We start from the raw sequence: 72,089 nt of genomic DNA, 5'->3' as shown, positions 1-72,089 counted from the left end.
CAAAAAGATATCACTGACCAAAACCGGGCAAGATGAATAGAAATGACCTAATACTGTGGTCTTCCCCAAGAGTGTCGACATGGTTAACCCCTCGCGAGCAGACTCTGTCGACAATCCAATCGAATGACAAAAATCCTCGGACATGAATGAATGCGATGCACCGGAATCAAACAGTACACGTGTGATACATGGGGAGATAAAGGATACCCTCAATAACTCCTCCAGATGACTGCGGATCCTGCTGAGCCACGTAAAACCTGACCTGAGCTGGCTGGGGAGGTGCCTGTCCCCTCTGAGGCCTCTGGTGCTGCTGCTGCCTCTGCGGCGGCCTGTACTGCTGTCTCTACTGCTACTGGGGCCTCGGTGACTGAGGTGGCTACGGTCGCTGCTGTGCTGGAGGCTGCTGCTAAGGTCACTGCTGCGTTGGAGGCTGCTGTGACCCTCTCGACTACTACAGATGAGGGCGAGGGCACTCAGACAGGCGGTGCCCTATCCCACCACATCTAAAATAGGTCCCTACAAATGGCTGTTGGGGTGGCGCTGGAGGTGCTGCTGGTGCTCTAGCAGGTGGGTGGCTCCTATACCTCTGTGGCCATCGATGCTGTTGGGAGCTACTAGAGGGGGCCTACCTCTTCCGATTCTGACCCCTCCTCTGATCTCGGTCACTCTGCGAGCCAGCCCACTCAGTCTCATAAATCTGAGCCCTTCGCACTACTGCTTGAAAAGTTGGGAGCTCGTTCCCAATCACACGGCCTCGAAGACCGTAACGTAAGTCGTTCTCTAAATGGCGGGCCTTTCGCCCCTCATTATTAACCATATATGCGCGCGAACCTCAATATCGCCACAAAACGGGCCGTGTACTGCACTACGGTCATGTCCCCCTGTACCAGAGTCTCAAACTCCAGTACTCTCTGATGTCAAATGTGGTCAGGGAAGTACTGCTCCTCGAATCGGTTGATAAAGTCATCCCATGTCCAGACATAATCAGGTCCTACAACACGGGTAACAGAGGTCCACTAGTGCTCGGCCTCGAGCTGGAAAAGAAATACTACCAACCGGACTCGCTGCTCGGTTGTACATGACATGGTATCGAAGATCTTCTCCACATCAGAGCGTCATCTCTCGGCTACAGTCAGATCTGACTCGCCCTGGAAACACGGAGGATCAAGCAGTCTGAACTCTCGAAGAAGAGCACTCGCGCGCTCCTACTTGGCTTGGGCTGGAGAAACAACTAGGCGCCTGCCCTGCCCTTGAAGTGTAGCAGTCATAGCCTGCAACATCTGCTGTAACTGCGAGACACTCACAAGCACGGTCGGATCTGCATCGGCATCGGGTGGAGGAACATCATCCTCAGGTAGGGGAGCAGGGATCTCTAGGAGTGGAACGAGAGGCGTAAGTGGTAAAGCTGGAGCCTCAGGTGGTGGAGGGGGGTGCGCTTGGGTCTCTCTCCTGGGCAGCATGTCCTATAGAAAAGAACATTGACGCCAATCAACCTTGAGAATCGCACGATAGGGAATTCAATCGGAAGGTTTCGCACTCGGAACTTAATCGTCCTAAACTCATAGCAAACATCTGATGTTGTTCTCGGTTATTCCTAAGTTATGCTCTAATACCAACTTCTGTCATGCCCCGAACTCAGAAACTGGGCTCACAAAATTCCCGATCGCCGAATCCTGCGTCGACAGCCTCCATAGAACCCCATTCTTGGCTCTTGGCACCCATTTACCAGGTTCCGATCCTGAGATCCTATAAGGAGGATTTCTAATATCAATTTAATTCATAATGAGCATAACCAAGCATAATCCACGAACAATAACCACAAGAATACCATCACAAAATCCACTATGATCAAAAAGTTTTAAGTACAATGTGTCTGAAAGGAAATACAAGATGATAATAATAACAGAATCTCAAAAGCTCGACTGCACGCTCCAACTCCGACGAGGCTATGGCTGCGTCTTGGCATCACCTGTACGCATCGATCATGCATAAGCTTATAGAAAGCTTAGAGGGTGGTGTAAGTGTGTGCGCAATATAAGTGTGATCAGAATGCAAGGTTAGAGTAATGTGGAATCATGGTGATGAGTACATGAATGCAATCAGTCGTACTAAGGCTATGCGGTGCAAGATAAGAATACTATCCGCCATAACACGGCCATGCGATGTGAGATGCAACTCAAGCATGCCAATCCTCATCATATATCAGTACAGTCCTCATTCTGGATAATCACCGGGGTTTAGTACACTCCAAGTGGCACTGCCGCTCTCCTAGCCGCACAGTCTAAGTGAGCGTAAGAAACCTCACTATCCGCCTGGCCAATAGTCTGCCAATACCTATCCGGCATGTCAATAGCGGACCCATTCACAAGCTGGTCAAACTCAGCCTAGTATTGCCCTACCCTCGGGCGAGTAAGGCCACACTCCTTTCCAACCGACCATGACACAGTGTGAGACGCGCCCTCTTGGTATTCGGCCTTCATGTGCTCATATATCCACTCGGTCTCGTCATTGGAGTCATCCTCTGGTACCATCGGGTTTAGAAATTTTCACCCAGGGACATTTATAACACCCCGATGCTTAATAACAATATTTTTGGTATCCAATCTAGCCACCCACGATGTGTTTGTGGAGGCTATGGCTCTGGTGTCACTAGGACATATAATAATCACAATCACACAAATATAAGCGCATGAATCATACTATCAGACATGCAACAATCCTGCGCGTACCCAGGGCTCATGTGGGGCGACTCCGCCTATCAGGGAACCTATAAACGATCTGCCCGAAGGCATATGCTATGATCAATGACTTTTCATATCAGGCATACATATGATGCGTATGATCATGAATCATGGATTTATACTATACATGTTATGTGGTGATGAGATCTGATCAAAATGAAGATGGGCCTAGACGGCCTATATGCTACAGGTATGGGCCTATTAATGGGCCCTAGGGAGATAGTAACAATACAGACATTTAACCAATATTATCCTTACAATGTGGACACCAAACCATCATTGCTCCCAAGGCATGGCCCGCCATGAATCATACATTGCAATGGGCCTTATATAGATCTTATTGGGCCTCGACCCAAGGGCCCAAATACATCAAATGGGCTTCAAACCATGGACTCATATATCTCAAGTGGGCCTTAGTGGGTGGCCACAAATACATTAAGATGGGCCTCAACAAATAGCCTTATATAAATCAAAGTCGACCTCAATGGACAACCCGCAAATACACCAAGATGGGCCTCAACACATGGCCTTAAAATAATCTCCAAAATGGTTAGATAGTTTAGATGAAACTCATGCATCACAGTAGGTCCCATAGGGATGGAAGGCATGGATAAATCACATACTTCATGGTGAAGGTCCACACTGATGAAAGGTGTGGACATAATACATACATAAGTGGGGCCCACCATAATGTTTATTTTCCACCCAACCTGCTGATGAGGTCACAAGGACCTAGGGCCCACTAAAATGTTTATTTTCTATCCAACCTGGGGCCCACCATAATGTTTATGCGCCATCCAAACTGTTCATAAGGTCACTTGGACCTTGGGCCCACTGTACTGTTTATTTGCATCCAATCTGTTCATAAGGTCATGTGGACCTGGGAGCCCAGTGTACCGTTTATTTGCCATACAACCTATTGATAGGGTCATGTGGACAGGGAGTCCACCCTGATGCGGTTCACAAATCCAGCCCACCCATTATGTGCGTCCCACTTGGCTGAGGGTTCAGACCAGGTTTCAACTGCATTCAAATTTCAGGTAGGCCCCACCAAGTGATTTTATATGTTTTAGGCATGTCTTCACATGATTTTAGATGGTATGGCCCACCTGAGTTCTATATACGGCTGATTTTTAGGATATCTCATAATTTAAAGGGGACACCGCAAATGCACGGAGTTGATGTTCGAAACGTATCATGTTGGGGCCCACAGCTGGGGCCGTGAGGCCCAGCCCATCCGTCCACCGCCTGCCAACGCAGGACGCTGCTGTGTCCTCAGCAGCAGCAGCAGGGCTGCTTCATTTTTTTAAATCTGTTTTTCTACAGATTTTCCTAGGTGGGGCCCACGTACAAAAAATCCAACCCGACCACTGGGTTCTATGGTCCATGATCGTCCAAATGAGGCCAATATGCGACATATTCTCGGCGAATAGAAGATTCAAGGTGGGTTTTAACGGTATTGCCACTATTTCCTATGGTATGGCCCACCCGAGAATCGGATTGGTCCCAAAATTTAGCTCATTGCCTAAAATGATCTGAGGAGAAGGATGAACGGCTTGGATTGTATACATACATCAAGGTGGGGCCTACATGAGCGGCCCACCTAAAAGTAATTTTTTTTCCTTTTTGCTTTGTTAGTACACACCCATGTCAATACATGCACTCCACGTCAGCCACCCCTATTTCGTCCAGCGAGCGTCTAGAGACGCTGGATGGGATGGACATCACGATGGGTCCCACATGCACGTGGCCCACCATATCAGTCTAATATTTGTGTTTTTCCATCATCCAGGTCAGGCCCACTGGATGGCATGGAAAAAGCAGATGGACGGCGTCGATAGAATACATCCATCATGGTGGGTCCACGTTCGGTGTGGATCTAGTGGACCACACCTATTACAAGAGAGAGAGAGAGGGAGATAGAGAGAGACACACGATGAGATAGAGGGACCCCGCCACTATGGGCTCCTCTTGATTAAATCACATACATCAAAATGGGTCTCACCAACAAGTGGGCCCTAAGATAAGAAATAACAGTAGATTACCCACCTCTGGGCCTTCTCCTTGCTCCCTTAGGCTCCTAAGTTCCTTGCCTTCACTTTTGATGGTGGTAGATGATGGATCAACGGTTGAGATGGGAGATGAGAGAGTAGGAAAGTGGGCCACACTTGGTATTTGGGAGGGAGAAGCTTAGACGTGTGAGAGTTGTTGCTTGGAGAGATTTTTGAGAAAATGAGGAAGAGAGAGAAGTGATAGGTGAAAAGGATGGGTGAGGTGTTGGGTGATGGGTGGAGTGATGGGTTGTAAGAAAGGGATGGGTGGAGAGAGAGAGTTGACTTTGGGTAGCTTGTGTAAGAGAGAGGTAAGGATAGGGTATGGGTTGCTTGTACTTGACTTGATGTGTGATGTGTACTTGATTAATAGGATTGATTGATTGATTGATGGGATGGGTCGTAGAGATTCTCTCAGAATTTGTATGCGCGGCGTTTTCTTCGAATTGAACGTGGGCCTACATCTTCTACCCTGAGTATCGGTTCGGTGCGCGAATCGCGGTGTTGGAACCTCGGGGACGGCGCGGTCGCCAAGGTACAGGTTTTAGTTCGAGCCGACTTCGGTATGTGGGACTCGGCTTAGGATCGCATGCAAACGTTGGATACGAGTCGAGGATTGCCGGAATTTGACCGGAAGGACCGCGGAAGCTAACGGAACAGTATGGACTAGGACACAAGTCTTACAGTATCCAGGCCGACCAAGACTACCTCAGACTCCTGAGCCCGAACCCCCCTAACATATGTTATTCCAATTCTACTAAGGAAAGGAGCTTGACCTCATCGCCCTAAACACGAAGTATAAGGGCAGGTCTGCAGCTTGATAATTTGCATGGCACTGAGAGAAGGGTTAGGGCTCGTCAGAGAATCCAGGTTGGCAGACTACCCCCGGGTCAAGTTGACATACTACCCCTAGGTTAGGTCGGCATACTACCCCCAGGTCAGGTTGGCCAAGACCACCTCGGCCTCCTACTGTACATCTCCACTGATTCTGAATAATCAGATCATATCTAAGAGAGATCCGCCCGAGATCTTCTCCAAAGATCTCGAAGGATATTCGCAACACGCTTCGGATCTTGAGATCTTCACCAAGATCTCGAGAGATTTTCCCATATGTTTGGGATCCAAATCCCTTTACAATACCTCCCTACTAAATGGGAAGATTTCCTCTACGTCACCACCGCTCCTCAACTATAAATAGGAGCATGTCTATTGTTGAAAGGTATGCAAAGTCTCTCACCCAAAACCCCTCGATGCTACCAGACGTAGATTCCTAGCTTGACTTTGGCATTGGAGGGTCCCTTGCTCTAGCCAGGTGTTGAGTGTCAAACATTACATATTTTTTCCTATTTATTCTTAGTTTTATGAACATGATAACGCTTAATAGGTATATTTTATACATATTTGTATTGCAAGGTGAATCTGAGAGCTTGGATTGAAAAGAATGTTAAAAGCATAGATTTGATGCTCAAGAATCACCAAGGCAAGGGATGGATCTTAGGAGACCAAGATTGAAGATTTTAAGACCCTAAGATCCAAGAAAACTAAGTGGAGAAGGAAGGTAGTCAAAAGTGCAAAGTGCAGAAATTCACATAATCTAAACTTCACTATCTATGTCATTAAAGAAGTACAAAAAATTAAGTTTGGTTGTTGAAAAAATTGGATGCAATTCTCGATGACATCGAAGCCCTGTTTGATTGCTCGAAGACATGCTTGATGACATCAAAGGCAGTTCGATGACATTAAACTTTATGCAGATTTTTGGAGCAACTCGCTGGAACACTCTGGACACATTTTTAATGGATCGAACATCCTTCAATGACATCGAAGGATTGTTCGATGACATCGAAGGCAGGTTCGATGACATGAAAAGTTATGCAGTATGAAAAGGCATGACTTCCGGATTTAAGTTCTGTTCGATGACATCGAAAGCATTACTCAGAGTTATGCGGAATGTGTAAATTTGAGGTGATTTTCTGAAATTAAACGGACAAAGTTATAAATATGGGTATTCTAAGAACTTCTAAATATGAATTAGGTTACAAGGAGCAGAGCCAAAGGGTAGAGCATCCTCCCAAGAGTTTTTCTTCTTTCCTTTTCTATTTTTAATGTTTTCTTTTAAGGTTTTAGATCCAATCATGTCTATGGCTAGCTAAACCTCTTAGCTAGGGCTAAGAGATGAAGCTTGTAGCGTGTTGGGGTGATTTTCTTGCTTTGATTCTTATTCTTATTGAACCTCATTGATTTCTAGTTTGATATTAAATGAATATTTTCAATTTTCTATGATTTATTGTGACTCAAATTATAATAAATGTTGTGATAACTTTAAATATCTTCTTTTCCTATTTTGAGATTGTGAGATTGGTAAATCCTGTTATTCACCATCGTCTTCTAGGGATGATAGGGTGATAAAATCCCTTCCAATCCTCACAATACTCCTTCATGTGTGGCTAGGTCAATGAAAAGTTTAGATTTGGTATAATTGCTTTGTCTTCCAATTAGATAGGATAGGACTCCAATTCCAATTGTGTCTCTTGAATCAAGCAAGGTAGCATCCTGATAGCTACAAGTAGATCCTTGGCACCCTAGTTCCCTTTTGATTATTGAAATCTCATTTACAATTACTCCCTTATATTCCAGATTTAGATTTAGATCTTCTTCTAGTTCTAGTTATTTTCTGAATACATACAAGATTTGTCTCTGTGGATTCGACCTCGGTCTCACCAAGATTATTACTACATCGCGACCCTACAATTGGCATTATGAACACCGGGGTCGCCTTTGTCTTCTTCCCGTGTAAGCACTCGAAGGTTTAAAAAGGGTGGACTAGATTTTTGCATCAACATCTCCCATGTCAATCAAATCAATCTAATGCATAGGTGATCATGTTGAATTCATAATGTTTAATAATACTTGATTGAATATAGGATACCACTATTTCACTTGAACGAGTCTACTTATAATCACCAATGCTACAATCCTATAAGACTCATGAGCCAAGCATGCTGGTATGGGACACCGTGTTCGAGTTATCGGCCTATGCTAGGGTGACGAGCCTCTTATAGTGACTGTTGAGCAATGATGAAGACAACATACTTATCATGTGTGATTGAATGGGGTGATAAACCCTAAAATGGATCAAGGGACATGGTTGAGTAGTCGTTACGAGTGATGCCAGCCTCATTATCCGAATAAAACTTGTGACATAATGGTGGTACCCTAACTTTCCCAGTATGTTGAATGAATGGGACTTAATAACTACTTGACTAATCACGCATATCATTCGCACTTATTGGTAATGTTGGTGACGAGCTACATTACACTAGGATAGGTAATTTGTGAATGGAGTTAGAGTCGCTTAATGATGGAGTGTTGGCATATACAAAATAGGCGTTAAAGTCATTTTTGAGGGAGTATTTGATTGTAAGGCTCATACATCATTTCATTACAACATTCATACACATAACAAGATTAGATAAGAAGTGTTTATTTACTTATTTTATCATTACATACACTGATTAAAATGATAAAATGTGTAACTTAAAAATAATGGAACCACTGAGTTGATCACTCACTCCCACTATAAGACAATATTTTAAAACACCAACTAGATATTGTTGTAAATGTAGGGGTCACTAAAGCAAGTGTATTAGAGGATGCGCACATGGATCCAGAGGAGGACTTCTCCTACTTCCAGTTATCCAATGGGCAATTATAGTCGGCTCGCCGCTCGACTGGATTGGGCGGATATTTTTTTGTTAGATTGACTTGGTCATGACACATTTTCTATTTATTTTAAAACTATATATTAGGCCCCAACTGTGGCCCCCATACTCTAGATAGACGTATATTGTGCATGTTGGTTTTGTTACTTGTTTTTAGTTACGTTTATTTCAGAGTATATATAATTGTTTAGCTTAATTAGTTCTATTATTACTCGAGTATCAGGTTAAAAGTACAATTAATTCACACTTTCACAAAGCATAAGTAACACTCGAAATATCGGGGATCGCATATGTGCTCGACCCCTGAAATTTGGGATATTACATTAGCATTTTAAAACCTCCAAATATCTCAATACCTTCCAATCTTCCACCTCTTTATCGAAATCCAAAGCCCTAACACCAAAATTGTGGCTTTCCTCTCCTTCGTTTCTTTATGGTTCGCGATTCCCGTATTGTCGACTCTAATGACGAAGAAAAGGAGCGATCCACGTCGATTCTCGGCCAAATCCATCTTCCTTTCTCTATGTAAGAGGTTCATAACCCTTTATGATTTTTCCCAATTTCTTTGTGCCTTGAAGTTATTAGGGTTGTAAAACCCCTTGTATTTGTCTATTTTTGGAACCATAATATTATGGTTTTTGTATATTAGGGTTTGTGGGTCTCGATTATCGTTTGTGGGTGGTTCCCTATCCCATGGGAGCCATAATTGAGCATGACTCTGTTAGGGTTTTTGTTGTATGTCGATTTCGAGTCTCGATTTGTTAAATCGGATTGAGAAATCATTTTAATCGTGTTAGGTAAGCTCTAATCCATGTTTAATATTTAATTAGGATTAAATTCAAGCCATTAGCGGTAGGTTTGTACTTTGATTTAGGTTTGGAGTATTTTCTCCAAATTTCTGACACTAAGGCCACATCTGAGTCGAGGGTTTTTCGGCTTTAAAGTGAAGATCTACCCTCAAGCTTCTTCTCAACATTTTAGATGATTGAATGTTTTTATATGTATAATGCAAAAATTACTTTATTATTATAATCCTTATGTTGTTTGCATCTAGATAATAACAAGTTCGATGAAATGATTGAATGATATAAAAATCTTAATATTAGAACTTTCTATGCCATTTGTTAAGTGGTATTGATATAAATTAGATTTTATTGATTCGTACATATATTCAATTAGCTAACCCTATTGTGGTACTAATTTGCTTCATATTTACGTCATGACTTGAATTATTATCATTGTTGATCAAACTCTATAAATTATTTAAGTAGATAACCGGCCTTGGGTTTGTAACTCCTGACTTATATGGTCAATTGACGTTGAACATGGATGAACGATAGTAGTCAGAATTATACGTGATGTTTTACACCCTATGTTGATTTTGCCGGAGTTCTCCATAGTCAATTAGATCAGTGTAATGTAGAGTTGATCATGCATGTGTCTAATTGTTGTATAATACCCTGTTGAATATAGGATACCACTATTTTCATTGTATGTGAGTTTATTCATAATTGTCAATGTGATATGATCCTAGTAAAGGCTCATGAGTCGTGCATGGTAGTATGAGATAACGTGTCTGAGTTATCAGCTTATGCTAGGTGACAAGCTTTCCATAGTGACTAGTGAACATCAATGAAGGTGATGAGATATATTAGAATGTGATACATTTGTTGGTAACATTGGTGATGAGCCACGTTACAATGTGATAAATATTATTAGTGATATTGATGAGGAGCCTCCCATACTGTTGTTGGATTTGGGTGACGAGCCATTTTTATATTTGATGCTTGGGTGACGACTCTTACCATTTACATATTAATTGGACACCATGCCATACCTTTGAAATTATTGATTACAATGTATATTGGGTTACAACTATTTCATTGTATTAAGGAATACTGACAACGAGCCATAACAAGTCATGTGATCTGGTTACGCAACTCATGATATTATGGTGATGTCCTAGCTTTTCTAATATGCTGTTTGAAACTGTATTAATATAGATTTGGTTAATTGTGCATATAATGACATTTGTTATAATGATGGTGATGAGCCACATTACAATATGATATATATTTTGCGGATGATGGCGGTGATGGAAAGTATTACAGTTGTTGATATTCCCAAGACATTCATACAAAAATCATGACATACATGCATTTAATTAATCAGATTTAGAATTTTGTTGTTATGTTGTGCTTTTATTAACTTATTTTAAGTATAACATGCTTGATATATATGCGTGAAAGATATCATGTTTAAGAGTAGTACACTTTTGAATATGTATATGCATTGAACTTGTTTATAACTAAAATGTCTCAAATAAAATCTTGGGGATATTTATTCACTATGTTGGCACCTGATGCCTTCCATTTGACATATGTAGATAACTTAAGAATAAGACCGGATGATGGCACGCTCGAGGCGCCCAAATAGATCTCTAGTTTATTCTATTCTTTTAGTAGTTGTATATCCTGTATATGTTGAACTTATACTGTGGCTTATATAGTTCTCATTTGAGCTAAGTTCATACCCAGGAACTTGGGATTAGAGTCTCTATACTCAGATGCCGAATTTTGGGGCGTGATAGTTCAACCGTTCCTTTACAATTCGGGCTTGGGAATGTGTCCAGGTTTGGCTTGGATGTCGGTTCCCCCCTTGGTCTTCAGAATCTTTTGAATCACCGCTGGTTCTCCGAGCGTCTCTAGGGAAATCTCTCGGTTGAGAATGACTGTAAGAGATGTCCTTGCGGATGAAATTACATTTAGTTGTAAGATAGGATATGCTCATCCAGTGGGTTTTTTTATAGCTGCGCCAAGAACTTCCCTTATTAATAGGCATATTAATCATGGTTACATGATATGTGGCGATTCATCCCCTTAAATGGCCTGATAAGAATCTATATGGTTGTAATAATAACAGAATGTGTAATGTCGAAGGAATATCAAGCCAAGATGTTATTCGGGTATGAGTACGATTCTAATTATGCCAAACATATAGTATCTCCACATGGGATCTTCATATTGATCCACATCAAAGCATCGAAAATGAGTATAAACAATAGCTGGAGAGATAAGTTAGGTAGTAAGATAAGTTTTTTGTTTGTTTAATTTCATTAAAATGATTATGACTTCATGGACAATTTTAGATGATGTATAAATATCAAGGTGAGCCCTGGATAGGCTTAAAAACAAGCATATTTTTTTCTCACTTTTTACCCTGCGTGGCCTCATTCATGTTTGGATTATCTTATTATTATTATTATTATTATTATTATTATTATTTTGCGCATGTTAAAAAATGAGCAGGCAAAACGAACAGATGGGATGAATTTATCACGAACATGCGAGTGGACTCCACCCAGTACAGGACCTTCGCGGCAAAGCCTTTTGCTGGCCATCAGCATCCCCTTCTAACAGGAACCGGAACAAATGACGGATTGAGTGGATGTCATACGCATCGTGATGGGCCATCGAACTTTTTGTTGCCTGTTTTCGTATATCCCATTTCTACCGTTCATTTTTCATTTCTCTTTAAAGACTTTAACACTGAATCTTAACTGTCAAACACTCTTCACAGCCATTGATGTTACTGGGGCTGGTCGGATCATCTGACGCAGATCCCGTGGATCCGTGAGTGTGCGGCCCACCGCCGTTATGTATGTGTTTTATATCCACACTGTCCATCTGGTTGGGCACGAGACAAAAATAAAATGAAGCAGATCCAAATCTAAGGTGGACCACACCACAGGAGTCTCAAATGGACTGATCTCGGTGGTGAAGTTGTTGAAGCTGGGGCCGTCCTCGTGAACGCACCATATATTCACACGGTGCCACGTGTACGGTGGAAGCTGGCTGTATCAGATTTTTGTTCCAGCTTTTATACGGTATCATTTACTCCCTTCACGCCTCTGCCAAAACATTCAGGCTGGAGTGTGCGTTTACTACTATTTAAAAAGACCCGGACAAGTCATCCGCACCGTCTACGAAGGACACATCGAGCCGGTATTCGCATCTGGATGATGCATAGACGTAAAACCAATCTTAACTTCCAGTAGGTGGCCAATCGAATGACGGCGAAAGGGGAAACTGTGGGTGTCCAATTCAAAATGCAAAATCAAATGGTTGATGGTGTCCGATCATTGGGTCTTTTGGCCTATGTTCCATCACACCCGCGTTTGCGGTTTGGATGGTCCAGGCGGGCTGCCACAAATTAAACCGTGACAAACGCACAATGCAGTTTGAAACAACAGAAGTAAGAATCAGAAGAAACGATGGACTCTTTTCACCCTCTCTCTCTCTCTCTATCAGTCCTTGCTTTTCCATGACAGAAGACCGCCATTTCCAAATCAAAGACGTGTTTTCTCCTCCATTACTTCCTTCACAAAACCCTCTTCTTCCTCACTTTCTCTCCCCATTTCCCCATGTTCTACTGCATCATTCACCAATCCAAGACGTGGATTTTCTTCTCAATAGCTCCGTCTACAAAACCCATCTCTTCATTTCCTCAATCTCCTTCCCATTCTCCAGCTAGAGCGGGCTCTCCCTCACACTCTCTCTTCTCTTGTTTCATTGCTGATCAACTCAATTTCAAAATCCAAGATATGGGTTTTGCTCCCTGCTCCATCTTATTCAAAACCCATGTCTTCTTTTCCCCTGTCCCTCTCTAGAGCAACTCCTTTTTCTGCACTCCTTTCCTCTTTCCTCTTCAATCCCTGCACGAGGAGGAAAGGAGGAATCCGCCATGTATTTGTCAGAGAAGCCACGACCCATCGATTTCTACAAGGAAGAAGGAAGAGAGATGATGATGGAAGTTGTCAGCAATGGTGGATTGCAACCCCAGCAGCAACAGCAGCAGCAGCAGCAGCAACAGCAGATGATTCTCGCCGATAGCAGCGGTGAGGACCACGAGGTGAAGGCGCCAAAGAAACGTGCGGAGACTTGGGTTCAAGAAGAGACTCGGAGCCTAATCAGCTTCCGGCGAGAGATGGATGGGCTTTTCAACACCTCAAAGTCGAACAAGCATCTGTGGGAGCAGATCTCTGCAAAGATGAGGGAGAAAGGGTTCGACCGGTCGCCAACCATGTGCACAGATAAGTGGAGGAACCTGCTGAAGGAGTACAAGAAGGCGAGGCAGCAGGACAGAGGGAGTGGCTCGGCAAAGATGTCATATTACAAGGAGCTTGATGATTTGCTCCGTGAGAGGAATAAGAATGCGCCTTATAAGAGCCCCACACCACCCAAGGTTGATTCATACATGCAATTCTCAGATAAAGGTACGAACTTTCTTTATGGGTGTCTGGTTTTGTTTTTATTTCACTGGTAGTTGGATTTCTTCTTTGATTTTTGATAAATGTCTCAGCAATACATGTAAAGATCTTTTATATTGTGTTTTAGAGTCGAATTTGATATCAGGACTAGTCCTCTTTGCAGTTTATTTTCTTATATAAATGGTAGAATTCTATGGTTTATTGAAGTTTTGAAGATAGAAGAGTGATATGGTTTCCTGGATATGTTGCACGTTTGAGCTACAGTGATGATTTGCTGGAGAGGTTTGTGAGTGGGACTGATGAGATCATAATGCCTTGAAATGGACATTTTGGTTAAAACATGACCAAAATGCCTTTAGAGGAGAGGGGCGACCTGGAGGCAAGAGTTTGCATGCAACTGCAGATGGATTTCAAGTTGCTAGAAGAACTGTATTTATAAATGGAAATAATGCTGATGCCTTTTGTGTAGTAAGTTGCTAGTTACTAAGCCCAACCAAGAAACGAGCGAATACATTTGCTGTTTTCACTTTTTATAGTTTGGAAATGAATTGGGTTGATCGTCAAATCCTTCAACAAACCTTAAAAAAGAGCTTATGTGCATCCCTTAGCTTGTTCAACCACCGGCAGCTCTTGGCTCCTAAAACTCTCTTGACTTTTGAATATCTTGACCTTGAGATGGCAAAAAGCCGGGGATAAGTTTTTTCTTTCGTTACCTTGACTTTCTGAAATTCATGGACATTGCATTACGTAGGAAATGGTTATGGGGGTTTGGGTCAGAAGAAGACAACCTATGGAAGCAAGTAATCTCATATTTGGGGCAGGACTAGGTAAGTGGTATACTAGGGCTTCATCCCAATGTAGTTCTTCAATTGATTACGGAGAGCCATGCTTCTTGTTGAGGATGTGTTCCCTATGGGAATGGAGGAAAAATAGGTGATGGCTCACAATTTCATTTATGGGAAGACGTGTGGTGTGAAAAGGCAGCTCTCTCACAAGCATTCCCTAGGTTGTACCTGCTACCTGGTGTCTTAAGGTCGAGGACCATGGTTTCCCGAGCCTTCAACAGAGTCGGAGATTAGGTGGTTTGGTTGTTGATCTTTAGGAGGGGTCTTCATGCTGAAGAGGTGGAGTAACTTCTGCATGTTGTGGAGTGCTTGAATAGATCCAATTCGATTCTTGGGTAAAGAGACAAATGGAAGTGAACTTTAAAATGGGATGAGATTTTTCAGTTAGATCTTTCTACTCGTTATTTGGGGATTCTACTAAGCAGGAAATGGCTTTGACAATGCATAAATGGGGTTATCTGGGCCCTGCAAGGGTGGTTGCATTCGGTTGGCATGTTGGCAAGTATAAGGTGTTGATGGTTGGTAACTTGAGGACGAGAAATATGGCACGACAAGTTACGCATATTGTGTTCCCAAAAGAAAGAAACAATTGCTTATTTTTTCAAGTTTTTATGAGCAACGTCAATTTATTAAAAAGAGGGTGGAGCTCTATCCATAAGGCAATGGATAAGAGTGACCAACAAAAAGGGAATGCTAGGTCACATTGGTCTTGGACAAGTCATCCACACTACCATTTGCCTCTTTTGGGACTACAGAAAAAGAAACTATGCAATGAGCACACATCCCTTAATTTCATTAACATAAAAAGCTTGCTTCCAAGGAGCACGAGTGCACCCATGTGCCCATGAGAGGAGTTCCCCCTTACAATGAAGTGGTAAAGAGAATCTAAGATCTTTGGTTAATCTCATGCCCACCTTGAGAGCTTCCAATTCCACTCGATATTCCCCATCATCATGTGGCCCTAGAAATGCAAGCTTGAACCCCCTTTGTCACATTTAAGAGCGCTATCAACCCTAGTGGTCCTAGGATTTCCAATTAAGCAACCATTGGTGGGTATAGGCTCGCCATTTCCCTACTTGTCTCCATCTTTTAAGTGCAATGAGTAATAAGCATACCAAAAGTCAGAAACATGGGAGCATATTGATACATGTAATTTGTTTTAGTTGTCTCTTTGTCTGTTATATTTATTTATTTGACAATATGCCTGAATGGCATTTATGATTTATAATTTCTATTTTTCTACTCCTTTGATTCATTTATATGAAATGAAGCCAACAATAAGAGTTTTAAATAGATGGGAACATATTTTCTTTTTATCAGCAATGGAAAATTGCATATGCATAATAATGAATACATGGCCCTTGTTTTGTGAATATATATATATAAAGGTTGCTCATAAAATAACCATGTGAATGCTTGTTTTCAAATGAAGCATCGATGATGAGCATATTGAGATGGTTTGGTTATGTGCAACAAAGACTAAAGTGTATAAGTGTATAACTCCATTTAAAATTATAAGTTTTAATGCCAAATCCTTTTGCTGGAAATTATAGAACTTCTAATGGAGTTCTTTCTTTTACTTTTTGGGCAATAACTTTTGTTGCATCACATCCTTCATCTTTTTTCAACTCCAACTTCTTTCCCATGCTCTCATGGGTTTTCTGGAGTTGGCAGTGTTGTAAATAGCATCCGTAGCATAGCGTAGCTACAACGCTATGTAGTGCACCAAAATAGAGCATTTCTCTTGTAGTGTATGCTGCAAGGGTTGTTGTGTACGCTACGAGCTATGTAGTGTGTAGCGTAATGCTAAACCTTTTTTTCATTTTTTGTTTGTTTGTTTGTTTTTTTAAAGAAGAGATTTTAATGTTGTTAGTTCAACGGTGGTTGTAAAATGGTGGTGAACCATCCCTTTCACACGTGGCAATGATGTGGAGCTATCCAGTCCATCTAAATAGTGGGTCCTATTGTAGATGTAGAATATTTTTACATGTTGTCATGTGCCATATCAAACAATCTTGACCATCTATAAATGGGCATGTGTATGGCTGAGGACTTATGACTATTTGTAAATGGTGTAGAACTCACATTTTAAGAAAATATCTTAAAACTTAAGGGTTTCAAAAGAGGGTTTTCGAAAGCTCTCATTCAAAACCTAATACTCGATGCTCTTACCCCTCTGGCCCCCAAATCCTCATTTTTTTATTCTCTCGGTCCATAGAGCCATTAAAGAGGAGATTTTGGCCGATCAATCTACCTTGCAAGAAGGTCCGCTTGTTGTATTTTTTAAGAGCATTGAAGCTGAAACAAATCAAAAAATAAAAATGAGATTTTCCCCTTTCATATTCTTTCGGCTACAAAGCTCAAATATTCAGTTTTTTTATTGATTGAATCTCTTCTTGAGCTTGATAGAGGTACGTTCTTGCCCCTTAGTATATGTTAACAAGTTCTTTTTCATTGTGGATGAAGATATATGGTTTTTTTTTTTTTTTTCATTTTAGGAGGTCAGTTGCTATGCAATGTGGTAGGATAGGGGTTGCTTTGTGATTTTAATTTTTAATTTTTTGTTTGTTTATGGAAGGGTTTGGGTGGTCGTGCATTGTTTATTAGTTAAAAACTATCAAACTACTAGAAGAGAACCAAGAGAAAGAAAACCATCCCTATCATTCAGAGTTAGACACGTGTTTGATACAAGTGGTGCCCACCACTTTGGCCATAGGAGCCCTAAATTGGGCCTTTGTTACCCATATTCATTGCATCTTTCGCTTCCACTATTCAGTTACCCAAACAATTGATATGTGCTCCCTACTATGGATGGAGATGCACCAAAAATCCAGATGGAAACATTGTAACCCTTCTATCAGTGGCTAGCAAATAGACATTGAAAGAAAGCATAACAAGTGTTACATTCAGCCAAGAAGAGGCCAGGGATTCATTGGCTAGGCTTTTCCCATCTAGGAGACTTTTGGTGCATTGGGCATCCATGGTGGGCCATCATGTCAATTGTTTGGATCCTTGAGCATTGGGCTCCACTTTGCAAACTGGAATGCTGAGGCCATTGTTGATCCGTATTGGATAATATTTGTAATAATAATGTATGTTATTGCAATGGAGGAGCGAGATACAATTTGATGGGTGGTTGGGTGATCTCTACTCCTTTTATTTATAATGTTTATGATTCAATAAATTGTGTTATCTATAGACAGCCTAAACATAAGAGTCTCTTATAATCCATTGTCTAATGGTGGAAGGACTTTCTACAAACAAGAATAAAGAAGTATACATTACCTTTGCACACACATGTTTGGAAATTAGGTTGGGGTTTTTGCCCACTGCAAGACAAGAATTTTTCCAAGAAGAAAGTAGCCTAATGGTTTTTGTTCCATCTATTATAGCCATACAACATCTACTTTTTTTTTTTTTTTAATTATGTGAAAGGTGACGATCTTATGTGAAAGGTTACGATTTTATTAATAAGAGGAGGCCAAGGCCTAAAGAACTACAAATCAGAATGAACTCTTGCCTATTACATTTAAGGCTATAGCCCACCCCATTATATTCAATTTAGTCCTACTAAAAACCTCCGATACACACCCACAATGGTTCCTAAAACAACGATTATTCCTTTCCCCACAAAGGGACCAAATTCCAGCCAACAAGGATAGTCTCCAAAATCCAAATTGCCCTCCCTACCTTTTCCTACCTGATACCTCCCCCATGCCAAGCCCAAAGTAAACTCTTGATTAAACCTGTCTAGCCATACAATGCACATATATAGAAACTCTACTAATCTAAGAAAAAAAACCCAAAATAGCAGGCATGTGCCTAAATCTCTCCCTTTTATTAGCTCATGTTATCTCTTTTTTGTTTAATATATCCTATTAAAGATCCCTTAATACACAAATCGCTCAAAATCTTTACTGAATAAAGACTTCAGAGAACTGATCTACAACCATCATGTGAGATTCACATGATCATGTCTCCTTAGAAACCACTAAACACAGCTCTATGCCAGGGGCTCACCTGATGGGCTGTAGGACCCCCAAATTGGGTTTCTAGAGCCCAAATCTTCAATGCACGGTTCATGTGATTGTGTTACTTGCACTATTATATACAACCTTGCCCTCATGATTGTGATTGACTGAAGTAAACCAAGAAGTCTGAAGTGAGTCGTAGTTGCACGACGCTTTCAACTAGGCGTTGCTCCCCACTAAGAGTTGTGCTTTGGATTTGTGCTCCTCCTCCATCTTCCTACTTGTTTATACTTGAAACATTTTGAAACAGTCGCTTCCCCAGTCCACTCCCACACCAGAATCTGTTGCTGCTTCATTTCACACTTTGTGCAGCTATGGATGTGACTATTGTTGGCATGTTGATGTTCATTGGATGGGTTAAGCAGCCTTCAAACCAGACTGTCAATGCATTAGTGAAATGACAAATTTCTGTGCTTGGAGCCTTGACAAACGATCTATGATTTTGAGTTTTGACACCCGAGTAATTTAGGAGGCAATCTCTGATGTCATCATTTCATGTCTTCTGCAAGATTCTCATGCCGGTCATACTAGTTGCAGGATCCTTCTAACTAGGTGCTGCTCCCACTTCGAACCCCCGCTTCGAACTCTTGCTCTTGCTTTTGCTTTTGCTTCCTACCTATTTGTACCTGCTTATATTTGGAAAGAGATGCTTCTACGCTTCCAAACCCAAATTTATTTCCACTTTTTTTTTTTTTTTTTTTTTTTTGCAAAGTGAATTTGTTGCTGCTTCATTTCACGCTCTGCACAACTATATATCATAGTGGTCATTGTAGGAGCTTCTGCTATTGCTTAACATTTGCCAGTTTTTTAAATAGCGAATAGCGTGTAGCATAGTGTTCACCCCTAGCTACTTCTAAGTTTTTAATTAAGGTGTGCTTGGTTGCGCCAAATAGCATGAAATTTTATGATATTTTGCACCAAATTAGTCTGATTAATAGTGAAATATGAAATTTAATGACGTTTGGTGCAACCAAACGTAGCCTAAAAGAATAGGAAAATAGTCAAAATTAAGTTTAAAGGTAAAGAAAGAGCAACATAATTGATTTAATACTATTACTTATTATTTAACTATTACTTAGTGAAAAATAACTTGTAATGTAAAGAAAGAGCAACGTAATTGATTTAATACTAACACTCAGTGAAAAATAACTTGAGATGTAAGCTGTGTAGCGTGCCATAGGCTATGTGGTGTGTAGCGTATGCAAAATTTGCATGTAGTGTAGGTTACACATGACTCAAACTATTTTCATGAGCTACGTGGCGTTAGGGCTAAGCTACACTACTCGTCATAAGCTACCCACTATGTAGCAGTACAGGCTGGGTGACCTGGTATGTGGTGTGACTTGCTGCCTGGTGCAATTTTATGAAACCTGAATATGCAGGCTGCCCAGTTAGTTGGGCTAAAACTTGGATGATTATGTTGTTGATGATGATGATGAAGGCTTCTTGGTGGCTGGTTCGCTTTGTTTTAAGCGACACCTTCTGCAAGGGAGTGGAGTCTGTGGCACATGCCTACGAGAGTATGATATGAAGGTTCTAAGAGCTATACTAAGATTTTTAATAAGGCCTTGCCATTTCGGACTTGATTTTTTGTGGTTAGCAAATGCTGACTTGGCTAACTGTCATAGTTGTGTCGGTAGCTCAGTTCTGTAGGTTGTATCAATGCCAAAAATTTGAGCAAGTTAATTCGACTTGCTCTGAGTTTTGGCAAATCAGGTCTGTAGGTTGATTCACCCACTGTCAGATCTGTAGGATCCAACTCAACAAGTTAGCCTGAGTTGTGTCAAGTTTTCAGACCCTATCACAGATTACCCATTTATTTTTGTAATTATGTTTGAGAACTAAAGTCATGTACATTTCTAGGTATATTTCAGCCTCAAGATTTACGGTTATGAATTACTGGCCTATTTTGGTGGGATCTAAATGCAAATTTCGGCCACGTAAGAAGCTTCAGTGATGTGACTTTTTTCTTCTTTCAATTTTTCTATGTTAAAGGCTGTTATAGCAAAAATATATGGTAGATGTTTACTGTAGATATTTACTGTTATATTTTTGGTATTATATATAAAAAGCTGTAGAATTATTTTAGAATACGATTCAATCAAGTGGGGTAAAATGAGGTTGGACTTGGAATTTTGTCAGACTATACTGTCTTGGGTCATCACCTTACCAAGTCAAACATGGTCATTCAGTTTTAAGTCAACATGTTCTTAAGAGATGCTTGGTATTGTCAATTGTTGTCCAACACGTAGTTCTGAGACTCAGGGACATGCTTTTTTTGTTTTGTTTGTTTTTTTTTTTTTTTGGTTTTTTGTCTTTTTTATTTCTCTATTGCTATTTTTGTCGTGTTGCTTGGTTTTGTGGACATGCTACTGCTACTTGTAGTGATATTTCTAATCCTCGTGATAAAATCTAGTATATAATATCAGGCATTTATCTCTGGAATGCTTTATGGCTTATCAATTTTCTTTTTGAACTTATGTGTTCATGCTGAAAATGAAAAACTACCTAGCAACAGAAATAAATTAATTTGTGCCTTTTACCCCCCAAAGTCTTCAGTCAGTAATCTCACAATTGGTCAACATTTTATCATTGGTTAGGTCTCGAGGACGCTGGTATTCCATTTGGACCTGTAGAAGGTACTGTGCTATTCGACATGTTTTATAAAGCCTCTAATCTTTGCTTCTGGTTTCTTGGATTTTATCTCCATTTCTATCTGTACTTAGTTCTAGTTGGGCTGAGATTTTACGAGATCTTTTTTTTTTTCCCCTAACCTAATACAACATGAGCTGAGGTTTATAACCTGTGTTATTTGCACTAACATCTTCTGGGTTTGGTGAACTTTAGCTCTCTTTGAAGGTTAATTCGTCAAATGATGTCCATTTCTGTTGGTGTGTGCAGACACACATGCATGCACCCACATATTGAGCAAGTGGGTGTTTGCCAATATCTTATAACATAACGGTATTGACCAGTGTAACAGCCATTACGATACTGGCTGTGTTGGCCAGTACAGCTCGGTAAAGGCAGATTTTTTTTTTCCCCCCTTTTTGGAAAAAAATCTAAAAAATTATTGGTGTAACGAGTAAGAATGTTCTGTAGGTGTGAGCTTGACTAGTGTTCGCAATGTCAATAATATCGGTATCAGCAGTCAGCGATATGAAACCCCCCAGAAATACAGAAAAAATCTGAAAAATTGCCAAACTTCTGTGTATTGTGTGATATATCACAAAATATCGTGAGATATCGATGAAATATCGCACGATAATGCCTGATATTGTGGATTTTTGCGCACGATGTAGCCAACTACCCTGTGATGTCAATAAGATAGGCGTGTGGTGACATCTCATCTGCATACCATCCAGAAATTCCAAAAATATAGAAAAAAATCTCTTACCTATTCAATATGCGTGAAGGAGTAGCTTTCGACTCCGGATCATGTAAGAAAAATCCTAAAACCCCATTTTTTCTTCGAAGATGATTGTTTTCAAAGGAAATCAAATTTCTCTCAAGGAACCAGGGGATTTGGGATGGGATTTGCCCAAAAACAAAAGAATTTTGGGAGAGATTTTTGAAAATTTCGAGTTAGGATTTCCCACTAGAAGTTGGGTTGGGTTGGCCGTCTTTAACGGAGAAGAGTCTCTCTCTCTCTCTCTCTCTCTTGGTCTCTTATTAGGGAGCGGATTAGTTGTTATGCACAAAACAACTTTGTAGGTGGTACCAGTAGAAGATGATTTGATGATTATAGTGTGGAGAAAAGAGGAGACGAGTGAGAGAGAAGAAGAGAGTTTGGGGGAAATGTTGTGTGTATTCTAACATGCCCTAACACACAATGTTTTATTAGAATAGAGCATATAGTATACTGCAGGAGAAGAGGAAAGTGTGCACATGCACTTAACATTAAAAGAGCCACTAACAACACACACTATACACTAAGATTCTGTAGACTCCCCCTCAAGTTGGAGTATAGATGTTGATGATGCCCAACTTGTCACAAACTCGATGAAAAGCATCTCGACTCAAGGACTTTGTAAGAACATCAACAAACTAATCCCCGGATCAAACAAAAGGGGTGATGATTTCCTTAAAGGCAACTTCCTCTCGAATAAAGTGACAATTGACCTCAATATGCTTGGTGCGCTTGTGGAAAACCGGGTTACGTGCAATATGGATGGCTGCTTGGTTGTCACAATGAAGAGGAATAGGAGCCGAAGGAGGATAGCCAAGTTCTTCAAGAAGGGTGCGAAGCAACAATAGCTCACAAGTCGCATGAGCCATAACATGATATTCTGCTTCAACCGAGGACTGAGCAACAGCTGGTGCTTCTTGCTCTTCCATGTGATAAGATTGCCACCTAGGAAGGTACAAAAACCGGATGTAGAGCGATGATCATAAGTACTACCTGCACAATCGACATCGAAATAACTAGAAAGATGAAGATGATCATGCGATTGAAAGCGGAGGCCAAGACTCGGGGCTAATTTTAGATACCGAAATATGCGGTATACAACCATGAGATGGGAAGCACGGGGAGCTTGCATGAATTGGCTAACAACACCCACCACAAAGGAGAGATCAGGACGAGTAATAGTTAAGTAAATGAGCCGGCTTACAAGTCGTCGATACATCCCAGGATCAGAAAGGAGAGCACCATCATCTGGCTGAAGCTTCTGCGAAGTATTCATGGGGGTGGTAGCATATTTGCATCCTAACATGCCAGTCTCCATGAGAAGATCAAGCGCATATTTTCGTTATGACAAGACCAACCCGGATGAGGAGCGACCAACTTTAATTCATAGGGAGTAGCGAAGAGGACCAAGATTCTTGATCTCAAACTTGGTTTTAAAAAATTCTTTAACCTCCCACATTCCAACCGAATTACTACTGGACAGTACAATATCATTCACATACATAATGAGAACCATGATACCTGTTGATTGATGACATATAAAGAAGGCATGATCGGCATGCCTACGAATAAAGCTAAACTCCATGAGAGCCTGGCTAAATTTTTTAAACCATGCACGCGGTGATTGTTTGAGTCCATAAATAACTTTCTTCAACCGACATACAAGTGCAGGGTTGTGGGAAGTAACAAAGCCATGAGGTCGATGCATGTAGACCTTCTCCGCAAGGTCCCCATGGAGAAACGCATTCTTAACATCAAGTTGAAACAAATGCCAGGATAAATTGAACGCCTAGGAGATCACAACACGATTAGAATTAAGCTTAGCCACCAGAGAGAATGTTTCGAAGTAATCCACACCATGGGTTTGTATGTAGCCCCTAACAAAAAGACGGGCTTTACAGCGATCAATGGAGCCGTCTGGAAGGAACTTGATCACGTAAACCCATTGACATCTAACATGTTTATGCCCTAAAGCAAGAGACACTAGCTCCCAAGTATGATTCTTCTCAAGAGCATACATTTCTTCTATCATCGCCTTCGTCTAGTCAGGACTTGGAAGAGCAAGTGAGAGAGGTTGATGAATAGTCTGTGATGAAAGGGAAGCTGTAAATGACTGAAAGATGCTGAAAGATGATCGTATGAAATGAAATTACTAATAGGGTCCTGAGTATAAGATCATGACACCCTTTACACAAGGCAATGGGGAAATCCAGACTCGAGGTAGGAGAGTCACCTAAGCCAACATTTAAAGTCAGTGGAAGGGTGGATGACTGAGCGTGTGAAGATTTATCTCGACGATGATACACCCGCAGAGGCTCCGGGTCACCCAAATCACCAACAGGATGCTGAACGGAGGGGAGAGGAGTTTCCTTGTGATTACTAGTGGAAAGAGGAAGATGATAAGAGTCATGCTCCCCTTAACTCGCAAGAGGATCATAGAGGGATCTACCTGGAGCTGAGAAAAAAGAAACATCCTCAAAGAAGGTTACATCGGCAGAGACATATTTCTTGCGAGTCAAGGGGTCATAAAATTTATACCCTTTTTGATTTCGAGTGTACCCTGAGAAGACATATAATTGCCCTGGGGCTAAGTTTATCATTACAGCCATCCAAAATTTGAACAAAGCATATGCGACAAAAAAAGTTTAGGTGGTGGAGGAAATGAATTGTCACGAGGATACAGTATAGTAAATGGAGATTTGTAAGACATGATACGTGAGGGTATATGATAATAAGAAAAGTAGCAGTTAGAAGAGCATCACTCTAAAATGTTTAGGTAGGTGCATATCGAGGAGAAGGGTGTGAGCAACTTCAAGAAGATAACGATTCTTTCGTTCTCCGATACCATTTTATTGAGATACACGAGCACATGACGTCCGAGACAAAATACCACGCTTCTGCAAGAAGGATAGACAGGCAGTAGCCATGTATTCCCCCCATTATCAGAATAGAGGGTTTTGATAGAACATTGAAACTGAGTGCACGCTTCATGATAAAACACTTTAAATGCATCAAACACTTCACTTTTATATTTCAAAAGAAAAACTCAAGTCATGCGTGAATAATCATCAATAAAGGTGACAAAATATCTAAACCCAAAAGTGGAGATAATCAGAGCTAGTTCCCAAGCATCTGAGTGAACCATAACAAAAGGTTGAGATTTCCTACTAGAAGAGTTAAGAGGAAACGTAGTGCGATAATGTGTAGACAATTCACAAATATCATAGCATAACGGTTTAGTGACAGATAAGGATTGAAACAAAATTCTTAATCTAGCTATAGATGGATGGCCTAAGCGGCAAAGTCACCGTGTCATAGACTCTCGATTTAGAGAAAGGGTACTAGAAGCAGCAACGGGTGTATCATTGAGAAGATAAACGCCTTCTCGCTCATGCCCCCACCAATCACTCTCTTCGTTTGTAGGTCTTGGAACAAACAATGAGAATGGAAGAAGGTAATGAAACAATTTAACGATTTAGTAAGAGAGATAACGAACAATAAGTTTAATAGAAAACGAGGCACATGCAAGATTGAGGACAAAAGCAAGGAAGGAGAAAGAGAGATTGAACCGATCCCAGAGATGGGAGTTTAGGTTTCATCTGCGATTGTGACATACTGAGTGTGGGGAGGAGAATAAGAGGAAAAGAGTAGTGACTTACTAGTCATGTGAAAAAGCTCCAGATTTTATGACTCAGGAGGTAGGAGAGGATGACGCAAGAAGAGCAGTATCTGACTGGGCTAAAGCTGTGTGAAAAGGCTCAGGAATATCACGAATATGAAGCCGCATCAGGGCATCATATGCAGCTCGGGAAATGATGAAAGACTCCTTAGAAGAATACTGCTCAACCGTTGGGGTGGAAGACTGCCCCTTAGGAGCAACTGTGAAAGCAACAGAAGTAGCGGTACACATATGACGACCATAGAGCTGCTAGCAATAATTAACAGTGTGATTGGTTCCACCGCATTGCGAACAAATGCGGGAATCATAATGTTATCGTTCACGTCTACCACGACTACAAAGATTATGACCACCACAACTGCGATATACCTCGCGACCTCTATTACGACCACCATAACAAAAAATGCGCCCTGAACTCAATGATGGTGCTCGAAGGCCAAGAAGAAAATAAGACTGATTGTTGGCAAGATGTGCCGAACGCTCTGGTGGCATAAATGAATGTGAATGAAGAGCGGAGATAATAGCGTGCTGGCACATGGCATAGACTGTCGTTAATGGGGGGAAAGGATCCTGCACAACAACTTGATTTTAAACATGAAGACAATCGGAGTTCAACCCAGCTAGGAACTGCATGATATGAGTATGAAGTATTATCCTGCTACTTATGGGCATGTTCATGATACTTTCCGTTTGGAAGGAAGAGGCTAATACAAGTCCAGCTCATCCCACATGCCCTAAAGTGTTAAATGGTAATATTTTAATGATCTTGAGTTTTGTTGGAATTAACCAATTTCTTGAATAAACTGGAATACTTGTGAAAAATTTTGAGACTTTGAGAACATGTCATGAAGCGTATCCCAAATGCCTTTAGCCGAGGATAAAAACATCACTGAGTGGCTAACTGAAGAATCCATACTATTCAACAACAATGTAATAACTTGATAATTCTCCTTTGTCCAAGACTTGTCGGTAGCATCTGTAGAGCTTGGAGGATCATCCAAACTATACGACAACTTCCTACGGGCTCTTAAGAACACTTTTATAGATTTCGCCCATTGAAGATAGTTGTCACTATTCAACTTAATGGAGGTAATCTGCAAGGGGTTGGATTCAAGAGAGCCCATGCCAAGAGATGATGGCCCTTTGTCGTCCATAGGAGACTCCAAGTAAGAAGGAATGATTCAAACAACTCTTTCTCACTCAATCCTTCCGGGGAATGCGAGATAAACCCCAAACAATTAGTAATCCTCCAAAATAACAACAAATCCAGTTAGATCTGACGCAAATGAGTGAAAAATGGCCCATCCGCATGTCCATTTGGGGTTAAAACCCACTCAAACATGAATCATAGTTAAAAAATCCTCCATGATTAGCTTGGGAGGAAGATTTCGGTTCAGAGCAAAGAAACCAAAGAAAACTTAATGATTTGAGGTAGATCGAAGAATAACAGATTACAACCTGATTTTTGAATTTCTCTATTTCGGCCAAAACACCACAAAAGGTCTAAAAAATTCTAAAAAAATCATGGCAAATCTTCTAAAATCAAGATCTATCAAACCCTTAAACTTTTAGTTCAAATGAGGTCCACACATCTGTACAACACTGACGTCAGCTGCACGACGGTTGACGTAAGCAAGGTGACATGTCGCCTCGCAACTTGTTAGATGCGGAATGCCCTGATCTGTGCTCTGATACAGAGTAGAAGATGATTTAATGATTATAGTGTGGAAAAAAGAGGAGTGAGAGAGAAGAAGATGAAAGAAGAGAGTTTGGGGGAAATGTTATGTGTATTTCAACATGCCCTAACATAATATTTTATTAGAATAGAGCATCTAATACACTGTAGGAGGAGGAAAGTGTGCACATGCACTTACATTAAAAGAGCCACTAACCACACATACTATACACTAATACTCTCTAGAGTACCCTTACCGTGTGGGGCCCATCGTGATGAATATGTTTCATATCCACGTTGTCCATTCATTTTTTCATATCATTTAATGATGTTATCCTAAAAATTAAGCAGATCCTAATCTCGGGTGGGCCACACCACTAGAAAAGTGGTGGATGACCATTAAAAGCATTTTGTAGGCCACAAAAGTTTTGGGTCAAGATAATATTTGTATTTTCCCTTCATCCAGTTCTGGTTTGACCTTATCAATGGGTTGGATGATAAATAAACATTACGGATCTCCTTAAAGTTGGCCTTGGGTCCCTTTTTAATGGTGAGAGTCCAATCATCACTATTTAATGTGGTGTGGTCCACTTGAGATTTGGATGTGCTTAATGTTTGGGGTCACGTCCTAAAATGGGCAGGAAAAAACGAATGGATGGAGTGGATATACGTCATATCATCAAAGTGGGCCCTATAATAAAGGTCGCACCCATGAAGCTGTATGACCGTGTAACACCTAATCCGAGCCCCTTAAGTTAAGGGAGAGTGGATTCAGTGCAACTCGGCTGCAATAAAGATAGTGCGACGCTTATGTTAGGGCCACCTTGATGTATCCATTGTGTATCCATGCCATCCATCCATTTGGAGAGAACATTTTAGGTCATGAGACAATTAATGAGGCAAATCCAAAGCTTAAGTGGACCCCACCACAGAAAACAACGAGGATTGAATGGCTACCATTAAAAACTTCTTGGGGCACCACAAAAGATTTCGATCAGGCTTATATTTGTGCTTTCTCTTCGTCAATATCTATATCGGCCTCATTCTTTGGCCCATGCCCTAAAATGATCTCTCCAAATAGATGGATGGTGTGGATACAACTAATGTTTTAAATATCGACGATATCAGCCAATATATCCCACGATATATCTTGTATCTCACCTGTGCGATATAAAACGCACATGTAGTGTCGATATATCCCACGTGTTCGATCTAGTGAGCATTTTCAATTTCCAATGTTTTTTTTTTTTTTTTTGTTGTAGTAGTTAAAATTATGTTAAATCAGTGTCAAATAGTTACAAATCTATTGGTTCTTCATATTTTGTATGAAAAATCATGCAGTTGAATCTTTGATTTCGATATCCATTGGTTCTTCATGTTCCTCATAATTTATTTTTTTGAAAATTTCCTTCAACCAGTTGTCAATTGAGACTAATTTCAAAATTTGAGTGTAGGTGGTCTGATTTGGGAAAAATTGGATTTTTTTTTTTCCAATTTCTTCTAAATTGCTTGTTATGTTGCACTCCAAACATGAAATTAAGCATATATGAGGGTTGATCTACTGATTTGTCAAGTCTTTGTCAATTTTCAGAAAATTAAAATCATTTTCTAATAAAAAATATTAAATTTTTTTTTTTTCTAAAATTTCCCTCAACCAATTGTCAATTGAGACTAATTTCAAAGTATTTAGAAGTATTTGATGAAATAATCATCACATACACTCTAAATGTAATGTACTTAATTTGACTATAGTTGCATTAGTTTAGTCAGACAATGGATAGCTTAGGACCCCAAAGGAAACCTATTATATGCACTTATTATTTGAGATGTTATGATTTAAAAATATGTATTAAGGCCTTTGTAAATAATCCCTGAAGTTTCATTGAAAATTTCAACCTTTTTTTCAATGTTCCCCCATGTTTTTCAAAATGTGCGATAAATTAAGCGATACAAAAATATATCCCGTGTGATAAACGATACGTATTTGTATCCCAAGGATGCGATACTGATATTTCGAACACTAGATACAACACACGTCATGTTGGGGCCCACAGTCAGGGTCTCACCCACATTGCTGGTTCTATGCGTGGTTTGGGTGAGCGCAAGCGCACAACTTGGGCGAGACCTCAGAACCAGCGATGTGGGTGAGACCTTGACCGTTTGGCCCACTTATATGTATGAATTATACATCTATGCTGTCCATCTGTTTTTTCAGATTATTTTTTAATATGGTCCTAAAAATGAAGCCAACACAAGTTTCAGGTAGACCACACCATAGGAAACAATGGTCATTGAACTACAACCATTAAAAGCTTCCTAGCATCCACCGTATTGTTTATTGACCATCCAACCTATTGATAAGGTCATACAGATCTGGATGAAAGGAAAAACACAAATATCAGCTTGATCTAAAACTTTCGTGGCCCACAAAAGGTTTTTTATAGTCATTAACCACTATTTCCTTTGGTGTGATCCACCTGAAATTTGTATCTGCTTCATTTTTTTAGACCATGGCCTAAAATAAAATGGAAAAATAGATGAACGTCGTGGATATACAATGCATGCATCGAGGTGGGCCCCTACAGTTAGGGTCTCACCCACATCGTTGGTTCCGGGGTCTCACCTAAGTTGCGCTTGGTTTGGGTGGATACCTGGACCTAGCTAGAGACGTATGGTCCTAGCTAGGGCTCTATGGGGCCCACCTTGCTGTATGTGTTTTATCCATGTCGTCTATCCTTTTTCTACTTTTTTTTCGCTTTGACCTAGTGATGGGGACATTAGAGGACATACTTGAGTGTACTAGGTACGGATACGACTATCCACATCAGCGCAACTTTCTCTGTGGATGAGAGAAGTTCCATATGGGGCCCGCCGAGCCATTTTGAAGACCCCACATGCATTGGATGTGTATCAGGAAGACCCCACTTTGGGATGATGCATGTGGGCTACTTGGGAGACCATTTTAGTCATAAGATTTTTATTTTGTGTCAATCCGACTGTTGGATCTTGTCAATCAGGCTATCAGGCTAACAAATCTTTTAGATTTCGGCCCTTTGGATTTTGATCTTGCTTTATTTATTTATTTGTTATTTTTAGGATTTATTTGATGGTTGAGATTGATAATGTTTTAGTTTTCTTATTTTAGATGATAGACCATTTTACTTGAGTGGCATATTTATAATTATTCTGAATTTTTAATTATAAAAGCACAAGGGGTAGAGGTCCAACCCCAGTGGTGTTATTGAGAAGGAAAGAAAGAGAGAAGCTCTCTTGTGTGAATGAATTTTCCTCGTGTTTTAGGGTTTGTGAGAAACCCTTTCTTCCAGTTGAATTGTGGAAGTGTAGAAGCTTGTTTGGTGGTGGATTCCCGAAGGTACATCGTTCCTCTTTCTTTTCTTCGAAAGGTATTCTTCTTTTGTTTTCCTCTTTCCCCTTCCATTACAACCTTCTAAACCTATCAAAACCCCACTCAATCCTCCCTCTCATTCTTCTCCTTTACTTAGACACATTTGGGCCCCCATTTGGGGTTTTCCCTCGTTGATTTTTCCTCAAAAACTCTCTAATCCCTAAATCCTTTGAATCCCTAAAAAAGCCCCATTCCTAAATCTCCACCCATGAATACAAAATCCTAATGAAAATATGAATTTTTGTGAAACTTTCCCCATATCAGAATTTTGCTTGCATCTTTGTCTATCCATGTGGTTGTTGCACTATCCACGTTAGATTGGAAGTCCCTACTTCCAACTGGGCTACTCTTGAATTATTTTATATTTTTATGCATCGTGTATGTGATGACCTAGGATCTTCGTGTTATAAATATGAATTTCCAAATCTGTTATGTGAATATGCTTGATTTTACATGTTGATTGCCGAAATTAATGTATAATTGATCTCTCATCTTGCATTCCAGGATAGTTTCCATTATCCTACATTAAATCTGGTATCAGAGCCCAGGTCTAGTATAGGGTAGGTGTTCGACAAAATTCCTAAATTCATAGTAGAGCATATAGGTAGCATATAACTTGCTGAATTTTCTGATTTGGCTTGCTGAATTTTCTGCTTAGGTATTTTCAAAGTCATATATTGCTGGAATTTTCAGATTTAGTGACTTTAAGACACTTAGTTGTTGAATTTTTAGTTTTAGCCTTATTAGAATCATTCTAGGGTTTAAGGTACCGAGGGTCATCATATGTAGAACACATGCGCATTATATAACATCACATTGATCATCGTCAAATTTGGTTTTTTTGCATCGCATTCATCATATAGTGCACATTCAACTAGGTTGTGTCTCATTAGGGGCATTTAGTGTATGCAAACGTGAACAGGTCGTGGTTTTGGTTTATTCCCCACCATGAACTCGGATCAGATTGATGGCCATTGAGACTACAATAAGACCACTGTCACGCAATTGACTGCCAGCAACCAACGTATCACGTGGTTATAGGCTACCTCTCATGATACCCCCATCACCGAGGAAGACCACTAGTCTCGGGCAGGAGAGCCAGCGGATGAGGACCCAATTGAGCAAGGTCCAGTCCTAGTAGAACCCAGTATGGGTCGTAATAGGAACTTTGGTCAGGGAGTAGTTCCTATTACGACCCATATAGGGTTATGAAGAGTTGACATGGACCACTTCTTCGAGTGGCATGATATGTTAGATCGCCGTCGAGCGAGGTTCGCTAAGATGAAATTGACGGGTCAAGCCAAATTGTTCTGGACCAATACAGAATGGAAGGTAGAGCGGCGTGGAGATGAACTAATTACATCACGGGTTGAGATGAAAGAACTTTTTAAAGAAAAAAAAATGTCCTGCTCTCCTACCATGATCGCCTTTTAGAACAGTGGTAGTCCTTGAGGTAAGGGTCGATGTTTATATCGTATTACATCGAGAGATTCAATGAATACATGATGTGATGTGATGTCGATGAGTCCCCTGCTGTGACCCTATCTCGTTTTAGGATGGGCCTACGCCTTGAGATTAGGCATGAGCTCGTCCCTCATGATGTTGGTACACTAGAGGAAGCTACCTCAAGGTAAAGGAGGTTGAATGACACCTAGTGCAACTGACAATGAAGCGGTTTGGGTCTCTTGATTCTAGTGGCAGGGTTGCTCCTCATGGAGCCAAACCTAACCTTAGGAGTCAAATAAAAGCCCCAACTAGTGCTCCCACCTATAATAGAGATGTTAAGGGTAAGGCTGTAAGGGTCTAGTTAGTACTAGTTCAAGGAGAAGTGAGCACATGCAATGTTTTCGTTGCAATGGTTATGGTCACCTCTCAAAGGAATGCCCAAACAAAGAAAGAGGTAAAACTCTTATGATAGATAATGTAGATGAGGATTACGAGGACAATTGCGACGTAGAGGAACATGAGCTTGATATTGGTGCTAGTGATGAGGAGTTTGATGATCAGGAGACCCATACTCTCGCAGTAGTCAAATGCGCCTTTGCCCAATCTAAAGAAAATGATGATTGCTGCAAGAACACGATCTTTTACACTTATACCAAGTGTGGAGAAAAGAATTGTAAAGTGATCGTGGATAGTGGTAGTTGTGCCAACGCGGTCTCTAGTAGCACCGTGAGTCGATTGGGCTCGAAAGCCAAGTATCACCCTCAGCCCTATAGAGTGTCATGGGTTGATTAGTCCTCCATTCCAGTCTCACAGCGATGTTATATCCCCATCCAATTTGGATCGTACAAGGATTCGCCGTGGTGCGATGTGGTTCCCATGGATGTTGGCCACATCATCTTGGGTAGGCCCTAGTTATTTGACTTGGGCGTTACAATATTCGGTCGCTCGAATATTTGTACATTCATGTTTGAGGGCAAGAAAATTAGATCCAGTCCTCTTCCACCCAAGAGCATACCGGGATATGAGATCACATAGAAGGGTGATCCTGGAACTTGGAGGAAGCCTAAACCTAAGTCTCTTCATATCATTAATGCAAAATAATTTGAAAGAGAGACTAGGGAGGATTTGGAGGAGTATGCCCTCATGACTAGAGAGGTTACTCCCCTAGGTTGGTGTAGAGTTGCCTAGTGAGGTGATTTCGGTGATGGATGAGTTCGGTGATGCCTTTCTTGACGACCTCCTAGATGAGCTTCTACCTATGATGGACATCCAACACGCCATTGATCTTGTCCCTGGGTTGACTCTCCTAAACCTTCCTCATTATAGAATGAACTCCACAGAGCATGCGAAACTCAAGAAGCAAGTTGATGAGCTTCTTAGGAAATGGTTCATTCAGGAGAGCATGAGTCCATGTGCCCCGCCCGCCCTTCCGATGCCCAAGAAGGATGACACATGGCGTATTGTGTGGATAACAGGGCCATCAACAAGATTACCGTTAAGTACCGATTTCCTATACTGCGTCTTGATGATATGTTGGACATGATGGCCAATGCTACAATTTTCTCCAAAATAGACTTCAAGAGTGGGGATCTCTAGATCCGTATTCGCCCAGGTGATGAGTGGAAAACAACCTTTAAGACGAAAGATGGGTTATACGAGTGGCTGGTCATGCCTTTTGGGCAGACCAATGCCCCAAGTACATTTGTGTAGGTGATGACCCATGTGTTGAGACCCTTCATTGGGGAAGTTCTTAGTTGTGTACTTTGATGACATCTTTGTTTATAGCATGACTAAGGAACAACACCATTTGAGGCAAGTGTGTCGGATCCTTAGGGCAGAGAAGTTATATACCAACCTTAAAAAGTGTTCGCTTTTGTCTAGCAGTGCATCTTCTTAGGTTCAGTTGGCCTGAGCCGCGTAATATTCATGAGGTGCATAGCATCCACGGCTTAGCCACCTTTTACAAACGATCATTAGAGGGTTTAGTTCCATCATGACTCCCATTATTGATTGCATTAAAAAAGGGGAGTTCCAATGTGGACTAAAGCAGCCTCTAGGGCGTTCAAGGAGATTAAGGTCAAGATGACTGAAGCTCCTATTATGCGACTCACAGATTTTTCTAAGGCTTTTGAGGTTGCTTGTGATGCGTCTGGTGTAGGTATAGGTGGAGTGCTTAGTCAAGAAGGGTACCCTGTCGTTTTTTTTTTTTTTAAAAAAAAAAATTTATAAATTTATAATTATGATTTTTAATTTTTAGTGAAAAATTGAATGAAGCGAAACATAAGTATTTTACCTATGATAAGGAATTCTATGTGGTAGTGTAGTCCTTGCACCATTGGCGACATTATCTATTACCACATAAGTTCGTCTTATTTTCTGACCACGACGCTTTGCTCTATCTCAACTCGCAAAAGAAGTTGACCCCGAGACATGCTAAGTGGGTCCAATTTCTCCAAGAGTACACTTTTGTGTTGAATCACAAGGCTGGGGTTGATAATAAACCTGTCGATGCACCGAATCGTAGGGTTGCGTTACTCCACTCCATGAGCGTCCAAGTCACTGGGTTTGAGCATTTAAAGGAAGATTATCCTAGTTGCTCAGATTTTGGAGATGTGTATGTACCGTTGTTAGATGGTTATTATAGGGGTAGTAGTGAGTTTGTCCTGGTTAATGAGTTTTTGTTTAGAGGTGATAGATTGCGTATACCCCGTACATCCCTTTGTGACTTTCTTGTCTGGGAGCTTCATGCTGGAGGGATAGCTGGTCATTTTGAGTGTAACAAGACTATTGCTCTTGTGGAGGTTTGATACTTGCCTAACATTATAGGGCAATGTAGGACTTGCCAGCTAGCAACATAGAGGAAGCAGAATACCATTTTATATACACCTTTGGCAGTCCCCCATGCCCCCTGGGTTAATATTAGCATGGATTTCGTGCTTGGGCTCCCCAAGATTATTAAAAAGCACGATTCCATTTTTGTAGTTGTGGACCGTTTTTAAAAAAATGGCTCACTTTCTCCCATGTTCTAAAATGTCTGATGCCACTAACGTGGCGAAGATATTCTTTGGGGAGATAATTCGTCTACATGGTTTGCTGCAGACCATTGTGTCAAATTGAGATGTGCGGTTTATGAGTTATTTTTGGAAAACTCCATGCCACATGATGGGGACTAAGTTACAGTTCTCTTCGGCATTCCATCCTCGGACTGATGGTAAGACGGAGGTTGTCAATCGAAGCTTAGAGAGTCTGCTACGATGTCTGATGGGAGACCATATTAGGACCTGGGGTGCAGTTTTGCTCATAGCCGAGTTTGCATACAACAATTCCATTAATAGGTCCATAGGAATGAGTCCATTTGAGATAGTATTTGGTTACAAGCCCAAAACGCTTATAGATCTCATACCCATGTCCATTTCACATAGGCCATCTAAGTCCGCAGACACATTTGCATGACATATTCATGATTTGCTCAGTGAGATGAAGAGGCACATTAATGCTAGTAATCAATATTATAAAATCTCTGCAGATTCACATCGTAGGTTGAAGGAGTTTCAGGTGGGTGACTATGTCATGGTCCACATTAGGCCCGAACGATTCCCACAGGGAACTGCAAGGAAATTGCATGCCCGAAGTGCAGGTCCATACAAAATTTTGACAAGAGCAGGCCCTGATGCGTATGTGGTGGATCTTCCATCTAACATGGGCATTAGTGCAACATTCAACGTGAAGGACCCTTGTGACGGACCCACACATCTATATTCTAGCCCTCTTGCAAATCTTTCTCCTATCCCAGATGATGGTGTCCTTGCTGCGGTCCCAGCCCATGGCCTATACCAGACTTTACTTCCCACCCATTGCCTCTTCCATCACTACCTGGTTAGAAAGAAGAGATCGAGGATGTTCTGGACCACCGAGCGGTCTCTACCCGCCATGGAGGATATCAGAAATACCTCGTGAAGTGGAAGAACAGGTTGGAGACAGAGAACACTTGGATTACAGAGGCAGAGTTCTAGTGCATTGATCCTGACCTCCTCGAGCGTTATCACAGCTTTATTTCACCAGTGGTGAATTCTTCTCAGCCGGGGAGAATTGATGGGGACATCAGATGACCTACTCGGGTATACTATAGATAGACGACCACCCACATTAGCGCAACTTTCTTTGTGGATGGGAGACAAGTTCCAGATGAGGCCCGCCAGGCAATTTTCAATACCCTACATGCATTAGATGTGGATCAGGAAGATCCCACTTTGGGATGATGCACGTGGGCTGCTTAAGAGATCATTTTAGTCATAGGATTTGTATTTCGTATCGATCCGACCGTTGAATCTTGTCGATCAGGCCATTGGGCCACCAAATCTTATAGATATGGGCCCCTTGGAATTTGATCTTGCTTTCTTTATTTTTTGTTATTAGGATTTATTTGATGGTTGAGATTGATAATAAATGTTTTAGTTTTCTTATTTTGGATGATGGACCATTTCATTTAAGTGAGTGGCATATTTGTAATTATTCTGAATTTTTAATTATAAAAGCACAGGGGGGTGGAGGTCCAACCCTAGTGTTATTGAGAAGAAAGAAAAAAGAGCAGCTCTTTTGTGTGAATGAATTTTCCTCCTTGTGTTTTAGGGTTTGTGAGAAACCCTCCATTCTAGTTGAATTGTGGAAGGGTAGAAGCTTGTTTGGTGGTGGATTCCCCAAGGTACATTTTTTCTCTCTTCCTCAAAAGGTATTCTTCTTCTTATCTTGTCATCCTCTTTCCCCTTCCATTATAACCTTCTAAACCCATCAAAACCCCACTCAATCCTCCCTCTCTTTCTTTTCCTTTACTTAGACATGTGTGGGCCCTCGTTTGGGGTTTTCCCTCTTTGATTTTTCCTCCAAAACTCCCTAATCCTTAGATCCTTTGAATCCCTAAAAAAGCCCCATTCCTAAATCTCCACTCATGAATACAAAACGCTAATGAAAATATGAATTTTTGTAAAGCTTTCTCTGTACCAGAATTTTGCTTGCATCTTTGTCTACTCATGTGGTTGTTGCACTACCCACGCTAGATTGGAAGTCCTTACTTCCAAGTGGGCCACTCTTGAATTATTTTATATTTTTGTGCATTGCGTATATGATAACTTAGGATTTTTATGTTATAAATCTGAATTTCCGAATCTACCATGTGGATATGCTTGATTTTACATGTTGATTGCTAAAATTAATGTATGATTGATCTCTCATCTTGCATCCTAGATAGTTTCCATCCTACATCACCTATCTGAAGACGGACGGTCTTGGCAGGGGCTCTGTGGGGCCCACATAGATGTATGTGTTTTATCCATGCCGTCCATCCATTTTCTACTTCTTTTTTAGCTTTTGAATGAATTAATTGTGTTTTCATACGTGTCTTGATACATTGATAAATATTATGCATTCAATTTGAATATAGTTGCATTAGTTCAGTAAACTAACGCATAACTTAGGACTCTTTCCAAAGGAAACCTATTATGTGCACTTCTTTTTGAGATGTTATGATTTAAAAATGTGTATTAAGGTATTTTTTAACAATCCCTGAAGTTCCATTGAGAAATTCAACCATTTCAACCATTTTGCCAAAGTTTCCCCATGTTTCCCAAAAAGTGCGATAAATTACTTGACACAAATGATATATCCCATGCGATAACCAATACATATCTGTATTCCAAGGGTGATACCGATATTTCGAACACTAGGCTTGACCTGCTAAAAGTCCCCTAGATAGGCCATAATCAAACTCAAATCAAGTATGATTTGGTGGATTACGACCCTTTACACACACACACACACACACACACACACACACAACAAAAAAGCTGGAAAAATGAATAAAAAAGAAGTGATGGTTTACCCTTTCTGATATTTCGCAAAATGATCCAGTGTAATCCAGTTTGTTGAGTCCCACTTAATTTTTTGTCTTTTGGTTCTTAAAATAGGCCTGGATCTAGTTTAAAACTAGTTTATAAGCTTTCTTTATGGTTGAAATGAATAAAGAAGAGGAAAAATGAAAGACAGAAAATCAAAACTCTCATAACGGTCCCTTTATGGCCATACCGGCTCGTAACAGCTGAATCAAGAAGTGGAAAAACGAGAGAAACTGAAAACCAAAACTTTCATAACGGGCCCTTTATGGCCATACCGGCTCGTAACTGCTGCATCTCTTCCGTAGTGGTGCCGATTAGCCTGTATCTGTTTGTTTCATAATGTATGGATTCACCCGTATTGAGGAATGCAGGTGACCCTTTCCTTTATGTAAATGCTGTTACGGCCATAAAGTAACCATTTTTTTAAGACCATGATCTTATTAAATATAGATTCTCCATGTAGATCAACCGGCTATGCAAAGAAAAACGAATTAAGAAAAAAAAAAAGATCAACCACTTGAACATTTGACAGCTCCTTTGGTTGGTTTGGTCTAACTCATTTTTTATGTGAGGCGAGTGGACACCATAGACAAAGGTTATGGGGGTGTTTCACTCTGATTCAGAGTTGGTGATGGTAGTTGATGCTCAAATATATTGGCTTCATATCTATTTAGAGTATTTAACTGGGGTTCGCCTTCATTATCAGCCACTGGTATCCTGCTTGGATTGAGGGAGATCGAAACAGTATTTGTTTGCGAAGGGGAATTCCTTTTCCATTTGGAAGGTTGATGACACTTTTCTTTATGAAATTTTGGTTATCCTCTACATGTTATTTGGTTTTTGTCAAATTCATACAAGTAAAATTATGTAGACGACTAGTCAGTTAAATCATCATCATCATCATCATCATTATCATCTAAGGCTTATCCCTATGACTAGTCAGTTCAACAAGTAAACCTTTCTCAGGTCATATAAATGAGTTTTATGTATAGTTAGGATAATTTTATCTTCCTTTTGGTTTGCTGAGCCTATGAAAAGTGACCCATCATCATCATAATTATCATCATCATTCTTGTTGTCGTCATGATAGCCTTGTCCGAACTATTTGGAGTTGGCTTTATGAATCATGCTTCTCCAATCAGTTCTATGGCCCCATCCTCACCCCTCAGTAAGTTAATAAGTCTTCATCTCCTTTTTCACTACCTTGATCCAAGTCCTTTTAGGTCTTCCTCTTCTTTCAAGGCCCCTGAACCCTCAATCAATGTTCCCCTCATTAATGAAGTTGTCTCCAGTCTTCATTGCTCATGACCGAACCATCACAATTTGCTCTCCATCATTTTCTCTCTTAAACTGAGACTGCTCTTAGGCTGCTTCAAATGACTTCAGTCCCCACATGAAATAGATACAATAATAAATAATAAAAGATAAAAGAGAACTTTATTTTTTTGAAAAGCGACAAATTCGTTAGCCATTTCTCTAGTGGTGTTATGCTCTATAGTCTCTGAGGAGCCTGTCCTTTGTCTTTATTTTGAGAAAGAACCAATGGACTTGTTCTCTTCCACAAATTCGAAGGCATCCTCATCTTGTATAAAGTTGTGGTTGTTAATGTCTTTTACTTATCATAGTGCAAAAAGATGATGGTAGAGTTTGAGCTTAAGTGGATATATTCACAAAAACAATCCCTCACTACTGCTATTGAGATACAAAAAGAACAAAAAGAAAAGAAAAAAGAAAAGAAAGAAAAAAAGAAAAAGAAAAGAAAAAGAAAAGAAAGAAAAAAAGAAAAAGAAAAGAAGGAAAAGAAAATAAAAGGAACAACATGATGTAACGGTTTACTGTGCTGACTGCTACTTTGCAAGGGATTAAAGTGCTCTAGGAAAACACAACAAGAAATAACACTTGTCATGATTTTCTTGCCCTCAAGTTGGAGAGGCCAATATCTATCATCGCATTGCTATGAGGAACTCAAATATATACTTCCAATGGTTTTGAACTTTTAATGAATATAAGGGCTGACCCCAATTTTGGGTTGCGGCTTAGGTGATGATGATGAATGAATACATGTAGGGCTGTCAATTGGCTGGTCTGGTTCGTCGGGCTTCCGTGCATAGCCTGCTTCAGGCTGGAGTTGGGCTCGCGTATTAGGCCTGAGGACTGGGCCTAAAATTCAAGCCTGTTTTCTAGTTGGAACGGGCCTTGGGCTACATATGAAGGCCCATCATCCAGTCTCAAGCCCAGTCCGGCACTGACTTGTTCAAGGTCATTCATAGCGTTTACATAATATACACCTGTTTATTTACCATTTATCTAAAGCATTTATGTGATATACACCAAGTTAAGTATCATTTACTATTTTTTGGTAATTAATTGTTTTAAAATAGTCACTTTTATTTCCACTCGGTTTTGCAAGAAGAGAGACTGTCTGTAATCCTCTGCTTGTAGGAAGATCGTGCAACACTCAAAATTCTTGGGCCCACTGTGATGTTTGTGTGACATCTGATTCCTTCTTCAGATATGGCACATCATGTTAGGAACCTACGCCTGATAATCAGGCCGATCCAAAGCTCAAGTGGGCCGCAACACAGGAAATAGTGGGAATAGAGATGAGCACCATAAGAACCTCTGTAGGGTCTACCATGTTGTTTTTATTCCATCTAATACATTCATCTACTGATACTCAGTAGAGTGAAGAGGCACCTTAAAATCCAGCTTGATCTAAAATGTAGGTGGGCTACACCATGTGAACTAAGAGGTTTTGGTTGCGTTTTTTGCATAGTTCCCATGTTGTGGCCCACCTGAGTCTTTTATCAAGCTTAGTCTTATTGTAAATGGTGACAATGAGGTGGGTCAATTGATGGACAGAGTGGATGTTGGACACATCACGGTAGGCCCCATGGAGCTCGGCTGTTGCATGCTCTTCCAAAAACCACATTGTAGGGAATCAGGTCTTGACTATAGCTCTACCAGAGGATATTTACGTAACCAATTTCCAATGTTAGTTTTCAACATTTAAAAAATGGTGGTGATTTCCAAACGTACCCATGCCTTAGTGCCACATAGGGCTTGGGCTAGGTCCAGTGCTGGGCTTGGGCCCAGAATAAGCATCCCGGGCCAGGTTCAAGCTAGTTAGTTTTGGCCTGTCATGGGCTTGGGTTGGATTCGGGCTAGGGTTTTAATTTGCTTGTGGGGCTTGGACAGGCCCTGGGCCAGCCCAATGACAGCCCTAAATACATGAAGGGTTGGTTTTTTTCTCCAAGGCACCTTGTCTAGAAGGTAGTGAACCTTCCTTCCGTATAGGTCACCTGATGAGCAGATTAACTTTGTTTTTGGACCAGGGTACCCTAACAGTGTGGCCCAACCGGCAGGTTGTATTGACGTGTGGGCATGCAGGTGGGGACTTAAGGTGCACATTTGCGAGTGGCATTCCTCTTCAAGAATACCTTGATAACCAGTAGTTGTATGTCCAAATTGGATGCTTGGTCTCAGTTGAAGTTCTCTTAGACAGTGGAGTTTTGGCCCTAAGACCAATATTTGTGAAGAATTTGAAACCTAAACCAACTTGACATCTAGTCAGGCGAGTTTGACTCAAGGGCTGAGTAACTCAACTCAGTTTTACTAATAATAGATGGATAAATTTTTATGTTTATTGAGGAGAACAAGGAAAAAACATAAAATAATCATGGAAGAACATATAATCTCAAATCCTAGAAAACATCAAGTTGTTTGGAGAAAGGAGAACGGATACATTGGTATCAATATTATCTTACTTAAAAGCATTAATAATACCTGTATGTGTGTTGTCTCAGTGAGTCCGTCAAATCAACTGGGTGTTAACTTTGCATTTTGCTTCATAAGGTAATTCCAGTTGGAGACAATGTGTCTATTAAATGGCAACTGTACAGGAAGAAAACCCCTGTAATAGAGAGTTGAAGTTACTTCTTCTGTCAGAATATGAATGGCTATTAATTATGATTGTTTGCAGTTCCTCCTTGGAATTGGCAATTGATTTATTAGGTTCCATGTAGGAAATGCGAATGGTTTTATTTTTATTTTTAATATTGAAATTGAAGTTTTACACAAATGGGTTTTCATGGGACTGGGCAAGTTCCAAAAACTAGCAAATGGCCAATTTGGCCATTTTCTGTTGATATGCATTTCCGTGGAAGGTTTCAAAGCGCTTTGAAACTGCCAACTAAAGATGCCATATTAATGGAATCTCCTTTACCATATTTGTGTGTGTGAGGTCAACCTCATGGGAACTTCTGATGAGGTCGAGCTCTATGGGCCCCACTGTGATGTGTGATGGACATCCACGCCGTGCATTTGGTAGGTCCCATCTTTGTCATGGGATATAACAAAAATCAGCCTTATTTGGAACTCAGGTGGGCCACAACATCTGAAGCCGTGGGAAATCATGATTAAAACATCCAAAAGCACATGGCGGGGCCCACTTGAGTTTTTGAATGGCCTGAAATTTGGTGTGACCCCTCATCCAATTGGGGGACACAATAGATGGGCTGGATGTCTAAACCACATCTCAATGGGCTGGCATCCACTCTCAAATGTTGTCTGTGATGTGGCTCACATAGGTCATGGATTGGCTTGATTTTTAGCCCCATGGCTTACCATGCGAGTGTGCATCTGATTCATCATGGTTGGGTCCACAGAGCTCGACCTCACGGGAACTTCCATGTGGTCGACCTCATAATACCTTTTCTCATATATATGTTTATTTATTTATTTATTGCTTTTCTTGCTACCGTGTATGACAGTGGGTATCTGAGAATTTTTTTTCCCCTTCTTTCTGTCAGTGTTCTTCATTTTTGTTATTTGTGCCTTATTCTTGCTGCAAAAGATATTCCGATATCTTTGTATAAATTGCATCAGTTAAAATTGATTCTTATATGACTCAAAATTTTATCCTTTCTGGATAATATATTGCTTCAATTGAATAGTATGTCATCACAAGGGATTCAAAGAAATTGGGGCTTATGATTATCTGATTGTTCTTTTCTTTTTTGTTTTTGTTTTTTTCATCTCCCAGGCAGGGTCTATTTTCACTTTTAGTATAATTATTCTCTCTACTTTCAAACATATTGTTCTATATATCAACAAGGTGTTCTGGTTAATTATGATCACTTTATCTTTTCTAGGTTGTGAATGATGTACCTCTGATCTTCTTGTTAGAATGAAGTTGTTATTATGCTGACATTCTTCCAGGCAGTAATTTCACTCTCATGAAATGGAGCATATACATCAACTGGACACTCACTGGATGTTTTACACTTCCTGAAATTTTCTCTAGAGTTCTAGTCAAAAGCTATTTTTGATTGTTATGCAGCAGGTGGTAGGTCAACACTCAATCTAGAAAGACGTTTGGATCATGATGGTCATCCTCTTGCTATCACAGCAGCTGATGCAGTTGGTGCCAATGGAGTTCCCCCATGGAATTGGAGAGATACCCCAGCAAATGGTAAGTCCCTTGCAAATTGCTGCTAATCTATTGAAAAATCCTCTTTTTTTGCCAGTAGCTTATACCTCAGTCCGACACCTTCAATTGGACACTTTATCCATTTTGGGAAAAATGATTTCAACAACATTTGGGTTTTGATTTGAACTGGTAGTTTTGCAGTGTATGCCTCTAATGAAATGCCCTTGTTATGCATGTCCATGTGTAAGAAAAATCTTTAGTTCCATAAATAGAAGCTCATTTCCTTTATCCTGTTTTCTTCTGAAAGAATAAACTCTGCATCCATACTTGTCTGTCCAACTTTGTTGGGTAAGGGTAGAGAGTTGTGTCCAAGTATCTCCAAATGTCCGAAGATGGTGGGTGAGAATCCAATGTGTTCCAAAACGGGATTTTGAAATCACATTTTGAAAGATGTTTTAGATTCCTGCTAACCATCTTTGGATGGTTGGAGATACATGCACTGACTCTTGGTGCACACTGCTCACTGTATGCACACAATCATTTTCCTATATTTGTTATGCACGTATATTGTATTTAGTTAATGAAAGAACTTGATGGACATGCCATCGGGAATCAGGATTAGAGAAAAGACAGGTGCATAGGTAATAGATCATGATTAGTTAACTCAATTAAGAGCTAAATTATTCTGTATGGAATGGAGATGGCATTTCAATATTTTATGGGTCATATCAACATTTGGTATGTCTTTTCCAGTGGACCAAATGGCCCATGAACAAACAAAAATGCCCGGAGGCTTTTCAGCACATGTGGGCATGCACTCAGATATGGGAAATGCTAAAGTGTCCAGCCTTTTGGGGAGATAAGCAACGTCTCCAAAACTTTTAAGCAACACATGGTCCAGCCAATCATTGATTGGGTGTTCCTGCCATGAACCATAATGAAAAATATACTGACTGGATGATCCTGAATCGATCAATAGCTTAAAAATGGACAGTGCGATTAAGTTGGGAAAAAATAGGTCCAATAATCTTGAACATGTATTCACTAGGCCTTGCTTTTGATTCCAAAGAAGCATTTTGATTAGGTGATGCTAAGCATTCCAATATTTAGCTTGTGAAAAATGGATGGCTGTATTCAAAGTGCCCAACTTTCGAAGGGTTAGGATCATCCAATCGGCGTGGTTTTGGACCATGGCCTGTTCCTAGTGGGATGTAATGAATGGATAGTATAGACTTATGATGATGGTTCTGAATATTGGTATCGAGGCCCGGTCAAAAAACGATACGATATGGGTCTCACGTATCGGTCAAATTTTTTTAAAAAGACAGAATCGAGGAAAATATCAGGAAAAAAAAGGAATAATAAGATATTCAAGAAACTATATATACGTGTGTGTATTTTGGACATCCATATGATGGTGTAGTGGACCATTCTTTGATAAGAATATTGTTTGTCAGTTTGACTTGCTGAAGGTCAACTAAATGGGCCCTAATTGGACATAAATCAAGCATGATTTGGTGGATTAGGGCCTATTACATTAAAATACAACAAAAAGAAGATGAAAATATCAAAAAGAAAGTGAAGATTTATCGCTCTTTCCGATTTTTCCATAATGGTCCACTTCATTTCGATTGTCGAATCCCATTCAAATTATTTCTTTTGATTCCAAAATAGGTATAGATCTAGCCTAAAATAAGTTTTTAAGCTTCATCCATGGTTTAAATGAAAAAAACGAAGAGACGAGTGAAATTTTGGAAAACAAAAATTCAAAATTGAGCTTTCCTGGTTCCCTTGTATTGTCTCATGCCGATTTAGATATGATACGACCATATCAGCCGATATGATACCAATATTCAGATCTGTGCCAATGATAGTTTCCCACATCAATTAAAATCCTTGGAGATGTTTCTAACTAACTGTGAAGGTGGGATGTTGATGTCTCTCATGGGGAAAGGCACACTAAAATCATGACTTTCAAGTACTTTTTTCAAATGTCATAACAACCTTGGTTGAAGTTATCATACCACATACAAACATAGAAGGCTTCGGTCCTTCTCTCACACTGTATTGAAATGAATAGTTCCATTTCTCTGTGTCAGGTGGAGAAAATCACTCATACGGTGGAAGGGTTATTCTTGTTAAGTGGGGTGAGTACACTAGAAGGATCGGTATTGATGGCACTGCAGAGGCGATCAAGGAAGCGATCAAATCTGCCTTTGGGTTGAGAACGAAAAGGGCTTTTTGGCTAGAGGATGAAGATGAGGTGGTTCGCAGCCTTGATAGGGACATGCCATTGGGGACATATTCTCTTCATCTTGATGAGGGTAACTTCGCGTTTGCATGCCTTCTGTTTAATGTTGATCTGATAAATATGGCCATCGAATTCACTCATTGGCATTCAGCAATTGGGATTGCTTAGAATTAGAGAAATGCTATTATAATGCACACTTCATAGAAGTTCTATGAAGTGCAGTTGCTGCTTTACATGTGGCAAACAAGTATGGTGTTCGGGACTCTGTAGTTGGTGGGACAAAAATCAGAATGATTGGATGACCTGGATCATCCAATTATTGTGAGTTTTGCCTGCGGAATCCACACCATGCTTGTTTTTTAGTTACCATCAGTTTATTGCATTGCCTATTGGATATGGTCCATCCTTGCAGTGGCCCCTAAATCAATGGTCCTTTTTAATGTAAACAAGTTCCAGACAAGAAATCTTGTGGTACCAACTTGTGAAATAGGGATATTTTTTCTGGTCGTCCAAGTTGACTTGTTCAGTCTTTTCAGGGCTGACAATAAAAGTTTGCCTCTATGATGAATCCGACCGTCTTCCTGTTCGAACTGAAGAAAAGACACTGTACACAGAAGATGATTTCCGCGATTTCCTGAGTCGCCGTGGTTGGGCTGCTTTAAGAGAGTTAAGCGGCTTCAGAAGTGTTGAGACCCTGGATGATCTTCGTCCAGGTGCAATGTATCAAGGTGTTAGATTGCTGGGAGACTAGAGATGCTGTGGTGGATTACAGCCATGATTTAAGCATCAATAGGTCAAAATCAATTTTGGGTTTCTTGCATGTGGCATGGTACTTCATATTGTTAATCAGCACAGCTCTTAAGTCTGCTGTAGCGAGCGTTTCCCATGTAAGTGTGCTTAATCTATCTGTAGCCATATCCCAATTTGTGTATAATATGTGATGATGAAATGTTGATTATCAGAAAGAAGGGAATTGCCTTGTATTATCGAAGATGTTTGTGGCCAATGAAGTTTGCTGGTCATGGCGAACTAGCCCTTTCACCCCAAAATGGGGATATGGGGTGTTATTATTGTTATTATTATTTGTTGAAAGATAACTGAAATTTTATTAAAGAATGCAATTTGAAATCTGCACCAATTATCTATGGAACCTTTTGAGCATTTTTGAATACAAGAAATCCAAGTTTAAAAAAAAAAAAAACAATAATTATCTAATAATGATTTCTATAGGAACTATTGAAACATTGGTTCGCATTTTGATTTCTTGTTAGGATAGTAGAAATTTCATATTCCTCTCATAATACTGACCTAATTATCTAATAATGATTTCTATAGGAATTATTGAAACATTGGTTCGCATTTTGATTTCTTGTTAGGATAGTGAGTAGAAATTTCATATTCCTCTCATAATACTGACCTAATTTCTTGAACCAAGAATTCAAATTATGGAAGAGTAATAATTACTGGGTGGAGTCCACCCTTTTCTTTGCTATCCAAACAAGTTATTACATCAAAGGAAAAACCCTCACTTTTTTCCTTTATTTGGTATGGAATTCATGGTTCCAAACAGGGCCTAAAGCACAACTGGAGAGGGACAATGACATCTAGTTTCGCCTTCTAAAAGACCTTGGTAGGAGCCCTACGCCGATTCATGAAGCATCTATATTTTTGCTCCAAAGCAAAGCAAGCCTCGATAGCTTCATCCCTTTTTGCCAAAATACCCCTATGCCATGCGAGGAAAGTCTTGCCAAAATGCAGTGAAATGGTCCTAACCATGGTTCCCAAGCTTCTCTAGTAACGGCACAAAGCAAGAACAAATCCTCAGCAGGCTCCTCATTTTGTATGCACATGAGACATGTTTGGAATAAACAAATTCTCCTTTGAAGGTTCCACTGTAAGACCTTCCAGCCTTGTAAAGACTCTGGGCAATGGTTTATTCCATAGAGATGGGAGTATTTATACTGGGATGCATGTTTTGGGCAATATAAGTGTCAGCATTGGAGCTGAGGTAGGGGAGATTTTGATGGGGGAAGTCCCACCAGCCAATGACAGCGCTAGTAGTAATTTCTAAACGAGTATTTAGAGACCCACACGAACAGAAAAGATTTGAGAGAAATAAAGTATTTATTAGAAATATAGAGGGATGAATTGAGAAAGGATAACAAGGACTTGGGCTGTACTGATGATTTGTCATTGTACTTGTGACCATCTGAACATGGTCACAAGTACAATGGTAATTTGCAATAGAACGTTTCCTCAAAACCTTCTCAAAATTTAAACTAGCATGGGTAAATTCAGTGGATTGCGAATTGAGATGGCCCATACAATGCAGCCAAAACTGAAATTTCAGTTCCTAGTTTGTATCGATATGGTTGCCTTTAGTAACAGCACCAGAAACTACCTCTGGCAACTTCTCCTATAAAACAGAAGCCATTATAAAGAGTAGAACAGCTTCTATTTTGAAAGAGAAGCTGCTACAACATCATCCTAAATTGGCAAAATTTTTCAAGACCGTATCCAAGCTTTCAGTGAACTATTTTCGAGATATATGCAAGGTAAACTAAGTCGTCACATTGAACGGACCCAATCGGTGCATATCCAATCTGAGAATCAAAAGATACCAGCTATGGAGCCCACTCTTTTACATCAACAGCTCAACGACCATAATTTATGGGAGTAAACTCCGATTGCGCATGATGCTTGATATTCAGGCACTTCGAAGGGGTACACATGGCATACATTAAAGTCAATTTTGAATTACCTGTATGTCAGGCATGCAATTGGTTCTTTATTTACTTTTTAGTGTCCAATAATCTCCTAATTGAGTAGTCAGATAGCCAAATAAGCTTCTTCTTCTTTTATGTATGTATGTTACACATGCAATTTCTAAATAATTTATGACTGCTTGCGTGGAGGTTTGCTTCCCCTATTTATCACTCTTTCCTGTCTCTAAAATCTTTTGGAACTTTTGGTGGGTACAAGATTGCAACGGGCAAGCGCAAGTCCTAAGTCGGTTTTAATTTGTTAGATATTGGCCCGTGGGGTCACCTATGGTTAACCATTAGTGGGTGGGTCCCGCATAAATATATACATTTAAAATTTTATTTCTCATTTGATTATAGACGTAATGATACTTGATTTCAATATGTTTTGACTTTTGGAGTTTTTCATCAAGTTAATAGTAGATGTGTTTATCTCCAATGATACAAGCTCAAAATGTCTGGTACAACATAGACCTTGTAAGAATTTTTGACCTTATATAAACTTTTGAATAATAACACAATATGAAATATGCTTAACCTTCGTAGATGAAAGGGTTGTAAATGTTTGTTTCTTACTCACCGTGACGTGGTTCCCCCATCCAACAAAAAATACGTAACATGAAGTTAACTTTTCCTTATCGGTGTCATTACTCTAGGTGGCATCACAATATCTTTTAAGTTTGAAATTTGTGCTTTCTTAACATAGCATTAAGTCCTTGGTCAATTTGGGATAACAAAATATATGTTTGATGGCTTGCTAATGAGACTATCTTGGGTTATTATGATAAATGTTGACTATGCCAATTGCATGACAAATATCTGGTCAGGTCAAAGCATGACATATATTAAATTACATACCGCGCTCGCATAAGAAACAAGAACATAGTTGATTTTTTAGCTTTAGTCTAAGAACACAACTTCTTGTTTAGCTTGGTAGTTTTCTCTACATGTGGGTTTCAACAACTTTTGAATTTTTTCATCATGAATCAATTTAAGATTTGTTGTAAGTAAATAGCTTGAAAAAAAAAAAAAAAAATCTCTTAGGGTGGTTTGTGATGATTTTTATCTCGAGAATAAAGTTAGCTTCACTCAATTCTTTCAGTTCAAAGTTTGAAAAAAGTCAATCTTTAGTCATCATCAATTATCTTATATTATTCTTAACTAGCAGGATATCGTCTTCATATAAAGATAATTTTAGAAAAGATATTACAAACAACTTCATATATACAAAATAATCTTTTTAGCTCATTATGAATTCAAAGGTGGTGATGGCTAAGTGAAATCTCATTTACCTGGCATGAAGATTGCTTCAACTCATATATAGATTTAACAGTTTATATATATTCTTTGGGTACATTTTGTTAATATATCACATGGACTATTGCATGTATATATCTAAGTCATCATTTAAGAATGTGGTCTTTATATCTATATTATATAACTCTAAGCCTAAACTTACGATAATGGACAAGATAATGCTGATTGAGGATAATTTCACAACAGTTGAAAAGGTTTCCTTGTAATCAACTCATTCCTATATAAAAGCAACTAATCATCTTTTGGACTTGTTCACCATCTTTCTTTTAATTTGGAGTACCCACTTATAGCCCATCGCTTTGCAATTATAAGACAAAATTATAAGTTTTCAGACTAGATTCTTCTTGTAGAGGTGATCTCTTCATCCTGGTAGTTACCTAATCAACTAAATTTGGAGATAACAATGCATTCTGATAAGAATAAGGTTCATCATTGTCAATCACACTATTAGAGTACGATTTGCCCTCGATATGAAAATTTCTTAGACAAATAAATCCTCTTTCACTTTAACGTAATTCAGAAGCCTGCTAAGGTATAATCCTACTATTCTTATGAACTATGGGAGCACCTCTATTTTGAGAAGTGAAGCTTTTATTCTTTTGAGATTTATCAATCATTTCAAAAAGTTCTATCTTAACTTTCGGCTTTTTTTAGTTGAGGTATTTATTTTTTATGAAGCTCGCGTTCCAAGATTATATCTCAGTCCATCCTCCATGATTCCCATAAACTAAAATGTATTCCTTTGAGTGTATGTGACACTTGATGAATATGCACTCAATGATTTTACCATCAAGTTTACCTCTATGAGGAGCGGATAACAAAACATATTCCAATGATCCTCAAGGAAGTAGGTTAGCTAGAAAAGAAATCTCTAAGTCCAGGAATAGGACAAAACCAATTTATGACAATCAATCGTGGAAAATAAATTCTCAATAGAAACATATTTTGAAATCTTGATTTTAATTGAGTCGCAGGACAACCTTCACCTAAAATCGTAGGCAGTACAACCTTATATAACGACGTCCTTGAATATAATAAAAGTAGAGAATAAGGTAATTAATCACCACAATATATAGAGAATTATAATGGTTTAATGTTTAATACACACCTACTCCACTCCCAAAATTACTACATGTAAATTTGGTTTTCTAATATTTTAAAGGTTTTTACAGGATCACCTCAACAACCTCTTACAGTTCTTGTAATTTTCACAGGATTAACACAATAAAACCTCAAGTAATTTTCATGGGCTAATCACTACACAATCCGATGAGATTTCTGGGCAATCCTAAAAAACCCAAAATGAAATTAATATACTGAAAACAAATACTTATATTCTCGAAGACAAAATGTCGATGCGAAGATACTGATGAGGTCTTGTAGAAGTAGATGCTTTAATCAATATAACGATTTTCTTTCTTGGATGATGATGAATCAATGTATGCTCAACCAGAAAAGATCTAGGGATATACAATTTCTTAAGGAATAAAACCCTAAAATATGTAAATTCAATTCTCTAATCTCAAGTTAAGTATAGCTTACTCTATAATTGAATTTAAATCTACTTGAGAAGTGAATTGAATAAGGTATAAAAAAAAAATTAGAATTACTACACAAATAGCTCGAAAAAGACTAGAGTTTCTCTCTTTGTTTGAGGAAGGATTATATAACATTTTCGTGTTTAAAACAATGAGAAAATGTCTCTATTTATATCTAAAGAATTTGGAACTTCAGTCAACTTAAGAATTGTTTTGACTGACCGAATTTCCACAATATTATTTCAACGACTATTAAATTTCGTGGGATTTGATTTTATAAAAAATTAGGCTGGTCCGAGCAAAAATTTGGCTGGTCAAATACAGGGTTTGGCTGGCCTAAGCACCCAGAAATCTAAAAAGTTATATTACTGTAAACTTGACTAGGTCACCCTCGGGCTGACCCGAGCTGAGTTCGTTTGGTCAAACACAGGGTCAGGCTAGCCGAACTTCCAACTGATTTTACAATTGAAGTTACTGGAAACTTGACCTAGCTAATCTTGGGTTGACTCGAGCCAAGTTCGATTAGACGAAGGTGAAGTTGGGCTGGCCGAACATCATCAAAATTTTCATATAAAATTTCCACAAATTAAAGTTTGAAAAGCCATGATCAAGCACTATATCCTAGGGTCTTTTCTAAGGTCATTTTTACTTGTATATTGACATACACTTGATCTCTCACTTGAAATCATTCCGAACATTCTATTCTTGAAATGTTTGAGTCGCGCTTTTGAATTGTTGTAGAGAACTAAAGTGTGCTAAAGATCTATACTGTATTTTGTCTACGAATTTTTGATAACTACATGTGTGCTTAGAATATTAGCACTTACAATCTCCCCCTTTGTCAATTTCGTGACAAAACATTAAATACACATCACATTCCACATTATGAATAATTATAATGGTCATAAGGACTCAACAACTAGAACCAGAAACATAATTCTGCTTTGGATCAAATCTTGAAGATCAATTCTGTTGTATGCTCCACCTACTCTCTCACAGAAATATACTCAAGAAAATCTTGCTTTCCATATAAATACGAGATGTTTCACATAAACATGAGATTTTCCACTAGATATAGCTCTCTCCCTTTTTGTCGCAAGTTGAAAAATGAAGATAAAATTTAAGAAAGATACAAGAAGCAATAATAACAAATATTAACTACATTAAAGTGCATCAATTAACTAAGCATTATTAAGTTAACATGCTAAAAAGTCAGAAAATATATAGCAATGCATCCATTTCAGAAATAGAAATTATTACAAATCATTTTGATTCATAGGAAGATGGAGTAGGCATCTTAAGGTCAGTGGTGTTCAAACTCTCAGTTAATCGATGAAAATACTTTTTCATGTACTTAATATTCATCTTTTGATTTAGTACTAGAGTTTCCTGAGATACATTCAACGCATCCATCCTCTGCTCTAAAGAGGATAATCACTCATCAAAATTAGATGGGTGGTAATATGAGTCACCTTCATCTTCTGCAGATTCTTTCTCCAACTCATTCAAAATGTCATCCATATTCGCGTCATCTTCCTGTCTTTCATCCTGAACTCCTCGTTGTGTGGGTAGAGGCATCAAGTTCGTTATATGTAAATTGTAAGAATTAAAGGGAAGCTCGGATTCCAGTGCCTCAATAGATGGAATTTGGACACAAAAATAATGCGAGTGACTTCATAAGATGATCGAATGGAAGAGAACCATGCCCAGGATACATGCAATACTGAATGATAGAATAACATATGAGGGTCGAAAGATAAATTCTAACTCTGGCAGCTATAACATGAAGAATGCGAACCATGAATGGAGTGAGGTCAGTTTTGTTATCCGCTCTAGGATAAACATTGGAAATGAAAATCCGTTGAAGAACATGGTATTTTAGAAATAGTTTTCCAATAGGAAGAACATTACCCTGATCTCCAATCTGCATCAAAACCACAGAAAATGCAGGGGGCAAATTTTTCTCAGAATTAGATATTTTATCCATTAGAGTAGCAATTGGAATTCCATCCCCCGCTAATTTGATTTCCATCAAAGATGCGATGATAGACGGTGTAACTGAAATTGTTTCCTCTAGAAATATAGTTTTAAAAAATATGTCATTCTCAAGAGATAATTTGGAAATACAAGCATACATTCCTCATACAATAAATCGGTAAGCAGTCCCCCCCCCCATTAGAGAATTTTCCCCATCCTACCTCAAAGAGGAGGTCGTATAACCCAAATTCAACAACATGATTTAAATTTACTGATCTTTCAATAATAATTCCTCTTGTTTTAAAATCCTGAAGATTTTCGGGGTCATCTTCTGGTGGACGGATGGACTGTATATCACGGGAACCAAATCGGGATGAAGAACTGGCTTGTAATTTGCGTATAGCTCGTTTATATTATTGTTCCATTAGATTAAAAAAAGAAGACAATAAAGAGATCAAGTAAATCAAATCTTATTTAAAATAATTCACCAAAGAGGTTTCAAATCTTAAGAAAAGAGGTGAAATCTATATGCAAATGCAAAGAATAACTTAAATTAACAATAACATAGGCTCAAAATGCGCTTACAATGAAGAAATGGAAGATGGGTTAGCTGAAGGAACCATCAGCGAGCCAAAGAAGAAGAAGAAGAAGATTTGGGACAAATGGAGTTTTTCGACTTGTAAAAAGTAGTTAGTCGCTACTTGGTTGGCCGAACAGTTCAGTCATTGTCTAGTTGGCCGAATAAACCCTTTTTTTTTTTCATTTTTTTTTCAAAATCTAAAATAAAAATAAAAATAAAAGAAAGAAAAAGAAAAATTAATTTAATAAGATAATTGAATAAAACACAAGCCAATATTATGGCTTAAATTAGAAAATTTAATACTATCAAGCGGCTTAGCTGGAATATTTATAAGCTACTTATCAGTTTGAATGTACTCCAACAAGATCATCTTTTCTTCAACCAACTCTTGTATATAGTGATATCTGATGTCAATGTGTTTTGTATGAGAGTGTTGGATATGATTTTTAGATATATTAATAGCACTTGTGTGATTGTAATATAGATTCATTGTATTTTGAATTATGTCGTAATCAGCCAACATTCGTTTTATCCACATATGCTGAGTACAAGCATTTCCTACAACAATATTGAAATGGAGAGCTAGCGATGTCCGAGAGAGAGAGAGAGAGAGAGAGATAAATAGGACAATGTTAAATAATCGAAATAAATGCGGAATATGTAAATATTACAAAAATCTTAATCGCTTAAGTATTGAAACCTTAATTCTAAATAATTCATAGGACAACCTTCACTTAAAATATTAGGTAGGACAACCTTATTTCACGAATGTCTTTAAAATCAATCTTTCAAACTGGAAAGAGTATATAAAATGATTACAACATTCACCACGAGAATGAAATAATAATTAGCATCCAATCACCAAAAAGAATAAAGTATTCATCAATGGCAGAAGGAGTTATAGTGGTTCGGTGCTTAAAAACAACCACACCTACTCCACTCCCAAAATTATTACCCTCGTAATTTTAGATTTCACTATAAAAAGGTTTTCACAGGGTCACCTTAACAACCTGATACAGTTCCTTGTGATTTTCACGGGCTATCACGATAAAAACCCTTCACAGGCTATCTTAGAAAAACCTATAAAGAAATTCAATAAATATACTTATTTTCAAATGTAGATTTGAAGAAGTGGTAGAAGCTTGTAGCAGAAGGACTTCTTTCTTGAACGTAGATGTCGCAGTGTTCAATCAAATAGAAAGAGTCCAGGGTTCTATAAATTTTAGAAATGTAAAGACCCAAATGCTACTTGATTCGATTCTCTTAGATATCAAAGAAGAGTATAAATTACTCTCTTAGATTAAGACTCAAATAATCATGAGAAAAAGAGAATTGAATAAGCTATAAAAAATGTATAAATCATAATAGATAGCTTATCGAGGACTTGAGCTTCTCCTTCTCTTGCAGATGGATTACAGTAATTTTTCGTGTTCTTTTAGAATGAGAGAAAGAATCATTTATAGGCAAAGAAGTTAGAACTTCGGTTAGTTTAAGACTGGCTTCGGCTGGACGGAATCCACCGAATTTTAGTTCAATGGCTCTTGGATTGCGTGTGATAAGTTTATCCAAAATTCGGCTAACCCGAGTTTGTTAATCGGTTGGTTGAATTCCCGTGAATTCCAAAAGATTGCATTGCTGAAATTTCACCCAAACTTCCTCGGGCTAGCCGAATTTTCAACAGAAGTTGTTATTTTGCTTGGGCTTGAAGATGGGATGGCTGAACCAGAAGTTAGGCTGATCGAATTCCATAGCAAAAACACTAATAAAAACCCAAGATAAAGAATTTTTTAAATTACCTAATCATAAGGTCTTTATAGGGTTATACCACCAGAGATTTAACAAATATCTGAGTCACCTTGTCTTGAACTTTGACTTGAATACAGGCAATGATTTCTTTGAGAAGATGTGCCGATCTTGACTTGATCATAAGCCGATCTTGAACTGATATTCAGATTCTACTTTAAAGTATTTTTGTCTTACGAAATTTGACAATCTATGTGTGCTTAATGTAATAACACTTACAAATATATTCCACTTCTACAGTAGATAAGGATACTGAGTTTTACTTTTTACTTATCCAGGAGACTAGATAATTTCCAATATAAAAACATCCACCACTAGTGGATTTTCTATTATCAATATTTCCTGCCTAATCTGTATCAGTATATCCTAGTATTTGAATAGATATATCATGTGGATACTATAGTCCAAGATTAGCAGTGCTTGCGACATATCTAATTATGCATTTAACAACCGATAAATGTGATTCTTTAGGATCAGATTGATATCTAGCACAAATACCAACACTAAACGATATATTAGGTCTATCGACAGTTAAATATAGTAAGCTACCAATCATACTTCAATAGAGACGAGAATCAACATTTTTACCTAATTCATCCTTGGATAATCTGAGTGTTGTACTAATCGGAGTATTGAAATGTCTACCTTTTTCAAATCCAAACCTTTTAACCAAATTTTGTGCATGATTGGGATATAAAAATTCCATCTTCAAGCTGCTTAACTTGAAGTCCAAGAAAATAAGTTAGCTTGCCAACCATACTTATTTTGAATTCCGATTTGATAAGTTCTGCAAACTTAGATGAAAGATTAGCATAAGTAGATCCATAAATAATATCATTAACATATATTAGCACAATTAAGATATCATCATTTGATCTTTTGATAAATAGAGTTTTATCAACACTACCCATATGAAAGTCATGGCTAAGTAAAAATTTAATTAACTTTTCATACTATGCTCTAAGTGAAAGTGCCTTGGTTTGTCAATTGGTGTGAGTGTTGAGTCAACAAGACAAGTGAGCCCCATAGGAAGATCATTCAAGTGTCTGCCTCAACTGGATGTGTGCCTCGAACTCGTCAAAGGTAAACTTAGCCTCGTATCCCATGTCCCAAAACACCTAGGTATATAAAACCCTTAACAGTGGATAGAACAACATATGGTTAAAGTATGAAAACTATTTTGCAAATCAAGAAAATTTCTAAGTTTTCAGCTTTTGTCGATTTATCAAGATCAGATTGATGAGATTGGACACTAGTTATCAATGTCCTCGACATGCCATCGATATCATTGAATTAAGGACCTTCGCTGTCCAGCAACCAACTTGATCTTTGGACAACATTATCGATGAATCGATGGAACAATTGATGTCATCGACATTCAAATTCCGAGATCATCGAGATGGCTCGATATAATCGAATTCTGATCTGTTTGTGTCCAGCAAGCTTCTAAGGCAAATCATAGATTTATCGATGACTCGAAGGAAGCCTCGATATCCTCGGAATTCAAACTCTGATGATATCGATGGACCTTCTATGTTATCGATGTTGGACTAAAACTGTCCAACAAGCTTTTTTGGAAAAACCTCTGTAAATGATTCGAGAAATCGAGACTCCCTCGATAATATTGATTTTCAAATATCGATTATTTCGAATCTAGGTCGATATCATCGAATTCGGACAATGGAATGTCCAGCAAGCTTATAGGAAAATCTTCTATAAAAGATTGATGAATTGAACTAGGCATCAATATCATCGACATTTAAAATTCAATGAAATCATGGGAGGATCGATAATATCGAAGCCAGCTGTCTCATATCTAGCCTGCTCTCTTGTTTTTCATTGTCGAGAAATTGAACCATGGTTCGATGAAATCGGAGTTCGAAATCCGATGACATCGAAGCATATTTGATATGATCGAGCTGTATATAAGAGATTCAACTATGATTGTCAGTAGAGTTCATATCATCGATCTGTCCCTCGATGTCTTCGAAAGTATACATTCGATGATATTGAAGATGGATCGATGACATCGAACTCTGTCAAAAATCTGACTATTTTATTACCGTTGGATCCCTTTGCCTATTTAAGGAGAGCTTGCTATTGGTTGCCGTAGTGAGAAAAATATAGAGAGCCTTGAGAGAGTCCTGCATACAATTTACCTTGAGCTCTTTTTCTCATAGGAGTTCATCCTTCAACCCGCTCTCATCATTGATATTTAATAGAGTGGATTGGGGAATAAACTTTCGCATTCAAGGATCATCCAGCTACCACCTTAATGGCAAATTATTGAGCTGGTATACCTTGAATGCTTGAATGCTTGGAATCACTCCGTCTCTAAAATAGGAAAACATTTAATAGAGTAGGATTCCAACATAACCTTAACCCAACCCATCACCATACATTGGAGCATCATTAGTGTTGCGGTTCAAAGGAGCTAAAGATTCTTCATCATCCAAGGAGGAGATCTTCATTAACGTGCTTAATGGGGCTCATCTACTTATCTGTAAGTTAATAGAGTCCGGAGACCCTGCTGATCATTCCTTTGTGTAGGATTGGGTCACAAGTGATTCTCACCCCTTTCAATTTCTCATAGGAAGCCTCCGATGGGAGAATATGTGTGGGTGCTATGTGTTGACCCTTGCTCCTGGGGAGCATAAACTTGGGTCCTTAGTATAGGTCCTTAGTCTGTGTGACCTAAAACTTAGGTGCTTTGTGTTGACCTTTGCTCTTGTGTAGGGCATAAACTCTAGGTTCCTTGTGTGGATGCTTTGTTCTTGTGTAGGGCATAAAACTTGGGTGCTGTGTGTTGACCCTTGCTCCTATGTGGGGCATAAACTTGTGTCTCATGGAGATATGTTAGGTATGTAGTGTAGGTCCTAGAGTTAGCCTTATGTAGGTTGTACTGGTTTAAGGTAAACCTGATTTGAAACCTCCGTTAGTGAAATCCGGGACACTCAAGGATTGAGTGCGTCCGCCGGGAGTGGAGTAAGCAAGTAGCCGAACCACTATAAACGGCTGTGTTTGGAATTGTTTTTTACACCTTACTTTTCTGTGTTTACTTCGAATGTTCACATGGTGCATGATGACATGATTAGTTGAACTGATAAGTATCACATTCCACACACAGTCACTCATTCAATCCATCATAAACTAAATTCATATATTGTTTAGATATTGTATAGTCTTGTGATTGGATCTTCTATTTGGCTTGGAAGCCATTAGAGTTAAGTTAAAGATATCTTGATAAATTGATATATTAGATCAAGATAATAATGATAGCATTTTAAACTGTCATAAAATTTTACAAAGTCCTATTCACCCCCCTCTAGGACACTTTGACCTATTTCTACTTCTACTAAAGTAGTCTTTACCGCAATTTCACTACGGGCTTTTCTCAAACCATACAAGGCCTTTTAAAGACGGTACACATAATTAAGAAGTTTGGTAAGATTGCAGTAGGACTGCTACTATTAAAGTATGGATGTATGTCCAAGTGTCTTAGAGGGGGTGAATATGACTTTTAAAACTTTAATCCTATTGAACTATAAATTATACCAATTTAAAACAAGTTAAGTAGGATTATTAAGAAGTCATTTATATTCAACTTCTAAGATGATGAAAAATCTAAGTGTTGCATTTAATCAAACATGTATTGTGCATAAAGTAAACATTTCAATAGTCAATACATATGAACAAGAGCAATTATCACAAACACAACAATATATAGTGGTTCGGCTACATGCCTATTTCACTCTTGGTTGATGCACTCTACCTTAAAGTGTGCTAGATTTCACTATCAGTGGTTTTAAATTAGGTTAACTATAAACCTTTACAACCTACACAAGGTTAACTAAGGAGCCTACACAAGATATCCTTAGGTGCCTACATAAGGGAACTAACTATGCCTGCACAAGGTAAACACTCATGCCTACACAGAGCAAATACACATGCCTACACAATGCAATAGGTCCTACATAAGGACATTATACGTATTCTTCCATCAGAGGACTATGAAAGGTCTTAGCAAGTTTGAGAACAAACTCTGAAACCAAATCCTACACAAGGAAATGGCTTCAGACTCTTATGGACTCTATTACTTGTAAGTGAGTAAGCCCTGCTTTTAGCACATGCTGATGATGATCTTCTGTAAGACCCGACCCGAGTGCATGTGTGTGTATGAGTGTGCATTTCATTTCTCTTGTTCTCGTGGTCCTAACGGTCGAATCTCCGTGACCTGCGACCCTCGAATAGTGTTTACGGTCATCCTTAAGTCCGGTCATGTAGACCCGACTCGGATCGAGCCGAAACCTATGGCATCTTGTTCGCATCGTCGTTGCTGTTTCGATAAGCGTCTTGTGCGACCATCTGATATGTAGATCATAAGTTGTATGCATCTCATTTTCTAGCCCTTGATCATGATCACGTGGCCCACCAGGAGTGGTGTAGACATTTTTCTATGATGTCCCATCCCTTGGTGCAAGTTCCAACACACACTACCCAACACCACCCAAAATTTCATAACCTACACTACCCACCACCCAAACACTACCCATTCCTACTCCTAGCCTAGCAACATAGTTTATATCACTATAGGCTATGATGATATTTCTCTTATCTAGGAGAGAGAGTGATGATTGCACTCCTACAACCTCTCTCTCTCTCTCTCTCTCTCTCTCTTTTCCTCTCATTTCTCTCTACTCTCTACTCTCTCTTCTCCTAGTAACACCTCCAAACATCCCCAACCCTTTCCTTCTATCCAGCCCCTTCTCCCTCTAATCCCTTCGCATCTAACCTTCAACAACCCATCTCACCTATTGAAACATATTCCTTGGAGCATGGAGAGGTAGGTGCATGTTCTTTAAATCTTTAGATTTCCTTAGATTGTAGCTATTCTCCCTCTCTTCTTTCATATTGGAATATGTGGGGCCCATCAAGAGATGATGGTGGCCCTAAGACTCCATGGATGTGGTTTGAAACCCATCCTACATTGCACGCATGTGCATGCAAGGGGCCATTCTCCATGGACCCCTTCATGGCATTTTCTTCCTTAGATCAGGGATCCTTGGGTCATCTAGACCCTTGATCCTTGATGGAGAGTGGATCTCTACCATAGATCCTAAGTAGGAATCCCATGATCCATGTATATCTTGTGAGTCTTGTATAATGGAATGAATATGCATGTGTGATGAAGGGGAGGGCCTCAATGTGGTGGAGCACCTCCTCTTGTGGCCGATCCTTTACTTTTCTTTGATGTTAGCATTCTGATCATGTGTGTGTGGTTCACCTTGTGGACCAACAAAATCCAGACCGTCCATGGAGGTTGGACGCCCATGGCAGTCCATCCTTGGACATGTGGCCCCAAAATCTACCTAAATGAGGCACATGAAATGGGTTCTTGATAATGGGGAAGGTCTGCATATTTGTGGGGCCCATTAGGGTGGTCTACAACATGATTTTCTGGGGTTAATCTCATTTTAAATAATATTTATATTTAATTATTTTCAGTTATATGTTGTTGTCCAGAACTGTCTGGACATATTTTTAGGTCAACTTAAGGCCGAATTTTGAGGCTTTTGGTGGGGAATTTTGTACCAAGTAATATATGACTTTTGAAGGTGTATGTCCCACCTATAATCGATGAGGAGACCAGACATGTGTTGTACCTACTGCAAGAAGCTAGGCCACACAGAGCTAAATTGTTTCACCAGGATGAGAGACAACGGGTTTTTGCCACCTCAGAGGATCAACCGCCAGCTTTCTTAGGCCATATCAGCACCACCTCTGCGGTCAGCACCAGCTCATCCATCATTCCGGCCTCCTGCACCTAGCTTCAGGCCGCCTTAGTGACCTATGGCATCGCAGCCGAATCGTTCACAGCAGGTTCGTGTGCACTCACTGTCGGCTGAGGCATCCGAGATGGCAGTTACGGCACCACCGGATTTTGAGGTCACAGTGCATGTGTAAGGTATACTGATTTTCTTATTAGTGGACACTGGGTCCACTATGTCTATAGTATCATGCGCAGTAGTTAAGCGACTGAGGTTGAAAACTAGTCCCACGAAGGGAGTGAGACTTCTTGCCGGCATAGGGACTTTTTTAGACATTACCAAGATGTGTAAGGATTGCTCGATAGACTTAGGGGGCAGGACAGTTCTCGTCGACCTAATTGTTGCCTGACTATGGCATTACGGTGTTATCCTCGGTATGGATTGGCTCACCGAGATGAAGGCTGAGATCGATTGCGATACCAGAGTGGTGACAGTTCATGCACCTGAGGGTACGGTCTTTACTTTTACGGTTCAGGTCAGTTTGCCCAGCCGCTTGAGTTGTTACGCTTCCTTGTTAAAGAATGTTAATGGCCCAACACTTGAAACCACACCCGTAGTCCGAGATTTTGAGGATGTGTTCAGGAAGATACCTGGGTTGCCTCCTCAGCGTGAGATCGATTTTACTATTGATCTAGCACTTGGTGCGACACCCATTTCATTACTAACATACCGCATGACTCCATGTGAGATGGAGGAACTGAGGAGACAAATTGATGGTCTGTTAGAGACGGGCTTTATACGACTAAGAATGTCTCCTTGGGGAGCGCCCGTGTTGTTTGAGGGTCAAATATTGCATATCAGACCCCATTTATTACCTGGATTTATGAGCATGACTCTGTTTAACGGCTTGGTTTAACTGTGTATGTGATACAAGGTGTAATTACGAACTGAGACTAAGAAAGGGTGTTTAAAGCTGCGATTTAACGCTCTGATGACACCAAGGCAAGGGACGGACCCCAGGGGGCCAAGATCATCGAATTTACACACCGAAGATCAGCGAAAATCGAGAAACTGAAGTTCAAGTGGCCCAAAATTGGTTCATAATGAAAGATCACAGGGTTCCCACTATCCGTTCAGGTCGAAACTTCATACATGCCCTGAGGGCCATAAATTAACCGTACAATTCGAATTTCATCCGTTCGATCCCTGTGGAAGTGACCCAACGGATAGATCAGCCCATAAACCATTACTTTTGGGCCCACCTGCTATTTGGATATTCTTAAAAATTGGTCTCAACGGGTTAAATGAGCTGACAATATGAATGGATGGAGCGGATTTCTTACATACATCAAGTGGGACCCACATGTATACTGAGTGTACATAAGGTGCACGTGCACCAGCCGTGCACCCTTACAGCCAAAGTCGGTCAGCTCACGCTGACCGACTGCTTCTTCTCCAGATCCAAAAACGCAACAGCGTTTTCGCTGTCGTCCGCCGGTCCTTCTCAGTGGGGCCCACTCGTCAACTGGAGTGATGATCTGAACCGTCCATTGTATCAAGAGGGTGGGCGTGAACATCGCCTAGGTGGCGTAATCTCAGAAGATAACGGAGAGTGGATTTCAACTGTTAAAACGGATGATTAACGGTGGAGCGAAAGAATCAGTGGGCCACACGGAATTCAACATGAAACCAGTCAAATCTTACTGGTTTTTCGACGCGAATCGAATGGTCGGAGTGGATTTTACACACGGCACCAACCAGAGGTTCGCCGCCTTCACAGCGCCCGACCGCGCACGCTCTGCTGCGTAACAGAGGCTGCGGACGACCTTAGTGGGCCATCATCACGGACCAAATCATCAATCCGGTCCGTCCATCATGTAGAGGGACTCAATATTGTCAGAACCATGCTGACCGTTTTCAGCCATTCACGCATACGTGGCCGCTACAACGATCACAAAAGGACCGTTCGAATAGCGTTACAACAGGAATTCTTCCATGGGCAGCATCAACAAGGATCAAAACAGACCATGTTCGGTCGAAATTCTGAGGAGAAGCTGTTGGACGGCATGGATCTTTCAAATGATAGAAGAAATGGGCCCACCATCGTCCCAGCGCAGGCCATGCGTTCAAACAGAACCTGGGCGCTGCTGTTTTCGTGGCTGCGTAAATAAACTCGCAAGGAGTCTCCAGCTTCCGCTACCTAATCCTACCAGGACTCGACAGCAGTCCGGAAGAGAGATTCCTTTGGGGGACGATAGTTCTATAAGAGAAGGAGTTACGGTTTGGTTGAAAGGAGGAAGGAGAGTGTGGCTGCTGTGCGTACTGGAACGGCTGGAGCAGTTGCTGCTGCTGTGTACGGTCAGGGAGAAAGACGGCAGGAGTGGACGAGCTAGGGAGAGAGAAAGAGGAGCAGAAGTTTGGTGGCTTGGGTTTGGGTTTTGAACGTGAGGAAGAAAAGGAAGAAGAAAAGTGGCTGAGTTGGTACTGTGCTATATTTATTTTCTTTCATTTTAAATTGTTTAAGAGATTCATCCACATCATGCCAATGTGTGGCTGAACCTCTTAGCTGGGGCTAAGAGGTGAAGCTTGTGGTCTGATGGGAGAAACTTTGCTGGTGCCTATTGTTTAGATGGACTGATATTGATTTTTGTTCAAATTAAAAAAGAGTACTTTCAGTTATTTTTAAGGGTTTGTTGTGACTGAAATTACAACGGATCTGCGATGATTTTGAGTATTTCTTTCTTCTTTTTGATGCTCATGACGTCAGGAAACCCTGTTGTTCACCATAGTCCCCTGGGCATGGTAGGATGACAGTACCCTTCCTGATCTTCATACATTGTTGAATGGTTGGTAATTAGTTTAATCTTGTTGTTTACTTTGTCTCCTGGGCATGGTTAGATGATGGAATCCATTCTAATTCATACACCTTTCATCTCTTGAAACCTATATCAATGGCAGTTCAGGAAATTTTCATAATTTGGGATCCTGGCATACGATCTCCCTGATCTCTACAAGTGGATCCTCTGAATCCCCAGTTCCCTTCCTTTGAATTACTTAAGTTTTAGATAATTATTCCACAAATTATTCCCTAAGTTTTATTTGATTTAGATCGCATCTTAGTCTAGTTCTAGTTCTGCTTGATTTCAGATAACGTACAGGTATCAGTCCCTGTGGATTCGACCTCGGTCTTACCGAGTTTATTACTACATCACAACCCTGCACTTGGGGAGTGAACAAGTTCTTGGCGCCGTTGCCGGGGACTGACGGTTACGTTTTTCTGAAATTAATTAATTTTAGAACAAGTATCCTTTGCCCAAGATAGATGATCTGTTCGATCAGTTGAAAGGGGCGCAGTATTTTTCAAAGATTGATCTGCAGTCAGGATATCATCAGTTGCGCATCACGGATGATGACGTGCAGAAGACGGCCTTCAGGACTAGCTTTGGACACTATGAGTTTCTTGTGATGTCGTTCAGCCTTACGAACTCACCGACCGTGTTCATGGACCTGATGAACAGGGTGTCAGCCGTTTCTGTTCTAATTTGTCATCGTGTTTATAGATGACATTCTGATATACTCTAAGAGTCAGGAATAACACAAGGAACACCTGCGAACAGTCTTGGATACTCTGAAAAAGAACCAGTTGTTCGCACAATACAAGAAGTGTGACTTCTGGAAAGAAGAAGTCAAGTTCCTGGGACGTGGTGTCCAAGGAAGGGATAGCAGTTGACCTTGCTAAGGTAGCCACGGTTCAGGACTGGGAGCAGCTTGGTTTGGTTACTGAGGTGAGGAGCTTTCTTGGTCTGGCAGGGTACTACCGTCGATTTATTCATGACTTATCTAAGATTGCTAGACCGTTATCTCAGTTGACACGGAAGGATTTGAAGTTCGCTTGGAACGAGAAGGCAAAAGCATCTTTTCGAGAGCTGAAGGACAAGCTAACGTCCGCCCCTGTGCTAGTATTGCCAGAGTAAGGGGTTAAGTATACTATATACACCGATGCGTCTCGTGTTGGTCTGGGTTGTGTCCTTATGCAGAAGGATAGGGTGATTGCTTATGCCTCGAGACAGTTGAGGAAACACGAGGAGAATTATCCTATACACGACCTAGAGTTAGCAGTCGTCATCTTTGCACTGAAGCTCTAGAGACATTACCTCTACGGAGAGGAGTTTGAGCTTTTTTGAGATCACAAGAGCCTCAGATACATATTCACTCAGCGGGACCGAAATCTAAGGCAACGGCGATGGATAGAAACCTTGAAGGACTTCAAGTTCGAGGTTTCCTACCATCCGGGCAAGGCTAACCTTGTGGCTAACGCATTGAGCTGCAAGAAGACCATCGAGTTTGTGGCTCCGCTGATGGTGGCAGAATGGGGTATGATAGAGTTCGTGCGGGACTTCGAGCATAAGCTCACTGTAGAGGAGCCATTCGAGAGTGTTGCACACGTCCGTGTGCGGCCACTTATTGACGATAGGATCATTGAGGCTTAGAAAGATGATGGACGATTGTCTGAGCTTCGAGAGCAGGCTAGCGACGATGAAGATGCCGAGTGGAGAGTTGGTACGGATGGGGGCTTACATTACCGTGGCCACCTATGCGTCCCAAATCTTCATGACTTGAGACAAGAGGTTCTCGAGGCTGCACATAGTTTGAAATTGGTGATGCATCCTGGCAGTACGAAGATGTACCACAACATGAAGAGGTCATACTGGTGGGACAACATGAAGGCCCACATAGCAGAGTATGTATCGCGTTGTCTTATGTGTCAGCAGGTCAAGGCCGAACATTGCCGATCTCCTCGACTGCTTCAACCCATGCCCATAGCTGAATGGAAATAGGATTTCATCTCTATGGATTTCATATTAGGGCTGCCGAAGACGAGGAAGGGGCATGACTCCATATGGAAGATCATGGACTGATTGACGAAATCGGCTCATTTCCTCCCTATCAGAGTTTCGAACTCAGCAGACGAGTTAGCTAGGTTGTACATCAAGGAGATTGTACGTATGTATGGAGTTCCTTTGGAGATCGTGTCGGACAGAGACACACGATTCACATCTGTCTTCTGGACTCGTATCCAGGAAGTAATGGGTGTAAAACTGAAGTTTAGTACCGCGTTCCACCCACAGACTGACGGGCAGACGAAACGGGTAAACCAGGTGTTAGAGGAGATGTTGCGAGCTTGCGTGGTGGATTTCAAGGATAGTTGGGATGACTGTCTCCCGTATACAGAGTTTGCTTATAACAACAGTTTCCAGGCGAGTATTGGCATGGCTCCCTATGAGGCCTTGTATGGGCACCGGTGTAGAGCACCGCATTGCTGGGCAGAGGTTAGCAAGAAGAGCCTGATTGGCCCAAAGTTAGTTTAGGTGACCTCAAAGAAGATCGACATTATTAGGTGTCGACTTCTGGCAGCACAAAGCAGATAGAAGAGGTACGCCGATACGAGGCGGCGACAGCTAGAGTTCGAGGTCGGAGACCATGTGTTTCTGAAAGTTTTCCCCATGAAGGGAGTTCTTCAGTTTTGCAAGAAGGAAAAGCTCATGCCGAGATTCATTGGCCCATTCCAGATACTCGATCAAGTGGGTGTGGTGGCGCACCGTCTTGCTTTGCCCACACCACTCGCGGGTGTGCACAACGTATTTCATGTATCTATGCTGAAGAAATACGTTCCCAATCCTTCCCACATTATCAGGTGGGAGAAGGTACAGTTGAGCGAAGACACTACATATGTACTGCGACCGGCGCGTGTCCTAGACAGGAAGGAGCAGGTATTGTGTAGCAAGGTTATCCCACTTGTGAAGGTACTGTGGACACATCGCACTGAGGAAGAGGCTGCTTGGAAAACTGAAGCCAAAGTTCAAAAGAACTACCCTCAGATTCTCGAGGAGTACACTGTATGTTGCCCCTCCGAGGTGGCTACTGGACAGTGCTCTGTGTAACGTCTCGGAAAAATCCGTACAAAGACCCGAGTTTCACCTTAGGCAGAAATCACTCAGGACCAAATCCTTTAGAAATTAGGTGAGAATTAGCTAGTGCTATACTAGAGTACCTGTGAAATTAGTACTAATCACTTTAAATATAATCTGTAAGACCCAAAACATGCAGAATCATTACCGCTACATTACCGTAAAACGTAAGATCAATCTCTAATCCCAGTTGCTCTCGGGAGTGCATTGAAACTTTGTATTGGACCAGGACCGCACGTCGAAAGTTCGATTACTGTGAAACTATACGGTTACGACCGTTTTATTGGACCCGACAACCATCTCGGAAATCAAGTCCTAATGATACTAAAAAATGCACAACTTGAGCCTGGAGCGAAGTGTGTGAGAAACGTGAATATCTTTAAGAAATGAACTGAGACTTAAGTGAATTGAGTCGTTTCACTTGCAAGCCAAATCTAAGGATTTAGACCTTAAGAATCTGACCCAATTAAAATTTTAGCCTCAATTGATCTCATTTGGGTCTCCAAAAGAGTGGGCCAATATGGGTATGTTGCTGGATTTTCTACTGTAAATTCCAGCAACATTGTCTTACATAAAACCATAATTTAAAAATATTTTCTCTGATGGTGGGCCATCTTTATAGACTTTTCCTTATTTTATACATGATGAGGGACCTTGGCCCTAAATTTTAGATTTTTAGAGGCCCTGGACCCACTCCATTGGAGTGCCCAAAATTGGTACAACAACATACATTGCTGGATGTTCTTCTGTAAATTCCAGCAACATTACACTCTGAAAAACTTAAAATATAAAATAGTTTTTAAATAGGTGGGCCACTTTGGTGGATCCTACCTTGTACTATACATATGTGGAAATGTTAAAATTAATTTTTTTTCAATTTTTGGAGACCTTGGGCCTACCCCATTGGGTGCTCAAAACAGGGTTAGCCATAATTCCGCACTAACCAGATTTTTGGACAGCCTATTTTATTTAATTCATAAAAATACTTTCATAACTCAGAAAAATCTAAAATTTTTTCAGAAGGTGGCCCACACATGATAGGACCCACCTACAAATTTTCAGGCCCAACGAACATCTGTGTGATTTATGGCGAGGGATGGACCGGCCCACCAGGCTGGACGCTCAAGGTTGGGATGTCCAGCATGGGCTGGCTGTCCACCCCTTTTTGTGGCCCACCATGATTTGTGTTTTCTCCCCCTGGCCTTCCTTTGTGTGGCCCACCTAATTCCTGGTATAATGTAATGTAATCCTATGTGGTGGGGCCTTCTGACTTGATGACTGGACTACTTGGATTAATGTCCTAACCAAATGGATCACCTCTGGGCTCCAACAGGCCCATAAACCTGTTGGGTTAAAAATCTAGCGATATATTATTAAAATGCTTGGCCTTTGGGCTGATATTTTAAGGAATGGAGCCCATCACATTGTGGCTACTTAAAAGGAATAAATCATACTTTAAATCACCTAATTCTTGGGCTTAATTAATGCATTTCTCAGGCCCACCATAATTGGATGTTAATGGACCCATGTATGTAGCTAGTTGTTAAATTCTTTAGGCCCATAAAGGGCTGGAACTTTCTAGATAGGCCCCTTGGACCCTTGGGCCATTTTTACCATATCATTGTGATGGGTTTATGAGCCGGATTACACACATGGTTGGGGCCTTAGTTGCCCACCAAATCAACTCTATACTTGGGTCGGGTTGTAGGCCCAACTCACTTGACTTAAACATGTGAATTGCCCATGTGGTTTGAGTGATGGGCTGCCCACTAGGCCCACCACAATATGTGAATTAATGACCTTTATGGTTGGGCCCAAACCTTGCTTGAGGGCCCACCATATTACCTATGTGTTGGGCTTGGTGTATAGCCCACTATACCATGGATTTACTTAGGCCTTGGGCCTTGTTTCATACTTGAGTAGTGGCGGGATATCTTTTGGGACCCATTTGAGGTTGGATGTCCTCCTTGGTGGCCCTAAGGTAGGCCCATGGGTTGCTATGGGTGGTTTAAGGCCCACCATAGGCCCTCGTTAGGACCGCTCATTCCTTTAGGCTTACATATTGCCCTCCTTAGCTTTGTGGGCTACCCCAAAGTATTGAGCCCTCATTAGAGGATTGTTCCTTAGATTAATTGGCTAAGTACCTAAACTTAATTCCCTCATTGGGAAGGAGGAGTATATTCTAAGTCATCTTTGTCGTATGGCGCACTCTCATGACCTATATGCATCATGGTGTGTTTGGATTTCATTTGTGCGTGGTTATTGGATTGATATGATAGAGGGATGGAGTTTTCCCCTCTTATGCACATGAGTGCTTGGAGCTAGTGCATGATTGGTATGTGTGACTCATGCATCAGGCATCGTATCTCATAGATATTATTACCCTTGCTTATTCAGGGCCTTGCCTCCAGAGGAGTATTCGTAGATGGCCGCATGTGGACACCAAAAGTATAGTATTTGAGTATTGGGTGTATATGATATCCCTGGGTGAAAGTCCCTAAACATTCAAGGTACCTAGAGGATACCTCAACGCCATGACCGAGTGAAAATTATGAGCGCCCAAAGCCTTACACCATTAGGCTGCGTCTCCCACTATCGTGTAGTTGGTTGAGATGGGATGTGGCCTTATCCATGTGAGTGAGTGGGCATTACTAGGCTAAGTCTGACCAGCTCATGAGTGGGTCCGCTACCATCGAGCCTCGTTGGTGATTGGCTGTCCACAGGCGAGTAGTGTGGTCTCTTACGCTCGTTTCATTATGCAGTCTTGAGAGCGGCAGTCATCCTATAGTGTATTAGACTCTGGTGATATCCCTTATGATGGAACTATATTGAATATGTGGATTAGTTATGAGCATTGACATTACTTCGCATTGCATTGGTATCAACTGTATAAGCCTTATTGCATTGCATAGCTTTGGTATGGCTTCATGCATTTATGGCTTAACCTTGGTAAGGCTAGTGATATTGGCATTGATCATGTTTCCCTTCTGCATCCCCTCTTATTCTTATACGCACCAATGTCACACACTTTCACTACCCTCTAAGCTTTCTATAAGCTTATGCACGATTGATGCGTGTAGGAGATCCTAGGTCGGCGTCTTAGCAGCGGAGCTTGGATAGGAGTTGAGCCGAGGACCTCAGCGTTGCAGATCCTTCCCTCTTTCTTTTGTTATCATATGTATTTCCTTCAGCCATGTATCTAAAGTTTAAATTTATAGTGGATTTGGCTGTGTTCCTTTGTTATTTCTAAGATTTACTTGCTGTGATCTTCGGCATGCTTGTATTGGAATGAAAATATGATTATAAAAACCCTCCTTTGTAGGATTCTAGGATTGGAACCTGCTTCCGGAGCCGAGAATGGGGTACTACGGAGGCTGTTGCAGCCAAAACCGGTTATTGAGTTCCTGTGAGTCTGGTTACCGAGTTTGGGGCATGACATCTTACTTGTAGTGAAGAATCTTTAGCTCCCTTGATCTACAACAACTATAAATGCTCCAATGCAAGTCGCCGGTTGTTGGGTCAAGGTATTTTGGTGAATCTTATCTATTGAATGTGGGTCTTTAAGTGTGAATGAGATTCCTAAATATCAAGCATTCAAAGTATTTTAACTCAATGATTTACCAATGAATGATTTGCTGGAAGATCCTTGAATGGTGGAGTTCATTCTTCAATCCAATCTATTGATTATTCAATGATTGCATTTAAGATAGGGTTGAAGGATGAACTCCTATGAGAAAGGGATTTAAGATGGTAGGTAGTATTCATATATCAATAACTTTCTTAAATCTCACTATTTTTCTCACTAAGGAACTAAGAAAGCAACCCTCAATAAATAGGCAATGAAGTCCTAGCGGTAAAAAAATGGGCAGAAATCTGTCAGGGTTCAATGTCATTGAAGGTCCTTCGATATCTCGAACTAACTTTGATTGCATCGACACTAAATGCATAAATATTCTTGTAAGTGCTTGGACAGTTCTACTTGATGTCATTAGGTGGTCTTCGATGTCATCGAAGGATACCTTCGATGTTATCGAATGACTTCTCGGTGTCATTGAGATTTTTTACCAAAAATTCTTGAAGCTTGTTGGAGAGTTTTGGGTTCATATATTCAATGTCATCGAACCTTCTTCGATGTCATCGAAGTTTGAATTTCGATGACATCGAAGGCAGTTCGATTGTATCGAATAATTCATGATTTCCTTCAAAAATTCTCTGGACAGATTGGTCCCTTTTTCAATGTTATCGAATGGTCTTTCAATGTCATTGAAGTTTAAATTTCGATGACATTGAAGGCAGTTTGATTACATTGAGTCATTCATGATTTTCCTATTGAGCTTACTGGACAATTGGGTGTCCGTTTTTGGATATCATCGAAATAGCTTTGATGTCAACGAATTTGTAGGTTTGATGTAATTGAGAAATTCTCTAAACATGTGGTTTGGTTGCTGGACATATTTGGGGCACTTTTTCGAGGTCATCGAGCAGAGTTCAATGTCATCGACAGTTACAAAAAAAAATTGATTTTCTTTTT

The 72,089-nt window shown here is 40.1% G+C and overlaps 1 protein-coding gene across 4 annotated transcripts; it reads left to right on the top strand.

The window, feature by feature from the left end:
- The first annotated feature begins 12,909 nt into the window (after positions 1 to 12,909).
- LOC131239883 (trihelix transcription factor GT-1-like) lies at positions 12,910 to 46,873 on the top strand. Of its 4 annotated transcripts, none has more exons than XM_058237784.1 (5): positions 12,910 to 13,789; positions 21,260 to 21,298; positions 43,507 to 43,635; positions 45,693 to 45,917; positions 46,381 to 46,873. In XM_058237784.1, the coding sequence occupies exons 1-5, from the start codon at positions 13,258 to 13,260 to the stop codon at positions 46,593 to 46,595; spliced, it is 1,140 nt and encodes a 379-aa protein (XP_058093767.1). In that variant the 5' UTR covers positions 12,910 to 13,257; the 3' UTR covers positions 46,596 to 46,873. The 4 variants fall into 4 exon arrangements, with proteins under 4 accessions (XP_058093767.1, XP_058093765.1, XP_058093769.1 ...); XM_058237782.1 differs by having other exon boundaries at positions 43,504 to 43,635; XM_058237786.1 differs by lacking the exon at positions 21,260 to 21,298.
- The last annotated feature ends 25,216 nt before the right edge of the window (positions 46,874 to 72,089 follow it).

This window comes from Magnolia sinica, chromosome 3 (genome assembly GCF_029962835.1).
Source record: "Magnolia sinica isolate HGM2019 chromosome 3, MsV1, whole genome shotgun sequence".
Lineage (NCBI taxonomy): Eukaryota > Viridiplantae > Streptophyta > Magnoliopsida > Magnoliales > Magnoliaceae > Magnolia > Magnolia sinica.
The sequence above is the reverse complement of the archived record's forward strand: the minus strand, read 5'-3'. Positions and strand labels throughout refer to the sequence as shown.

What these genes read in the sequence shown, in the direction of transcription:
- LOC131239883 (XM_058237782.1), top strand. Translation starts at nt 13,258, where the DNA reads ATGTATTTGTCAGAGAAGCCACGACCCATCGATTTCTACAAGGAAGAA. An exon ending in TCCATTTGGACCTGTAGAAG is followed by an intron (nt 21,299 to 43,503) that starts GTACTGTGCTAT and finishes ATTGTTATGCAG; the next exon opens with CAGGTGGTAGGTCAACACTC. An exon ending in GAGAGATACCCCAGCAAATG is followed by an intron (nt 43,636 to 45,692) that starts GTAAGTCCCTTG and finishes TCTCTGTGTCAG; the next exon opens with GTGGAGAAAATCACTCATAC.